The sequence below is a fragment of the Callospermophilus lateralis genome, chromosome 4 (genome assembly GCF_048772815.1).
Source record: "Callospermophilus lateralis isolate mCalLat2 chromosome 4, mCalLat2.hap1, whole genome shotgun sequence".
Classification (NCBI taxonomy): domain Eukaryota; kingdom Metazoa; phylum Chordata; class Mammalia; order Rodentia; family Sciuridae; genus Callospermophilus; species Callospermophilus lateralis.
Genome location: NC_135308.1, coordinates 107721310 through 107793398, shown reverse-complemented (window position 1 = coordinate 107793398; position 72089 = coordinate 107721310). Strand labels below are relative to the sequence as shown.

The window sequence follows — 72089 nt, the reverse complement described above, 5'->3', positions numbered from 1 at the left end:
CCCCAGTACCTCATTTTTTTAATGGAAAATTGGTAGACATTTTTAAAATTAATATATTGATTCACAAATGCATGAAATGCAATATATAAAGAATCTGTGTACTTTATCTGTTCATTCTCTTTCAACATTACGTATGTACATATATATGTATGTATATATGTATGTATTTCTTTATTTTTGTAGGACTAAGAACTAAACCTACAGCCTTTCATATGCTAGGCAAGTGCTCTACTACTGAGCTGCATCCCCAGCCCTTCTTATTTTTTATTTTGATGCAGGGTCTCATTAGTTTGCTGAGTCTGGCCTTGAACTTGTAATCCTTGTGTCTCAGCCTCCAACTGGGATTACAGAAATTTCCAATTATTTTAGTAAAAATTATCTAAAGTTTATGTTTAAATTTGTATAACAAATCCTTCCATTTTTAGAAGAAATGTTTTTCATTCTTAAGGAAACAGCTGTATTTTTAAAAACTGACACTTCAAAGCAATGAAAAGAGAATACAGAAAGAAATTGCAGTGCAAATGTTTGAAATAATAAAAATATTGTAGAAGTTATTATTGGAATTTTTCTTATAAAACTTTTTAAAATATTTAACATTTTTGAAACCTATTTCATTCTCAAAAGCAAAAACAGCTGGGCATGGTGGTGCACGCTTTTAATTCCAGGGCTTGGGAGGCTGAGGCAGGAAGATGGAGAATTCAAAGCCAGCCTCAGCAATAGTGAGGTGCTAAGCAACTCAGTGAGACCCTGTCTCTAATAAAATACAAAATAGGGCTGGGGATGTGGCTCAGTTGTTGAGTGCCCCTGAATTCAATCCCTGGTGATACCTCCTGCCTCCTCCCCAACCCCACTCCACCTCAAAAATAAACAAAAATATACATACCCACCCCCTGCAGTAAATGATCTGTAAAAACCTAAAGACCAATTCCTGAGTTTGGCTCTACTATTATATATGTTCCAATGACATATGCAATACTCCTCTATTTCCTCTTGATTTTAATACCATGACAACTAATAGTTGTACCACAGTACCAATTACAAATTGGAAATCAGTTTCTAATTGATACCTTGTTTGACAATTAAAGGCATCTCAATCTAGACATATTCAAAGCAACCCTGAAAGTGAATCCAACCCTGAAAAAATTCATGAAAAAAATGCTATTTTATAACTTAGCATAAATTTCTCCACCATCCATTGTTATGAAAGAATTATTATTTTTGTAGTATGCTTCTCTTTGTCACATATAATTCCTCTTACATGAAATAATGACAGTTTTACAACTGAAACTGATGAAAATCTATCTACTTCTTATTTCCTCTGGAATAGTTCAAGGGGTTCTCATTTTGGACCCTTCAATTAACCTCCCTATGTCCATTAGGATAAACATCACTCAGTCTTTTCCAGCACGGAGTCAGGGTAATAGTTTCAAAATACAAATTTCACCAACCTGTTCAAGTGCATACAATGGTCCCTGTCATGCTTAGAATAAAAAACAAAATTATAATCATGACCCAAAAGGCCTTTTTGCCCTCATCAATTTAGTCTAGTACTATGATCTCTTTGGTACAGTTCTGATGAATTAATTTCAGTTGACAATTCAGGAACTTTGAACTCTGAGATTAAATTGACCATGGCAATTACCCAAAATCAACTATTCAATGTGTATTTTTCATTTCAGGAACAAGCAAATTGTTCCTGAAATATACAAAATACACAGGTCATTTGCTTGACATCTACCCACCATGAATTAGAGAAAAGAAATCTATTTACATGTCATTATGCTTTTGTTTCTATATCTTGTATTATTCCTAATGAATGAGGCCCTTTTTAAAATCCTTGCCTAGCAAGAATTTTAGCAGGCACCATTTCTTTGCCTTGCTTCTCATGGAGAAATGCACCTTCCCAATTCTCAAACTACGTGTTAGCACCTCAGAGCACCAGGGTGGGCATGTGACCAAGGCCTCACAAAAGAGGTTGGCTCAAATCTTGACACATGACTCAGGAGGTTCCAATCAAACTAACTGTTGAGTTTTTATTTAACCAAACAGGAAGAACATAATATATTTTCCATTAAACTTGACTCATGATGACATAGAGGCCTGTGAACCCAATTTTAGTAACATACTGGAATCTTCTGTTGCATGAGATAATAATTCTTATGATTTGCTTACATCAGTCTGTGGAGGTGTTTCTGTATTAGTCAGCATCACATTACTACAGTGAACCATCTGATACAGGCAGATACTTATAAATAAAGATAAGTTTATTTTAGCTCATGAATCTGGAGGTTCAAGATTGAGCATCTTCACTGGTTTGGGCCTCTAGCAAGTGTGGCACATCATGGTAGGAGTGCTTGTGGTAGCATCTCTAGCTAGGAAGCTGAGAAAGAGAGAAGAGGCAGGATCCCACAAATCTATTATGCATACTTATATCCTTTAAGAATAATTCAGGTGGGTCAAGGTGGTGCATACCTGTAATTCCAGTGAAATGGGAGTCTAAGGCAAGAGGATTGCAAAGGCAAAGGCAACCTCAGTAATTTAGTGAGGCCCTAAGCAACTCAGCAAGACCTGTCTCTAAATAAAAATATTTTTTTTAAAAGTACTGGGGATGTGGCTTAGTGGTTAAGCACCCCTGGTTTAATTCCTGGTTACCCCCACCAAAAAAAGAATATTCAGGAATTATATAAATTTATTCAACAAATAAGGTCCATATATTATGAGATGAACAATCAAGAGTTGTCCATTATTTGGCTGAGTTTCTAAGTATTTTTATTTTATTTTATAAAGAAATTTAGAGGCAGTTTATTTTACTGTGTAAGCCTCAGCAGGACATGTCCATGAAAAGTTTACCAGCAGTGCCATCTGGTGGAGAAAACTTGTAGTGATTTGTATCTGAATGTGTGTCTTGTTTTAAAATAAAAAGTTTTATTTCCCCTACATATAAAATATTTAAATTTATTTCATCTTACAAAGACAAACTCAAAACTGTTGTAAAATATGTGCTTTACAATTCCTTATTAAATGACAGAAACTTAAGCCCAGGTATTACTAAGAGAATACAAAATATCTATCACATTTTTTAAAATGAACATGTCATGTATGAGCCTTTTTTTTTCCTCACTTAACTTTATTTTTCTCTGAAGCATTTATAGAACCCTGGCATGTCTCTCTCCAGAAATTAATGAAGTGTTTAAGAGAAGGAGCAAATTCGATGATTTCCATGATATTCAACCCAAGAAATCCATGAATTATATCTGCATCATTAAAGGAGGATTCAGATAACACTAAATAAATACTTTAAAAATAAATGAATGATTATTATGTTAAGTTCTAAACTTTACTAAAATTTTAAAGACCCAGGTAATATAATTAAGTAAGTTTACAGGAAGGGCCAGTATTGTTATGGTTGGCCACCATTTAACAAAACTCATTGTGGAAAGTGCCCTTAACATTTAAAGGATATATTTAAGAAATTTCACTTATTTTCAGGAACAAAAAGGGTAGAATTAAAAACCATGGGAGGTAAGCATCTTTCTGTTCAGTGTGAGGAAAACTTTTTTAAGAGGCAGAGCAGATGAAAATAAAATGGATTTCCTTCAAATACATGAAATTCTCCATTGATGAAACTATTCAAGTGTACCTTAATTAGTTATTAGTTTAGGAAGCATACAAATAGGATTTATTTTATTTATATAAAATATATTTAATAATTTGTTAAATTGTTTAAGTCATATCCATGGCACACAAAAAAAACACCTTTTGCATTTGAATGCGTTAAACCCTAAAAGACAGTATTTTCAACTTAAATATCTTTTAATTCTTCTTCCTCTCTGGTTTTTCCTTCCCTTCTTTAGGTGGAATAATGCTTCTAATCTTTTGATGTATTATTTTTATGCAGGAATGTTGTATCATAAGCAACTAGAATTGAATATTTTTTAAAGAATGATTAATTTCTTTTACATAATCATCTGATAGTCCATGAAAACATTTAACTATAAATGAAAACAAGAGTATCTATCCACATTATAGAGTATCTTTAAATTTTAAAATATAACCTCTATCTTAAATAAAAATTCCTGTACTTCTATGTGATATAAGATTCTGGTAAATATAAGGTAGAATGTGAATTTTAGCTTAATTTTTAATATCTAGAATTAGCCTCAATCAGAAAGTTAAAAAAAAATAATGCTTTTTTAAAAATCAACAGTTAACATAGTCCTATATTCCTTTTCATTTATTCTGGAAATGTAAGTGAAAGGACCAAATCATACTGTTTTAGGTGGAGAACACAAATACAACATTCTTGGCATTGTGCTCTCTTCTTTCACATTTACCAGGTTGTGTCATTGGAGTCAGAGAATTCATCCCCTAATTTTCTTCCCAGTTATCCCTCACATGACAAGGAAAAAAAAAAAACTTTAAAGATGATAAAGTTCAATAAGTGTCTTTGAGAAGGCTTAGACAAAAATAATTTTTGCAACAATTCTCATTTATTATATATTGCTTGTGATGTGATTTCGATATCTAAATGATATCTTTAAAGAATCATTAATGGTAAAATTAATTCATATTTCTGTTGTGTGGCTGCTTTGGCTGAAAGTACTAGCTGAGATCTAGAAGTGTAGTTTAGTGGTGGGGAGCCCTGGTTTCTATCCTCAGCACTGCCAAAAAAAAAAAAAAAAAATAGTACTAGATGAGAACAGTGCATTACACCATGCAGTACCTAATATAATTCAAAAGAGAACTACTCTAATTATCAAACAATAGCTGTGAGGATACATACATATAGCTGAAGGAACTACAAACAATCAAGAGGGTTATTTGGATTAAGTAAAGGTTGTAACATTCTTATTAACCAACTAGTGGAAATAGTGCCTTCAAACTCTCCCAATAAAATGATAGTAATTTCTCATGAGAACTTGTTTAAATTGTATCTTGCCATTCAAACTGATCTTTTGATAGGAAAAAAGTATTTAAATGCTAAGGAATTGGGTAAATATTATTTTACATGAGTGTGCTAGAAGCTAAAGAAACTACAGTTTGTCTATGAAGAAGGGAGACAGTTTTAAGAGCTTCCCCCCCCCATTTATACTAGGTTACATGTGTTAAACTTAATGAATAAGAACATTTCCACTGAAGCAATAATAAATATAAATCAATTCTAAACTAACTTCCGGTGCTTAAGGAATGTAAATAGTGTAAAATAGGAGCTACCAATTGCCCTTTCAAATAGATTCAAAATAAAGAGAGAAGGAGAACATAATTACAGGCAGATGTAATTCTCTGTGGAAGGAATCAGAAAACTGTGTTTGCAGATATATTAAAGTTATTTTTAACATATGAACTCTAGAAATTAGTCTACTAATATTGACATTCACCCAAGAGATTCTTAGTACTACATGTGCATGTGTGAATATAAGACAAGTATGGAATTTAAATGCTTATCTCTGACTCTATAATTGTTAACATTTAATATACCACTCAAAATGATTTCAAGCTTGAGTTGCACTATAATCATCCATCCAGGGATTTCTTAGGGTTATTTCTAATTTTGTTCCTTACTAAATACACTTTTTAACAGGGCCCATGGAGACTGATTAAGATTGCGAGATATTTTTCACAGGGTTTATTTAAGGTAATTCACAGCAGGATATAAAAGTTTCACTCCACCATTGGGAATCATCTAGTTACCCTGGTACAACCTATAACTAATTATAGCAAGACCAGATCATTTCGTAAGTTTGGGAAATTAGCTTCCTTACATTCAATTGTGCCTTGAGACCAATGGGGTCCCCTCTCACATTAACCTTCTCAAAGACACAAACTATCTCATAGTTTTCTCTAACTAACACACTTGACTGTGCAATGGATCATTAGTTTAATTATCCAGTGGGAATCACACTATTTGGAAACTATCAAAGTAGAACTGGCTCCAAACATACTACCTTGAGAATGACTTCATCATTAATTAAAAATATTTGTATAAATATTCTCTGTGGTACAGATAATTAATGGCAACAATAGAGGAGTGCTTTGGAAGTTTTGCTTTGTCTCCAGGGTTTGCTGCATTAAAGATGTAAATTTCTATTGACTACTCACTCCAGAAGCCACCCTAACCACTTTAGGAGATAAAAGAAACTTAAAGGGATTATGTCCTCTTCCATAATTAACATAAGACTCTCTTCCCCCAAAAATAGAAAATAAAAATTAAGAAATGCCATACTAAATTTCACAAATTCTCAGGATTAAAGAGGAAAATAAACTAGTCAATAAGAAATATTTCTCTCTTACCTAATTTAAATATGGGCAAAATATTGTGAAAAAAAAAACTATAGAAATGGAATGCAGTGATGAATTTGTACCAGTAAATGTGGAGGTGAGCTAATAATTTTATATTGTGTGAAGTTCTCATTTTTACAGTTTTAACAGTAGCCTTGTATGACAGTCTAAAGACTAAATAAGAATCAATGCAAACTAACACATACTCTATTTTTTATTCCATTTCCCAAGTTGAACCATGTTCAACTCATGCACAAATATCTATCATATTTTTTAGAATAAAACAAATATAAAAAATAAGAAATGTGTCAGTTCTCTTAAATTGTTCAGTGTAGTCTCACAATCTTCCTTGAAAGAACAAGTCATCATTATTGAGTGATTTTTAAAATAATTTTAAATAATTTTTTTAAAATTATCATGTTTTTCTTCTTTATACTGTTTTTTGTTTCAATCCATAGTAATGAAATAGTAATCAAAATTATTATTATGAACAGCATGACAAAATATGTGCTAGTTCCTTCAAAGAAAGAAAACTACAGACCAATATCTCTAATGAACTTGGATGCAAAAATTCTCAATAAAATTCTGGCAAATCGAATACAAAAGCATATCAAAAAACTTGTGCCCCATGACCAAGTAGGATTCATCCCTGGGATGCAAGGCTGGTTCAATATACAGAAATCAATAAATGCTATTCACCACATCAATAGACTTAAAGACAAGAACCATATGATCATCTCGATAGATGCAGAAAAAGCATTTGACAAAGTACAGCATCCCTTTATGTTCAAAACACTAGAAAAACTAGGGATAACAGGAACTTACCTCAACATTGTAAAAGCTATATATGCTAAACCTCAGGCTAGCATCATCCTAAATGGAGAAAAACTGAAGGCATTCCCTCTAAAATCTGGAACAAGACAGGGATGCCCTCTGTCACCACTTCTATTCAATTTAGTTCTTGAAGTACTAGCCAGAGCAATTAGACAGACAAAAGAAATTAAAGGCATAAAAATAGGAAAAGAAGAACTTAAACTATCACTATTTGCAGATGACATGATAATATATTTAACAGACCCAAAAGGGTCTACAAAGAAACTGCTAGAGTTAATAAATGAATTCAGCAAAGTGGCAGGATATAAAATCAACACACATAAATCAAAGGCATTCCTGTATATCAGCAACAAAACTTCTGAAATGGAAATGAGGAAAACCACTCCATTCACAATATCCTCAAAGAAAATAAGATACTTGGGAATCAACCTAACAAAAGAGGTGAAAGATTTATACAATGAAAACTACAGAACCCTAAAGAGAGAAATAGAAGAAGATCTCAGAAGATGGAAAAATGTACCCTGTTCATGGATAGGCAGAACTAACATCATCAAAATGGCGATATTACCAAAAGTTCTCTACAGGTTTAATGCGATGCCAATCAAAATCCCAATGGCATTTCTTGTAGAAATAGATAAAGCAATCATGAAATTCATATGGAAAAACAAAAGACCCAGAATAGCAAAAGCAATTCTAAGCAGGAAGTGTGAATCTGGAGGTATAGCAATACCAGAGTTAAAACTGTACTACAAAGCAATAGTAACAAAAACAGCATGGTACTGGTACCAAAACAGGCAGGTGGACCAATGGTACAGAATAGAGGACACAAAGACTAATCCACAAAGTTACAACTATCTTATATTTGATAAAGGGGCTAAAAACATGCAATGGAGGAAGGATAGCATCTTCAACAAATGGTGCTGGGAAAATTGGAAATCCATATGCAACAAAATGAAACTGAATCCCTTTCTCTCGCCATGCACAAAAGTCAACTCAAAATGGATCAAGGAGCTAGATATCAAAGCAGAAACACTGCATCTGATAGAAGAAAAAGTTGGCTACAATCTACATACTGTGGGGTCGGGCTCCAAATTCCTTAATAGGACGCCCATAGCCCAAGAGTTAATAACAAGAATAAACAAATGGGACTTACTTAAACTAAAAAGTTTTTTTCTCAGCAAGAGAAACAATAAAAGAGGTAAATAGAGAGCCTACTTCATGGGAACAAATTTTTACCCCTCACACTTCAGATAGAGCCCTAATATGCAGAGTATACAAAGAACTCAAAAAATTAAACAATAAGATAAGAAATAACCCAATCAACAAATGGGCTAAGGACCTGAACAGACACTTCTCAGAGGAGGACATACAATCAATCAACAAGTACATGAAAAAATGCTCACCATCTCTAGCAGTCAGAGAAATGCAAATCAAAACCACCCTAAGATACCATCTCACTCCAGTAAGATTGGCAGCCATTATGAAGTCAAACAACAATAAGTGTTGGCGAGGATGTGGGGAAAAGGGTACACTTGTTCACTGCTGGTGGGACTGCAAATTGGTGAGGCCAATTTGGAAAGCAGTATGGAGATTCCTGGGAAAGTTGGGAATGGATCCACCACTTGACCCAGCTATCGCCCTTCTTGGACTATTCCCTAAGGATCTTAAAAGAGCGTACTGTAGGGATACTGCCACATCAATGATTATAGCGGCACAATTCACAATAGCTAGACTGTGGAACCAACCTAGATGCCCTTCAATAGATGAATGGATAAAAAAAAAATGTGGCATCTATACACAATGGAATATTATGTGCCGCAGTCTGGCTGGGCACAAATCACGAGCCACTGAAGCAGGAACAAACTTTATTTTTTAACTGCAAGAAAAAACCTCACACACGCTCCTGGGGAAATCTCCCGAATGCCACGAGGCTGGTGCTGGAACCCGGCAGCCGGAAATATCTCCTCCGGAAAAACCCTCCTCCTGCACTTCCTCAACCAATGGGAACTCTCGGGGAATCCCTGGAAATCCCCACGAGAGCTCGAAAGTAGTGCGAGAACTCAAAAGTAGTGGCAGAGGCGGATAGTAATGCCTCGCCTGTCAATCAATACTGTTGGCAAAATGCCAGGGGCCATACAGACTCCGCTGGCTCTCAGCAATTATGCAGCACTAAAAAATGACAAAATTATAGAATTTGCAGGGAAATGGATGGCATTAGAGCAGATTATGCTAAGTGAAGCTAGCCAATCCTTAAAAAACAAATGCCAAATGTCTTCTTTGATATAAAGAGAGCAACTAAGAACAGAACAGGAAGGATGAGCATGAGGAAAAGACTAACATTAAACAAAGACAAGAGGGGGGAGAGAAAGGGAGAGAGAATGGAAAGCATATGGGAAAAGTAGGAGACCTTCAATGTTACACAAAATTATAAGAGGTTGTGAGGGGAAAGGAGTAGGGAAAAAAGGGAGAGAATTAAACAACAGCAGAGGAGGTAGAGAGGGAAGATGGGAGGGCAGGGGAGGGGAGGGGGGATAATAGGGGATAGGAATGGTAGCAGAACACAACAGTCACTAATATGCCATTATGTAAAAATGTGAGTGTGTAACCGATGTGATTCTGCAATTTGTATTTGGGGAAAAAATGGGAATTCATAACCCAATTGAGTCAAATGTATGAAAGATGATATATCATGAGCTCTGTAATGTTTTGAACAATCAATAAAAAAAATTAAAAAATAAAAAAAATTAAAATTAAAATTAAAAAAAATATGCTAGTTCATTTTAAAACTATAAGGAGAAATTAAATACATTAGATAATATTCCTGTATACCTCTCATTGACATCAGAACAAGTGGAAAAATTGATTAGAAATTTAAGTAATAATAAACTTCAATAAATGCTTTGTTACCAAAATATTTTATACAAACAAATAAAGCACATTTTTCCTCAAAAGATCCATACAAAATTATTAATTTAATCAGATATTAAGCAAAGAATAACATTATGAAATAAAAATATGGGGTAAAAATTAAGTTTCTAAAACAAACTATAGTAAAATAGAAAATAGCCACAAAAGAAAAAGAAGAAGAAGAAGAAGAAAAAAGACAACTAACAAATTTGAAAATGAAAGCAAATAAAATCTTCTAGAAGTCTCTTAAATTCAATAGCAAATAAAACCCAGAATTTTAGATACTTATAAAATAATTTTCTATGGTAGTATGCAAAAAATTATAAAATGAAACTATGCCAATACTGAAAATATTATTAATTTTAAATAATTTTATTTTTAAAAAATTAAATTACACTAAATGTTGAATTTAAGTAAAGGATAATAATGACAGTAAGTACAAGAAATTGCGATGCTTGTCATTCATGAACCATTTATTTTTCATAAGTATATATACATAGTTCCAAATTGCCCTGAATCTAGTTATCTTATATTGCAGATAGAAGACAGGGTACCAAAGTTAAAAAGTATGGTCAACGTTTTAGTCAGCTTTCCTATCAATGTTACTAAAATACCCAACAAGAACAATTTAGAGGAAGGAAAGTTTATTTGGAATTCAGGGTTTCAGAGGTCTCAGTCCACAGATAGTCAGCTTCATTGATTTTGGTCCATTATGGTTTCAATATGTTGTGTCTCTCAAAAGCTCAAAAGTTTGTGTGTTCAACAATGCAAGAATTTTCAGAGGTGAAATTATTGGCTAATGGGAGTCTTAACACAATCTGGGCATAACATTAGACAGGGGCTGTGGCTGGAAGACGTAGGTAGGTCCCTGGAAGTAGAACTTATATTTTGTCCCTGGTGAGTGAACATCTGTTTCCTTGTTGCTATGTCCTGAGCTTCTTTCCTCCTCCATGTCCTTCTGCCATGACATTCTGCCTAGAACTATGGAGTCACCATCCATGCACTGAATATCTGAAATCAAGAGCCCCAGATACACTTTCCCCCCTCAATGTTGATCTTGTCGGGTCTTTTGCTCACAAAGACAAAAAAAAAAGAATGCTGACAAGAACCGAAATTTGGTACCAAGAAGAAGGTGCTACTCTGACTAACCTGACCACGTGGTCCAGAAAATTTCAGAGCTTTTTGGAGTTTGTGGGACGAATTTTGAGACAGTTCAAGATACAAGCCAAAATCTGGTGGTAGTTTGGAAAACCAAAATTCCAATAAAACAATAGACAATAAATACTGGGCTTATGAGGTTTCAGAGGAGGAGGACTCAATCAGAAATTGAATGTAACATTTATGTTACATTCTGGGGGGAGGAGGAATTGCCTACATTTTTCCTGTATTCTGACACTTTCTCAGAGGATGTACTTAAAGGGGGAGTGAATTAATTAATCTAGCAGAGAAAATTTCAAACATCACAGCATTCAGGGGTGGCATGGATATTGCTAGAAGCTTTTAACTCAGTACACGGTGATAATCAGGAGCAAAAAAAAAATTGAAAAACAAAATTGGACCAGGAAAGTATGCGTAAAACTAGGGCTCAGAAAGATATGGTTGTTAAAGAGATTACAGCCTCTAAGACATGCTGCTAAGTGCTTTACCCAGAAGACATAGAAAGGATGGCGTGAGGGCATCTCAGGAATTGCCAAGAACATAGTATCTCAGGCACAATGGTGTAAATGTAAAAATACCTCTGAGAAGAAACCAGGAGGGCACCTGGCTTGCTTGTTGGGGAGCCTATAAAGTTGTTTTACCAGGCTCAGGTGCCCAGGCACTCAGAGACCGCTACACCCAGGGTCCCAGGAGGCTTGGCTACTGCCCAACCTGGCAGCAGACCTTGGTGTCAACCATTTTTGGCTGGTTGTGCAGGATTTCAGATGCTGGAGTGAGGTGGTTATGGAGGGAGGCTTCCACCGAGATTTAAAAGGAAGGTCTGGGAGGTCAGGCAAAGTACCTCAGGGCTGGAGTCCCTGAGGTCAGTCCCTGAGAGGTCACTGTGTGAAGGTATGAAAAGGAAGTTGAAGAGCTTCCAGTGTCATGAGATTTCTGCAGGGATTCGTCAGAAAGAAGCCAAGAGAAAGGCCATGTCAATCAGCAAGACCATAGGGATGGGAGTGACAGAAGTCCTTTGAAGAGAATGTCATGATACCATGTGCTCCAGATGCTGGATATGAAGCCCATCTTTCTTTCTAGTCCCCTATTCCTGTCTTATGAAATGGAAATGTTTACCTTGTAGCATTATATATTGGATATATTTAACTTACTTTTGATTTTTATAGGGGCTCACAATGAGACTTTGCCTGAGTCTCAAAGGAGACTTTATACTTCAATTTTTGGACAATGCTGGAATAGCTAACACTATGGGAACCCCTAGAAATGGATAAATTTACTTTGCATTGTGAGGTGGGCATGAACTTTTTGGAGCCAGAAGTAGAGTGTTATGGTTTAGATATTAAGTATCCCCCAAAAAAACTCATTAGTTCAACAAAGCAAGACTTTTCAGAGGCGAAATGATTGGTTTATGAGAGTCTTAATATAATTAGTGGATTTTTCCATTGATATGGATTAACTGGGCAGTAACTGCCATTAGGTATGGTGTGACTAGAGAAGGTAGGTCTCTGGGAGCATGACTTTGATTTATATTTTGTCCCTGGTAAGCAGAGTGGTCTGTTTCCTGGTTGCATGTCCTGAGCTGCTTTACTCCTCCACACCTTTCTGCCATGATGCTCCACCTCACTTTAGAGGAGCAATGGACTCCAGACTTCTGAAACAATGGACTGAGACCTCTGAAACTGTGAGCCAAATAAACTTTTCTCACTCTATGTTGTTCTTGTTAGGACTTTTGGTAACAGCAAAGAAAAAGCTGATTAAAACATGGCTTAAGATGAAACAGAACATCTCGGTGGAAGGTCAGGGCAGAGGGAAGCTTTTACCCCATAACAGCAATGAAGCCAAGCAGGGAAAGGGGCCATAGGGGAGATGCCTACTGGCAGGGTGTGCTGCACCCCCCGACCCCCGTGACCCATCTCTTCCAATCATGCCCCACCTTCCTACAGTTACCACTCAGTCTATTCAAATTAAGAAACACTGATTAGATTATAGATCTTATAATCTAATCATTTCATCTCTGAATATTCCTGCATTAATGGGAGCTTTGCAGAAGACAACTCATATTCAAACTATAACAGTTAACAAGATGATATATCCCACAGTGATATAGGATAATAACTGTTATGTTTTGGTTCTGAAATATCCCCCAAATCTCATATGTTAGCAAGGTCCTCAATTCAGCAAGATTCAGAGATAGAAAGCTTTTTGGTAATGATTAGAGTTATGACCTCAGCAGTAGATTAATCCATTTGCTGGATTAATCCATTGATAGCTGAATGAACTCCTGGAAGGTAGGACTTATTTGGAGGAATTAGGTTATAAAGGACAAAATATTGAAATATATATGCCTCTGGCTCATTCCTCTCTTCCTCTCTATCTCTATCTTGATCTCTATCTCTCCCCCCTCCCTCCCTCCCTCTCTCTCCTTCTCAGTTGTGAGCAGATTTCTTCCATGATGCCCTTCCACCATGATGTTTCACCTTACCTCAGTCCCAGAGTATCAGAGTTGGTCAATCATGGACTGAAACTTCTGAAACCAAATACACAAAATGAATTTTGCTTTCTCTAGTTGTTCTTGTCAAGTATTTTGATCACAGCAATAAAAGCTGTTGGACACAACACAAAATATGACAGAGACTGAAATAAGATTTTTTATATTTTGTCAATATTTTCTCAATAATAATGTTATATGCTAGTGAATATTTTATCTTGAAAATACCTCATTTCTCATTAAAATTTTCTATGTATTTATTTATGAATTTATGTATGAATGCATGTGTGTATATATACATACATGTGAAATTATTTAATTATTTGCTTCATTATTAAGTTACCACTCATTTTTAGAAGCCAGCTAGAGTGCCTTCCACTGGTGGACTTTAAGATAATGGAGTTCAATATGATAATGTCATGACCATCTGAAAAAAAAAAAAAGATATTAGTCCTCACTGATCTGTTTTATTAATTCTGTCTGGACTTAAGTGCTTAAAATTATGGTGCTTAAATTTGTATAGGATAATCCTAGCAGAAATATCTGCATTAAGTAATGGAGTGAAATTTATAAGAAACATGGCAGAATGAATTTATGTATCAGATGCCAGGATATGTGAAAAAGTACCTGAGATATTTCTTCAAAGAATGTAAAAGGTGAATTTAATCATAAGGACACTTCAGAAAAATATTTATAAATATTCTGTAAAGCACCTAGTCAGTGATCTACAAAAATGTCCGTCATGAGAGTTAAAAAGACTAAGAAACCATACCAAACTTAAAGAGTTTGGAGAACATGACAACTGAATGCAGTCTGCTTCTTCTTGATATTAAAAAAAAAAAAAAAAAAACATTATTGGGAAAACTGGTGCAACTAGAATAGGGTTTGAGGTTTAATTGAGGATAATGTAATAATATTATTTCCTAACTTTGATGATAGTACACTTGACCCTTGTTTCAATCAACTTTTTCATCATTGTAACAAAAAAACTCTACAACAACAACATAGAGGAGAGAAAGTTTATTTGCCTCTTGCTTTTAGAGGTCAGCATGCATGGATAGTTGACTCAATAGCTCTGGGCCCAAGGTGAAACAGAACATCATGACAGAAGGGCGTGGAGAAGGAAAGCAGCTCAGGACATGGCAATCAGAAAGGGCAAAGAGCTCTGCACACCAGGGAAAAAATAAAAACCCCAAAAACATATCTCCAGTGACACCCACTCCTCCAGCCATACTCCACCTGCCTCAAGTCACCACCCAGTCAATCCACATCGTGGACTAATCCACTGATTAGGTTACAACTCTAACGATTCAATTACAATCGTCTCTGAATATTCTTGCATTGTCTAACACATGAGCATTGGGCGGGGACCTCATATGCAAACCACAACAACCCTTGGACAAAACAAGTTTGAACTGCCTGCATCAACTTACACAGGGATTTGGGGAGGGAGGGAGGATGTTACAACAAATTGAAAAACTTACAGCTGAACTGCAAAGACTAAAAATATCAAAAAAAGAAAAGAAAAAGCAATGACATGAATATACAAAGTATATTAGGATAATAGTATTTTTATTGTTTACTACTATAATATATATTATAAAAGTTATCAAAACTTACACACACTAACAATTACAGACCTCACATAATACCAGTCATAGTTGAGAGAATTGTAAACAATTATAAATATGTGCTATTAAATCAAAACTGCATAGAATTAACTATATTATATACTGTAGGGCTACAATAATTTTGTAGATATTTCATGTTTCAAGAGTCAACTGTATTTGTGATTATATAGGAGAATGTACTTTGGCAGAAAATAATCATTTAATTATTTGAAGGTGGTGGTGTAGTGAATTATTATAATTTTATGTTGCTTTAGCATTCATTTAAATATATTTAACTTTTTAATGCCAGAAGCAGGGCTCAGTCGCCCTTGACACAATTCCATTCAAGCATTTGTCCTTAAACTTAAAGTGACCTACACCATTAATGTCCATCAAATATTACTAGTTGCCAAATGGTATATATTCTCTCTCTCTCTCTCTCTCTCTCTCTCTCTCTCTCTCTCTCTCTCTTTCTCTCTCTCTCTCATGACTCTTCATTCTCATCCTGCATGATCTTACAATACAGGCACCATCCTGACTCATGGTGCTTCTCCTGATCAGGATCTGTAAGAAATAAATCTTTGAGTTATTACCTACTGTGATGGTGAATTAAATTTATGACTTCCATTGAAAGAAACAAGGAGTAGCCCAGGTCAGGTTTTTCTAGTGATTTCAGGGAAAATATAAATGAGGAATCCCAGTATTGACAAATGACCAGGCAGGGATAAACAGAAAATAGATCAGATAAGAACCTCAAAAATATCTGCCAGCATATACTTGTCCCCTGTGGTAGAGATTCCTGGCCATGAGTAGACAAGTAGACAGTGGTCCATCTTCCAGGTAAAAGAGATATCCCATGTAAGGAAGATCATAAACACATGTCCAGGTCCCATTCATGACTTGTTAGGGCAGAGTTGCTAGTTGCCTTATTACTAGCTAGGAACTCTGAAGAATATGAGTTTCCATATTTACAGATTATTTTATAAATGATCTATAGAGAAAAAAGTTATTTAGAGTACTTCTGCAAACCCCCATGTATCATTTTTGCAACTTTCTTCTACTTACTTAGCAATGTATCCAGAAATCATTCCATATATTTTTATAGAAATTGTACACTTTTGTTTTATTAATAATGAGTTTTTGCTTTTACTTTTATATAAATTGAAAGAATTTTGAGTTCTCTTTTATGTCTATCTTCAATATCCATGAGTGAAACTCATCCATATTGCACTGCACCTATAGTTAATTTTTCCTCATTGATAATACAATATATATATATATATATATATATATATATATATATATATATATATATATCACACACACATATATATCACAGTTTATTTACCCATTCTTTTCTTGATGAGATTTATGTGTCACAAATTGGGCAGCTCTTAACAATCTGTATATACATTTTGTGAATAGGCATGTACACATTTGTTGGCTTAATGAAAAGGAGCAGAAGTCTTAGTCATAGGATACCTACATTTTTATTAGTTGATATTATCAAATAATTACAAAAAGAATTTTCAATATTTTATAATTTCAAGATGAAAATCTCAGAAAGAGTAGAAAGAAAAATGCAGAAAAATATAATTAGAAAAGGTCAAATTCCTCCAAATCAGAAAAAAATTTTAATTTATTAATTTATGAATTCAAGATGATAAAAGAAACCTGAAATAAGAATAAACAAAAACAAACCCATTTCTAGATACAACATAATCAAATTACTGAAAGCCAAATATTAAGAAAGTTTTTGAAAGCAATCAAACAAAAGTAAAAGAAAACATGAAATATTAAAGAAAAAAGATAAAATTAATTTTATTAGACTATCGAAACCAAAATACATCATAATGAAGAGAAGGAAAACTGAGCCAAGAACTGTATACATAGCAACCTGTCCTGCAGAAATAAAAGCAACCTCAAAAAATAAATCTTTAGATAATCTAATCTTTAAAATTTTTTATATATAAAACATATGATGATAATGGCAATAAAAAGAAGGAAAGCAATATAGTCATAATTTAGATAGTACCTATATTTTAAAAGAATAAGGAACATAAAAACACCCAACAACCAGACCCCAAGTAGCCACAGGTGGGCTCAATTGAAGGCACATCTCCAGATATCTGCTACTACAGCAAAAGAAAAAAAAAAAGACTGTGTATACTACACTATGAAGGGCCTCAGTATAGGTGGCTCCCATATCCTCTCAGAACATACAATGTTGACAAGACTAGAGGATTATTCATAGAAGGAATATCCCATATATTATGCTTTCTACAATATAATTTCCTGACCCATTTGAAGGACCCCATTTTTGTGAGAATTTCAAGAAAGAAGGAATCAAAGGCTCTGACACAGTACACAATGTGTCAAAGTACACTAGTTACCACCAAAGAAATAGCAGAAAAGCTATAACATGAAACCAACTTGGAAATACATTGAGAACCTTGCACCACAATCCAATATCCCAGGACATGTCCTTAAAAAAAAAAAAAAAAAAGGTTGGGCCCTACAAAGTCCCGCTAATAAAAGTGGAAGACAAAAGACAAATTCAACCCAACACATACACAAATGTTGACATAAGAATGCAATAAATGTGCAAACTAAAACACAATGATTCCTCCTAATATTTATAATTCACAAGCAACTGATTGAAGTTAATGGAATACTGAATACATGTAATTCAAAAGAATGATTATGGAAATATCAATAAATACAAGAGAACAGGAAAAACAACTCAACAAATTAGGGAAGACAATACAAGATATGTACAAGAAATTCAATTAAAAGAAAAAATTGGAATAAAACAATCATCTTGGGAATAAAACCTCAATAAGTAAAATTAAAACTCAGCAAAAAGCCTAACCAATAGACTGGATCAAGCAGAAGAAAGAATTTCAGGGCTTAAAGACAAGGCAGGTGTGGCTGGGGTTGTGGATCAGAGGTAGAGCGTTTGCCTAGCATATGCAAGGTACTGGGTTTGATCCTCAGCACCACATAAAATAAATAAATAAAGATATTGTGCCCATCTATAACTAAAAAACAAATATTCTTTTTAAAAAAGAGAAGGCAGATAAACTTGAACATTCAGATGGTAATAAAGAAAATAAATTAAAACTATGAACAGAATATATAAGATACCAGGGGCAACATTAAACACCTAACAGAATAGTCATATGTCTTGATAAAGAAGTAATTTAGGCTAATGGCATATATAAACTCTTCAGTGAAATCATTGCAGAGATTTTCCAAATATTGGGAATAAGATGGACTGCTGAGAGCCATAGCCAAGTAGGAATGATGCATGGCATTTTGGGTTGAAAGGTGACCCTGCTCAGGGATTAGGGTGGCTCCGGGTTTAGGGTGGATCCTGCTGGGAATAGGGCAGCTCCAGGATTAGGGCGGATCCTGCTGGGATTAGGGCGTATCCTGCTGCCTCAGGAGCCCCCTCCTTTGGAGTTCCCGTTGAGTTCTCCCAGGGTTCTGAGAGAATTGGTGGGCGGAGCCAGGTGGAGGCAGTGTGTTCATGGGAAGTGTGGGAAAGTGCCGGTGAGAGTTCGGGAATAAAGAGTTGCTATTTGAATCTACAAGGCTTTGGTGGTGGCTCGGTTATTTTGTGCCCAGACAGACTGCGGCAATGGACATTCTAGCATTGGAGGAATTTAGAACTCCAAATAGACAAGACCAGAAGAGAAACCTTTCATGACATACTATAGTTAAAATGTAAAAAAAAAAAAAAAAAAAAAAAAACTTTAACAGTTACAAGAGAAGCATCAAATCCATTAAAAAACAAAACCATCAAAATAACACTATATTTCTCAGAGGAAACTAAAAATCAGAAGGGCATGAAATGATGTATTTCAAGTCCTGAAAGAAAATAATTGCCAGTCTATACAGCTGTATTTAGCATAGCTACCTTTCAAACTAAAGGAGAAATGAACACCTTCCAAGATAAACATGAACTGAAAGAATACATGATCACTAAACCAGCATTTCAGAAGATACTTAATGGAATCTATACATAGAAAAGGAAAACAAAACAAAATACCCTCAAGACATCAGGAAAGAATAAATGTCACTAAAAGAGTAAATATGGAAATGAGAAATAGAAACTAGCCAAACATAAGAAAAATAACAAAATAGCAGAACATACCTTTTAATAATAATCCTAAATGTAAATAGTCCTAACTCTCAAATTAAAAGACACAGACTGCTGGATTGAACACATGTAACCAAGACTTAATGTAACTCAAAACCAAGACTTAACTTCCCTGAAATAAATACATCTTAATGGCAAAGACAAGCCTAGACTGAACAGAAAAGTAAGAAAATTATATTACATGCAAATGGAATCCAAAAGCAAGAAAAATTAGTTATACTCAAATTAGCTGATTTACAACCAAAATTAGTGGGAAAAGAAAAAGTTTCCTGTGCACTGGTAAAGGAAACAATCCACCAAGATGATATAATAATTGTAAATATATGTTCATGCACTAAATTTCATAAAACAAACACCAGTCAAAGGAACAGATAGACCCCAATACAATAGAAGTGGGAGACTTCTGTACATCACTTTCACAAGTAGATAGGCCATCCAGAATTAAAAAATCAACAAATATCAGAGTTAAACCCCAATATAGATCAAATGAATTTAATGAACAACTACAGGATATTTCACCCAACAATGGTAGGATACACATTCTTTTCAGCACCTGGATGCCTTTGGGGAAACCAAATACAACAGTTTAATGAAAATTATATATATATATATATATATATATATATATATATATATATATATATATATATTCCCACACACGAGTATATTATTCAACCATAAAGAAGAATAAGATCATGTCACTTGCAGGAAAATTCATGGAAATGGATATTATAATGTTAAGACTGGCACAGAAGGACAAGCATGATTTCCTCCATATGTAGAATCTAGTTTAATAAAATGAGATGACATGAAATTAACAGGGAGACTGTTTGAAAAGAGGAGGAGAAATAGAGGAGAAAATGAGAGGGTAAAAGACGGTAATGAAAAGTGTAGATATGATCAAAATTTGTTATTTGCGTGTAAGAATATACTACAATGAAATCTATTATTCTACAAAATTAAAATACAATAATAAAAACAATTTTAAACAAAATCTATAACAACAAAAAATCTTCTTAAAATAAATAAATATTAAGAAACTAAATAAAATCAATAATGATAAATATTGATTTGGGGTAAAATTAAAAGATTGTCAGATTGGAATAAAGACAGACATAGACCAATGGAACATAATAATAGTCTAGAACCCTCATGTAAAGAGTCAAGGGATTTTTTTTTCAATGGTGCCAAGACCATTCACTGGAGTCAAGATATTCTTTAAATTAATGATGCTAGGAAAATATATTCACATGCAAAAGAGTAAAGTTGCACTCTTACCTAATACATATGCAAAAATTAACTCAAAATGATTCCATAGACTAAATGCAAGATTAAAACTGTAAAACTCTTAGAGAAAATGTATGCCAAAACTATTACAACATTTGAATGTGACAATTCCTTGGATATGGCACCAAACCCACATGTGACAAAAGATAAAATTAACAAATTAGAATTTAAATTTTAAAATTAACAAATTTTAAATTTTCATGTGTCAAAAGACACTAGCAGTATAGTATAATTATAAAACAAAGCTCTGAGGAAATATTTGTAAATCATAATTCTGATAAGAGAATAATATTCAACATACATATTAAAAACTATATGATTTTACTTATATAAGATACTTAAATGTTAAACAAAGATGAAGAGAAAGCCATGAAGACTTCAGAGAAGTGGAGAAGGGCATTGCCTACAAAAATAAGGATAGAATAAGAATTACAGAAGGTTTCCCATCAGAAGCAATGCAAGCAAGGCAACACTGGAAAAACATCTCTTAACTGCTGCAAGAAAAAAATCTGCCAACCATTGAAAATATTTTTCAAACATGAAAGAGAAAGACTTTCAGACAAAAACCAAAGGATTCATTCCCCTTTATAAGAAATATATTTAAGAAAATATTTTAGACAGAAGCAATACACTATAAGTCTAAAACTACAGAAAAAAATGAAAGTTTCAAAAATCAAATAAATAAGAGTAAAATGAAATATTATTTTTCTAATTTTAAATTGTTCTAAAGACAACTGACTGCTTAAATCAGGAATCATAAATGTAGCTCATGGGCCAAATCTGACTAGTCACAAATTTATTCATGTCCTGCAAGGTGTAAAACAAACAAACAAAAAGTGTTGTTTATCTTTAAATTTACATTTAAATGGTTGGGAAAAATCAGAATAAGCATATTTTTGACCTGAAAATTTCATGCATTTAAAATTTCAATGTCCTTAAAGTTTTGTTTATATCCCATCATGCTCATTCATTTAAGTAACTTTTTTTGTTGTTGTTGTTTGCTACAATGGAAAAATTCAACACTTGCAAGAGTCCCTACTATATTGCATAATTTCTCCATGTATTTCTGTTTGCAGCGTTTCATTTGTTGGTATCTCTATTTTTCATCTCTAATGCTTTCCTCAAATATTCAAATTCTTACTGAAAATTCTTCAGAAAGACTAAAGTGCACATTTTTCTCTTCATTTAGCATGTATTTTTTAGTACTTGGTGAATTTACTGTAATATGGCTACATCACTTATTATTAAATTCTCAATTTCAGCATATTTAAGTCTTCCCTTTTGATGTAGGATAGATAAGGCTAGATACCTTATCTATTTTGTGGAAGAATTGGGGGAAAGAAGGGTTATTTTAGCTGCATTGTTCTAAAGGGAATCATGCGTAAAAACCTTTGGACCTCATGTTTGAAAATTCTTTTAGATTTATAATTAGTGGGAAGGTTGCATGATAGTAGGAGGAAACATACACTTTTTTCCATACTCTTAGGCAAGATAGAGGTTTTACCAAGAAAACAGAGATGATATATTTTTCGCACAAGAAGCTCGATTGCAGACGCTAACTCTATCATGGCTTTTGTGTGCAAACTAGCATTTATAAGAAAAATGAAGCTTCAGATCACAATGCTCTCTGCAGAAACTCTGCTGGTATTTTTTTGTAAAAAATCTTTCTGATAAGAAGAGAAGCTTACTTATGGCTCGGGTACCTGGTCAGCTTCCCTTTCAGACCATGAGTTCCTGAGTAATGGGTGGGAATTCAACAACCATTATTCTGGTCAACAAGTGTGGGTGGAGCCCTGGGACATCTTACGTATGAAATGAATTAAATAAAATGCCATATTCATATTCTTTTCATATTCATTTCATTTTTGTTATGAAACCCATTCATCTTCTCTGTATTATGTTCCAAGTCTAGAAATTCTCTCTTTTATACTTCCTGGGTAAATAAGCCTCAAATCTTCTTGTTTGAGAAGTAACCATCCAGCACCAAGATGTGGGAGAAATATCCAGATAGGAATTGCATATTTGAAAACACAGTTCTTAAAAAAACATGAGTTTTTAAATTTCTAAATAAATGTGGCCTCAGTAAGTTGTTTACTTCTCCTTCAATAAACTAAAGTCTTGAGGTATAAGGTGCAAGGGTTGTACAGTTTGCTTTCCTCAGTGATGCTTTCTCTTCAAAGTTGTCATTTAATGCCCTACAAGAGGGAGATACCACCTTGTGATTAATTGCAATATTACCTTGATATTTTCCAGCTTCTTCTTACAAAGAGGTAAAGTTTACTTCTCCATATTCTGACTCTAGTGTAACCTCATGATTTAAATTGATTCATACAATGTAGTGGCACAGATGTTTCCTTTTATATATTGTGGATTTGATTTCCAAAATTCTACTAAGAATGTCTACATCTATATTCATAAAAGATGAATAAACTATCAAAGTATTGCAGACCTCAGAATGATTAGATATTTATTACTTCTTCAGTTTTCTGGATATTTGATAAAACTGTGTTCCATTTTTCAAGGTTTTAATAGCATTAAAATATCAAATATTTAGTAATAAATCTAAATGTGTTAAGTCTTATAAACTGAAAACCAGAAAACAAAAGTCAGGAGAATAAAATGACAAACCACAGGCTAGGAGAAACTATTTGCAAAAGTTATATTTGATAAATAACTGTTATGAAAATTTAGTTAGCTTTTCATCACTATAACCAAAATACCAAACAAGAACAACTTAGAGGAGGTCAAGTTTATTTGGGGTTCATAGTTTCAGAGATACTAGTCCTCAGACAGTTGATTGCATTGCTCTGGGCCTAAGCTAAGGCACCATGTCATGAAGGAAGAGTCCATCAGAGGAAAGCTGCTCAACTCATGGTGGAATCAGGAAGCAAGGGGGATGGGAGATAGGGAAAGGGCCACAGGAAAGATATAGCATTCCAGGGCATACCCCGCAGTGACCCATCTTCTTCAACCATGTTCCACCTGTCTACAGTCACCATTCAGCATACCCTGGAATGCTATATCAAAGTATGGACTGATTAGGTTAAAGCTCTCAAAATGCAATCATTTTACCTCTAACTATTTCTGCATTAATAGGAGATTTTAGGGAACACCTCACAATCAAACCATAGCATTCAACTCCTGGCTCTCAAAAGCTCATGTTCATTTCACAATGCAAAATGCATTTAGTTTATTTTCAAGAGTCCCATCATCTTTCAGCATTGTCCCAGAGAAAAAGTCCAAAGTCTCCTCTGAGTTTCAAGGCAAATTGTTGCTGTGAGCTCCCGGAAAAATAAAAAACAAGTTACATATGTACAATATACAGTGACAGAGTAATTCCTAAAGAGAGGAATAGGAACACAGAAAGGAGGAATGAGATCAAGGAAGACCCAAACCCAGCTGGGCAAACAAGTCCTGTAATGTTGCATATAGCAGCCAGGACACATGGCTATGAGAGGCTATTTCCAACAAGCTTAAGGCATCCCCGCCTCTTTGATCTTTCCACTTGCAGTGTATATGGGTTCTCTTTTAGCCTGGCTCTGTCCACAATCAACATCTTTTCTTGGCAGACAGTTCATGTTGCTCACATCTCAATTCCTGGCTTTGGCTTCATCTTCACAGCTTCACACATCCTTCTCTCAGGGACAACCTGCCAGCACTCCAACCCTGCTACAATTTTCCTCTCCTCCCATGATCTCTTAGCATATATATCTTGTAGTCCTGCAGAACTACCACAGCATGGATGATTCCAAGGTCTGCTGCCAGTTCATACAGTAGTTGAACCCCCTGAAACCATATCAGCAGTGACTTCTTATATAGAAATTCTATGTTGGGATTAGGGTCTCTTATAAACTTCATGATTGTGGCATGATTGATGGCTAAGAAGTTTCTATGCAAAGACACGGAATGCCTGGCTGCTGAGAAACTCCTGTGCAAAGACACAGGATACCTGGCTGCTATAGCAATGTCCTTCAAAAGTAAACTCTATGTTAGAGTCTTATTAACTTTGACCTTCATATCAGGCACACAGCTCCTGGAAATATAGGGACTCTTGTTAGAAATCCACAATGTTTCATTGAACCTAAATCTGTCCACTGTACCAGTAACTTTATACAATGGATTTTCTTGACAGCTGCACAGGCTCCTGACATTGGATATTGTAACTGTTGGATGTAACTGCAAAATAAGCAACCTACTGATACTCTAAGCAATAGTGTAGTTATGGTACTACTGACCTAATGTAACCTATTGGTATAAATAAACGTGACCACATGGACAAGGAGCCACTTTCCTGCCATTGCACCTTGTCTATTATTATTTTTCCTTACAACTTCTGAGTGCTTGTGCAGTTAAGCATGGTGAAGAAACTTTCTAGGTCTTCCTGTAAAAATTCATTCATACCTCAAACCACATTTAAAAGTGAACTCAAAATGTAACAAAGATATAAATGCAAAACCTAAAACTATGAAGTTTTTTGCAATCAAAGGAGAAAATATGAAATAAAATTAGCTAATAATTTCTTAGATAAAAGTCACAGAGCAATCAGTAAAGGAAAAAATTATAAATTAGACTTTATTAAAATTATGAATTTATTTTTGAAAGATATTAAAGTAATCAAAAGAGGGCTGGGTATGTGGCCTAGTGGTAGAGTATTTTCTTGGCATGCATGAGACCCTGGGTTCAAACACCAGGATCATCAAAAAATAAATACATAAAATAATCAAAGCTAATATAGTCAGATAAAACATTTGCAAATCACATGTTCTTATTAAGAGCATCATCCAGGCTGGGCACAGTGGCACACACCTGTAATCCCAGCAGCTTGGGAGGCTGAGGCAGGAGTATCACAAGTTCACTTAGTCTCAGCAACTTAGCACGGCCCTGAGCAACTTTGCGAAACCCAGCTTCAAAAATTTTTTTTTAAAAAATTTAAAATAGGGCTATAGATGTGTCTCAGTGGTTAAGCACCACTGTGTTCAACAAAGTACCAAAGTACCAAAAAAAAAAAAAATTTAAAAATCTCAATAAATAAAAATGATTAATGCAGCAAAATTTGACAAAGGCAATTTGAATATCCATGCCACAAAAATAAATATGTAAACTTCCTATAATTATATGTTGAACATCAAGAATTATTAAGGAAACATGAATTACATAAGAATTTATTTTTCATTCCCAAATGTACTATTTTATACTGATTGGCTGTGTCTTTATTATAAACTTATAGAAGTTCAGTATTTAATCTTATTGGTTGCATGAACTGTGGGCAGATTCTTTCAAGTTGTATTTTGTACTTTTACTTCCTATAAAGCATCCTTTGATAGGCAAAATTATCTTAATTTATTATATTCATATGTACATATATTTTCAACATGGTTGATGCTCTAATATTTGAACAATATATGCAATAACATGATCTAACGAATTTTATAAATTTCCACATAGGGTTCCTACAAATATTTTGCTAAATCATTCCTAAAATTTTGATAAGCTTTAAACAGAAACAAATGGCAAAATCTTTAAATTAAATATTATAATCTTTTAGCTGCTATTGTATAGATATGAAAATGACTTTTGTACATTAACCCAGACATTGTCATAGCTCTTCCCTAAATGGTCATGTAAATGATAGTTTAATCCCATATCTCATCTCTTGTATGTTTAATTTCTACTAATTATCACATTGCACTTTTATATTTCTGATAGAATATGGAAATGCATCAAGGATAATGGGTATTTTTATCTCTTTCCTAATCTTAAGGTAAATATTTCTAATACTTACCTGTTTAAAATATGTGCCCATTCAGTTTACATATGTTTGTTTCCTCACAGAATGGTGTTAAAATTTATCAAGGTTCTATCTGTAGCTACTGAGACAATACTTCTAAAATATTTTATTATCATAAATATGACCATGTATTTTCTAATATTAAGCCTTTAATGTCTACCTGGTATAATAATTTACCCAAAAGGTGTTTTGTGTTTCAATTCTCTGAATTTATTATAATAAAGATAAAAGTCAACAAGAGAAGAGATTGACTAAATAAGTAAACTATTGAAATAAGAAACCACATCTAAATAAAGCTTGGTTAAAAGAGAATATTAAGATTATAGAAGAAAAATTATTTATAAAATAGTGACAATTAAAATAAATTACATTGAAAACTAAGATTATAAAACATAATTAATTAAAATAAAAACTGAAAATAATGTCACTAAGTATTCAGCACATAAATTCAGAAAATAATCAGAAGATCTTAGAAAAATAAATTACAAGGGTATACATGCCATATTATACTAATAAATTTAATATACATATTAATTTGTAATGTTTTATGTTGCAATTTTGAATATTTTTAAGCAAAATAAAGCATAAAGTCTCTGTAATAACAAGATATCACACCATAAAATACTTCTTAAAATTTTACTTTTATTCATGCATAATAATTATACATAATAGTGGGATTAGGTATTCCATATTTGAACATGCACATATGATCAATCACAATCCCTGATGCCTTCCCTTCTGTCTTTTTCTCCCTCTCCCAATCCCTTTGCCATCTTTTACTGACAGCACTTCTATTATTATTGTTTTTAATTAGTGCATTATAATTATATGACATGAAACTCAAATTTCTAATGATAGAAAGTCAAATCTGAGGCAAGTCTAACTAAGGGGCAAAACCAGGATGAAACTGTCAGAATTAAAAACAGAATGTATGTAGAACCACAGAGATGAAAAGGATCAATTATTGTAACTCTGTGGCAATAAGTTTTCAAATCTAGAAAAAAATGAGGATTTTAAATTAATATACAAATTGTGAAAATGACACAGGAACATAAAAAGAAACTAAGTGTAAATAATACTGACCATTTAACTAAGATCTATTAAGACCTTGATGACAATATAGCTTTCCAACAGCCCCCACATTAACTTATTTTTTTCTTCTTAATGGGATCATTAATATCTGAATGACTTAACGATATTACTAATGTAAAATCGGCACTACTCTTTTGTGTGATTATTTGGCAAAGACAATAACTTACTTTACATAGCTCTTCTAATTCTGATTTGCAAAGATCAGACTATGCCAAACAATAATGATCAAAGAACATAGAACATTCTATAGTGTCTCTCTTCCTCTTGATAGATGAAATGTAGATGTTCATAACATACAAATATATATATTTTATTAATTAATTTAATATGTGTATTAATTTGGTATTAATGTATTTTAGTTTTGAATCTATGTAATACTTAGATATCACACTATAAAATAATTATGTAGAAATATTAAATACCTATTGATTTTTAAATTCAATTTTAAAAGCTCTATGGACAATTGAAAAATGAAAATAAATGTTTACCTCCAAAACTTTTAGATGCCATTCATTGAAACTGCTTAATAATAAATTATTGCTAATATTGTTTTTCAGTAGACTCTACAGTTTTATAGATGGCTGAAAGTTAATGAAAAGGCATTTTTCTCAACAATATCCTTTTCAGAGCATTTTTCACCTCCCTATTCCTTAGACTATAAATCAGAGGATTCAGCATAGGGATGATAAGAGTATAGAATACAGCTATAATCTTGCTTTTCTCTGGTGAGGAGATGGCCCCAGGCTGGGCGTACATGAAGAACACAGTTCCATAGAATAAACTCACCACTGTGATGTGAGAGCTGCACGTGGAGAAGGTCTTACTCCTGCCCTGGGTCGAGGGGATCTTGAGGACAGTGGAGAGGATGTACCCATAGGAAACCAGGATGATGGTGGTGGTGGTGATGATGATGACAGCAGAGAGCACGAACAGCACAATCTCGTTCACAAAGGTGTCAATGCATGAGATCTTGATCAGGGCTGGGACATCACAGAAAAAGTGGTCCAGTCTGTTCTCTTGACAGAAACGCAAACTGAAGGTGAAACCTGTTTGTATCATGGAGTTGATGCATCCGCAGATGTAGGATCCAAGCACCAAGCGAACACAAGCCTCCTGAGACATACGCACAGTATAGAGGAAAGGCGAGCAAATGGCTGAGAAGCGATCATATGCCATCACAGCCAGAAGAAAACCTTCAGTCCCAACAAAAAGGGCAAAGAAAAAGAACTGTGTCGCACACCCGTTGTAGGAAATTTTCTTTTCCTTGGACAAGAAAGTAGCCAGAGTTTTGGGTGCAATGACTGTGGAGTAGCAGAGATCTAAGTAGGACAGGTTTCTGAGAAAGAAATACATAGGTGTATGAAGTCTGTAGTCGATTTTAATAACGATTAACATGCTGATATTTCCCAATACAATTACCAGATAGATAAGCAAGAACAGTAAGAATAAGAAAACCTGTACTTCCGGAGATGTCCTAAATCCGAGGAGAATAAACTCTGTCAATTCTGAGTAATTCCTCCTTGGCTCACTCTTCATTGCTGAGACCTATCTGAGAAAAACGAAAGCATTATGACAAACCTGTGGAAAGTGTTGATCAACTCTTGGTTCCTGAAGTTCCGTTTGAAAAATTTATGCTAATATTTTTAAATGTGCTGTTTAAATATACTAATTGAGATTTCTTGGCAGAGTATCTGACAAAATAGTTTCACATTTGGAAGTGCCCAATGAGCAACCAAAGTGAGGTTGTTTAGGTTGGTTCTACTAAATTCAGTGTCAGTGTTATATGAGAAATGTGGATGGGCAAAGGATGTTTCAGGTAGTGATGTGACCCAGTTATTTTATGCTGGGATGGACTGAGTCCTAGTTTTACCTCTTTGAATCTTAAAGAATCTAAGATAACTACTTAATAACTACTTAACGCTTTGGATGAGTCAAAAGGCCTCCTGTCATGTGAAAAGACTAATAATAGCTACTATCAAGGATTATTGTGAGGATTAAATGAAAGGGAATATGAAAAACAATATTTACAATGACTCAAACTTCCTAAAAACATAAATATTTTTAGTCAAGTAAACAAATACACATGTGTAACCCATGTGATTCTGCAATCTGTACTTGGGGTAAAAAAGGGAGTTCATAACTCACTTGAAGCTAATGTATGCTAATGTATGAAATATGATATGTCAAGAGCTTTGTAGGGTTTTGAACAACCAATAAAAAATAAATAAATAAATAAATAAAGACATTTCTGTCTTTCAGATTAAAAAAAAAAAAAAAACAAATACGCAAACATAAAGTTATTTTAATTTAGAAATGAGAAATTGAATGAACTCCCTTCACCACCACAGAACATATTTAATTTGGATCTCTTAAAATATTCTGCTATATTTAAAAACTTAGGAAATATGGCATCATGATTTTATACAGTAGAATGCAGCACCAATCTTGAAGAATGTCATCCAAATGATATGTTAAATTTGATCGCCTTTACTAGCCACACACAACTCAACTTCTCTCTCCTACTACAAACAGCTAATCTCTGGATACTGAGAATTTCCTTTTTGACAAGCTCTAAGACAACTTTTGACGGTCTTAAAATAATGTATTATTTTGTTTATATAGAAGCACTTCAGATGAAGTATAAAATAACTTCCCCTACAAGATGTGATTTTTCCCTGTATATATTATTAATAAAATATAAGACATTACTATAAATAAGTAGGGCCAAAACTCAGTATTGCATAGGCTCTGATTTGCTTTTCTGTAAGTATTAATGCTTAACATCAAATGCTAAAAGGCACATAGATAATATGCTAATAATGTTAATATTTTAATATCTAAAATGTTAAATCCAAGATGAAAAAAAATTTGATGTTATAATTCTGTGATTTCATTACTATTTTTAATTTTTAAACTAACAGAAAGTTTCCCTTCCTTCAAGGAACTCATTACATCTTTGAAGATACATATTTTTAACTAAATATTTTCATAAAATAGGAAGTCCCATAAAGTCAGAAGAAATGAAATTGATTTAGCTTCTATTATTAATTTCTTATGAAATCAAAATGTTTTCTGGGTTAAAAGTATGGAGTTGTAATTCACATCAATCTGAATTTTATTTCATGCTCCATCTCTTACTAACTGAATCATCTTAAACAATTGATTAAATTCCATGAGCATGTTTTCTCATTAACAAAATATGACTTAAAAAGTTGGCTCCATAGAATTTCCATAAGGATTAAATTAAATGATCATACAAGCTAAATGGAATATACAGCACGTCAGAAATAGAAAATGCTGAATAAATAATTGATACATGAGAGAGTGTGCAGAACAAAAAAGAAATTTTTGCTAAGAAAATATCTTCTGAAAAAAAAACAAAGACTGAGGAGCCAGAGTTGTTTCTCAGTGGCAGAGCACTTACCTTGCACATGTGAGTCACTGGGTTTGATCCTTAACGCCACATAAAAATGAATAAACAAAATAAAAAAAAAATGTGTCTGTGTGTAGCTAAAAAAATCTTTAAAAAAACAAAGGCTGAATATTGTCTCTGATATGTGGATTCTAACCCACAACAAGGGAGGATGGGGAAAGGAAGAATAGAAGTCCATTGGATTAGACAAGGGGGAATGAAGGAGGGGGCAGATAGGAAGGACAGTAGACTTAACTGGACATAACTTGCCTAGCCTTGTGTTTGAATACACAAGCAGGGTTGCTCTATATCATGTACAACCACAGGAATAGGATCCTAATTAGAATAAGTTATACTCCATGTATGTATAGTATACCAAACTACATTCTACTGTCATGTATATCTAAAAAGAACAAATAAGGTAAAAAATTCTAAACAGAAAACAACCACACACCTGCGTGCACACACACACACACACACGCAAATGATGGTTTCACAATAGCACAACTATAAGTTGTGTAATCTATGGAAGAAATGCCAATCTATATAGCATACAACAGAAAATGTTTAGTGGAAGAAATGCCACTAAATTGTACATTTTAAATGGCTCATCATCTGCTATGTAAACTTCATCCCAAATTCTAAAAACAAAGTCAAAGATAATGCTAGAAAATCAATATTAACTACCAAATACTAAAATGAAAAGAATATGATTTTTTAAACCCAGTTACCTTACTTGAGATCCAGCTTATTCCAAATAAAGACTTATTGAAGTATTTTAAAAGTTTATTGTTCTTTTAAAGTAGGCTTTGAGGAAAATGTAATTCATGACAAAGTTGGTTTACAGTATGTACAGATTTGTTGAAGCATCTAAGTACATTCAAAAAGTAGACCTATTTATTTCCAACTCTCATGTGCTTTCCACTAATTAGAAGCAAGAGAATCCTACATTGGGTCTTCAGTTTGAATGTCAGAAGAAGTTTATTTTTGTATTTCTCAAAGACAGAACTGAAACTCCTTCCAACATGTTATCTGCCAAAACTTCTCTACGTCCTCTCATCTAGCCATTCAATTATTCTTAAAACCAAGAGGGTAAATCAGACAAGATATATAAATAAATGTGCAGTCTTTCTGAAAAATAAAGAAGGCTCTGGAATTCAGTCAGGTCAGTGTTTGACAACTTCCCTATACTTCAGAATCACCTTGAGAGTGGGAGGTTTCATTTGCTTTTTATACAGATTCCTGGGTCACACTTTATTCTTAATTAATCTGAATATTGAAAAATGCCTATAAGTGTGAAGAGTATAGGGAAGGTTTTGTTTATTTTTGAAGATTCCCAAATGACTCTAATAAAGTCAGTCCCTATGTAGAAGTTTGGGGACAAGTGAATTAGGCCGTATTGCTATAGGCAGATTTTCTCACTCAAAGTTACTTAAAGTCATTATGAATTATGAAGATCCTTCTTAACATTGGAGTAAAAGCATAACAATACCATATAAATTTACCATAAAATTACAGATGAAGAATACGTCCTCATTTTATAAAGCCAGTTTAATGTTGATAAAACAGTCAGGAAAATAATAAGGAAAGAAGATTACAGGACAATATCTGTTGTGAACATAGAGAAAGATGTTTTAACAAACTTTCAGTAAATTCAATCCAACAAAGGATCAAAAAGATGACATACTATGACCAAGTAGAATTTACACCAGGGTGCAAAGCTGGATTAACATACAAAAATAAAGCAATGGGATTTACTTTATTAACCAACTATATAAGTTGAAAAACAATAAGTCTAGAAAAAAGCATTTGACAAAAACATACATTCATTCCCAATAACAACTCAGTAGTTATCCTCAGCCTGATAGAGGGCATCTATGAAAAAACTTATCAACCTTCCCTGCACTTGGTGCTGGGAACTGAATCCAGAGTCTCTTACATACCACTGAGCCATGTATCCAGACCAGTAGTATTATCCTTAATGGCGGAAAACAAATGATCTCCCACTAAGATTAGGAAAAAAGGCAAGAGGTCTGTCTTTGGCACTTACACTCAACATTTTCTGTGGTATGCTATTCTTTATCTATTTGTGAATAAGTTAATAATGAATGAAGAAATAAAAGGATAACTTTACTATGAAAATGTCAAAAATAATTTATATGGAAAAAAATTGTGCAATAACAAAACCATCATTTGGCAACCCTCAAAGTAATAAGTGATTCATCTGAGAGTCATCAATTGTCTAAAAATAACAGGTACAAGTGTTAAAAGAAACAATACCACATGGTTTAAAAATACCTACCAATAAAATATATATTAGTTAAGTATTAACTAACATACTTACTAATCAACTATATAGTTGGAGAAGTTGGTAGACATCATATTAACAAAATGACCAAAATTAACATCACCGGTGGGAATGGTGGTACACACCTATAATCCCAGTGCCTTAGGAGGCTGAGAGAGAGGATCCAAAGTTTCAGTCCAACCTCAGCAACTTAGCAATAACCTGCCTCAAAATTTAAAAAATAAAACGTACTGGAGATATAGCTCAGTGATGAAGTATACCTAAGTTCATTCCTCAATACAAAAGAAAAAATATAAAAAGATCATAACATTCTTAACATCATCATAAGGGGAAAATCATTATGGTATGCCTTCTGGTATTATATACTAATGAAAGAGAAGTATCACTTCTATAGTATTCCTGATCCAAATACAGAACCTGAATCTTGCCCAACAAGAAACATTAGACTTCAATAGACTAACATTTCAAAATGTCAAAGATGTGAAAGAAAAAGAAAGATAAAGAAACAGTTCCATATTGAAGGAGATTAAAGAGATATGACAGGTTAATGGAATGTATGATACTGAATCAGATGCTGAACAAAGAAAAGGATACAAGGGAAAAAAGTATTTTTTCTACTAGTAAATTTATCAAATCAATCAGTAAAATTTCAATGGTATCTATGTGGTATATGGTAGCATGTATCAATGTTAATTTCACTACTTTTTTGTTTTCACTGTAGTCATGTGAGAAAGTGCCTTCATTATTTGGAAGTACACACTTAGCTATTCAGTATTATAGATAATGGTACATATATAAATGTCATACATAGACATATGATAAACTATAGATATCTGCAGATATAGGTATACATATAGATATGCACACATACCATGTTTGAGATAAAGTAATTCTACCTTCATTGAGGGGTAAAAACAGGAAAATAAATCTCATAAATAAGTTTTACTCAATACAGTGATTTAAAATGCTAATTTAATTATTCTTTTCTAAAGTAATAAGCAAATGTAAAATTATTTATAGGAATTGCATGGAAGAGGGAAGGAGGCGCCCTTCTTTATACAGAATACAGGTATGATGATGTGAGGGGGAAAAAAGAAGTGGGTCACATTAGATTTGGTAGAGAGAAGTGATGGGAGGGGAAGGGAGGGGAGGGGAAGGGGAGTATGGAAGCATGATCAATGTAATTATGCAACCTGTACACGCAGAAAAATGAGAAATTATATCCCATCTGATTCAAATGTATGATATGTCAAGATCATTCTACTGTCGTGTGTAACTAATTAAAACAAATAAAAATGGAAAATAAAATAAAATGAAATGAAATTATTTCTAGAAATATGAGTGAAAGCTCTTTTTTTTTCAATGCTAATTCATCATCTACCAATGTATTCTTACTTATTAGCTAGCTTGATTGTCACATAACTTAAGATAACAAATACTGGTCCTATCAAATATTTTATTTTGTAAATTAAGATCTCTTTTAAAACTCTTTTCTATAGGGCTCCCACATTTTTTTTCTGAAGTAGAATAAATATGCTTCCAATATATGACATACTTGAGTACTAAGTTAATATTTCTAAGATATATTATAATACTAATGTGCTCCAGGTTATAAAATTTGAGTCAATTAATATTAAACAATATTTCAAAGAATGTGTCAGCTAGTACCATATTTTAATCACTCAATATGGGAATCACAGTAGAATTTTAACTGTATGAAGAAAAACAATAGTCAGAAGTGTAATTCTAGTTGGGCTATGTTAAAGTAGCTGAATAAAAACAAAAATTCTGTATGGTTAAGATGGAAAATATGAGAATTGGAGTATAAGAAAAAGTGATGATGTTTACATTATTCAAAATTTTTTGAGGTTAGGGAACATATTATTATAGTTTTTATAATTATATACTATCAGCCCATTTATTTTTATATAGGTATAGACATACATATCTGAGTAACAAGCCCTTTATCAGAATTTGGAAATATTTCCTCCTTGTCTATGGCGTATTTTATTATTTTTATACAGTACCTTTGAGGAGTCATTTGTAACTTCAATAAAATTTAAATTATCACTTTTTCATTCACAGATAATGCTTTTAATTTTGAATATAAAAACTCATCAACATACCCATTGTCATACAGATTTTCTCCTGTTTTCTTCTAGAAGACTTATACTTTTGTGTTTTATATTTAGCTCTTAAATTTATTTTGAATTATATTTTGTGAAAGACATAAAGCCTGTGTCTGGATTTTTTTTTTTTTTTTGCATAGAGATGTTCAAATTTTCCAGTACTACTTGTTGAACAGATAGTTCTTTTTTCAATAAATCATCTCTCCATTTGTCAAAAAAAAATGCTAATATAAAAAATAAAAAATATTTTATTAAAATGCATTAATATAGATTAAAATAGCAAATCTGTCATCTTAATTATATAGTTTAGACATTAAATACTAAAATAGAAATTAATGTGATGAAAATAATAGTGTTGTGAAATATTCTAACCCAGCTATATTCCAAATTAATTAAAATGTTTATCTACTAAAAAGGGAAATTTTTTAAAAATGAAAATTATAGAATGACTTCAATTATTATTAAAAAGCCTAAGCTTTTTATCTTAAAATTTAAGTAACTAGTTTCTGTGAATTTCACTAATTAAAAAAAAAATAACTAAAATATTTATAGTTCATGCTAAAATCCTAGCTTTTTTTCTTTTTTAATTTTTGTTGTTGTTGTTGTTGTGTATGGACATAATGTCTTCATTTTATTTGTTTATTTTTATGTGGTGCTGAGGATTGAACCCAGTGCCTCATACATACTAGGCAAGTGTTCTGCCACTGAGCTACAGCCCCAGTCCTAAAAAACTAGTTTTAATAATAAATATTTTCAAGACAACCTCACTGATTTAAATAAGCCAATTCTATATAATAAATCTCTTCTTATTTAGTATATATCCTAATTATTCCATTTCTCTGAAGTACTCTGATAGTAGACTTTCATTGCAAAAGGAGAAAATACATAGTAATTTTACAAATAATAAATTAAAATTAATAATATAAACAAAATTATATTTGATAACTTGATGATATGATAAAAATTAAGCAGATTTTGAAGAAAAGCAAAGTATATAGAGAAAAATTAGATAAGAATTTTTAAAATATAGTGAACTTTTCTAGTGGAGACAGAAATTTGGCCAAAGAAATATTTGTGTACTTTTTCTAATTGAAGGTAAACAAAGATTAATAAATTTAAAACATCTAATTGCCATTGCAAAAATGATTTTGTGACTTATTGAATAACATAATTATTGATGTTATGGAAACATATCAGAGAGCATTAAAGAAGCCAGGTAAAGTTAAATACTGAGATTAGTATAGAAGAAGCCTGGAGAAAATTCAGCACTATGAACAGTTTTGGGGGGTGGGGGGGAGGTGATTTTCAAACACCACGTCATGTGATGATTTTCAACTTAATGGGACAACTTTTGTAACAGCTTGGTCTAGGCCAGTCCTTTTGCATCAAACTGTGGCTCAGACAGCACTTGATGATAGCAAGTCAATCCAAAAATATCCCCAACAATTTGTAAAAATTAGTAGATTACAGGGAAACTCCTAAAATGATTTGGTTAAATGATTTGTGCTAAAATGTTTATCACTCATTAGGCAGTTTATTAACATAAAAAGCACAATTTTATAATACTGATTTGTTTATTGCCATGTTTGTAAATATCAATTCCTGATCAAGCTGTTAATATTTTGATGGTCACCACTTCAGTCAACCAATCACAATTGAATCAATAGTCAACACTCTTCCCTCAATAAACTTGTCCAGATGACATCTCTTCTCAGTTCCAGCAAACCCTCCAAGAGGGGATAGTTTCCACGTTCTACAATCTCCTCTTCAAAATAAAAAGGAGTAGAAAGTCTTTATGTTTTAATGTTTTAGCTTGAATCCAAAATGTGTCATGGTTAGAATGAGGAAATCAAATAACATTCTGTGTTGATGATGAATGTGGGCACAATCCCAAATGCAATTCAGTAAAACTCTGCAAAAATGTCAACTCTGGATAATCCACATAGAATATAATTGGCAAATATTTTCCATCTTCTCTTCATTCTTTTTCTGGGGGTAAAATCTTACAGGATTTATTTTTAGTGAGGAAAAAAAAAAGCAAAACAAGGAAAAGAAAAACAAGGCTGACAATTCTGCACAACTTTTTTGGAAAACAAGGAGATAGAGAAGGGCCCCCATAATTCCTGTAATTTTCAACCAAACTGCCTTGCTCAGGACAACAGGATAGGGATGAAAGCCAAGTAACTTGGAAATCATCTGAATTCACACTTTGTGGTAAAGTTTTGTGTTCTGTCAAAGCATCCAATCTTCATCTTAGATTTGGTTACAGTGAATAACAGCCACCAGATGGCAGAAAACTGCAGGTTTGCTTCTAGGGACCCAGAAATCCCAAGCGGTTCTGTATATCTGAAACCCCACCATTCATTTCATAACAATAAGATTATTTTAGGAAAGGAGTAATTTGGATCATTTTTATCATGTCATGTTAAAGCCTCATTTTAAAACATTGGTAATTTGCATTTTTGAGTATCTAAAAGGCATAGTACATTATTACAAAATTGCTTACAATCTCAGGACTATGTCTTGAAAAATCTACTAACACAATTCACTGCACGAATATCATGAAAGGATAAAATACTATTATATCATCTCAGTAGATACAGAAAAAACACTCTATAAAATCAGAAAAATGCAAAGTCTACCATGAAGTGACTCAATATCATGATCATGACTGTGCACAAAATTTTTAAAGTATGATTGATACTTGCTCTTGGCAAGGGTGTAAATCAAGTTGGACTATTATATGTTTCCAATGGGAATGATGTCATTTCAAACGCTATCTTCTAAACTTAAGAAACACCTTATGATTCAGTATATTCAATTTTATATTATATGTGAGTGTGTGTGTGTGTAACTTCATCATTTTTACAAAGCATTTATTCTTGCATTCACATTTACCTTTTACTATAACCCTCCCTCCAAGTACCTGGGATTGCATTGGAAAAGGATGGTTGATCATAAAGTTTCCCAGGATTTATTTACTTACTTGAAATCAACTCTTCTTTGCACTTCTTAATACTCAAGCCCGCACACACCCATGTACAATGTTAGGCATTTAGTTATTTTGTCTTGGGGCATTAATGCTATCATATCAGTGTTTTCTAAGAAAATATGTTTCCTTTGAGAACTCAGTCATCTGTTTTGCTTTTTATCTTTTTTATTTTCCTTTTATTCTTTCCTTCTGGCTGCTTCTTTTTGTGCCGCAGTCTGGCTGGGCACAAAATCACGAGCCACTCATAGCTTTGTAGATTCAAACAGCAATTCTTTATTCCCGATCTCACACCGGCCCTCTACAAACACGTTTAGGGGAAATCCATGTTCTCTGCCCAAATCCACCTCCTCTGCCTCCCCAAAACTCTCTGAATCCCGGGAGAACTCAAGGGGAACTCAGGCAGCAGGATACGCCCTAATCTCAGCAGGAATAATCTTAAACCTGGAACTGCCCTAAACCTGGATTGTCCTAAACCGGGAACGCCCTAAATCCAAGGAAAGCCTAAAACCCTGATCCACCCTAAACCCGGATCCACCCTGGTCCTTGAGTAAGGTCACCTTACATGCAATGTCACTGCAAAATGTCTAAGGCAAGTTCATTTTACCCCATTTAAGCAACATGGGGTACGCTTGCAAGGAAATTGTCATACCTACTTGGCTAATGGCTCTCAGCATTTTTGTCTTTAGATTGTTAGTATTGTACATTTAACTCTGGTACCTTCCTAGATATATATATCTACCTTCCTAGATATATTTATTTACTGTGTGTTGTTTGGGAACATTTCATCCACCTACACTCTCTTTCTTTGATTCTGTGATATCTGGTGGACCTACTGCAGACTCTCTCACACCATCACCAGTGTCCATGACCTTAATCCTGTGTCATTTCTCTGTCTCTTTTTGCTGGGTTTTTGTAAAGATTCTAATTCTTTCCTCAGTTATACTTCACCTGTATTTTATTTTTCAACTAAAAGTTACACTGTAAAATTTTAATGTTGAGTCTTAAACTTTAATTTAGTTTCTAGATGTTCTATTTGTTTTCTAACCTGGTTGTATTTTATAATCTGTCTCTCTCTGTCTTTCTCTCTCTGTCTCTCTCTCGCTCTCTCTGTCTCTGTCTCTGTCTCTCTCTCTCTCTCTCTCTCTCTCTCTCTCTCTCTCTCTCTCTCTCTCTCTCTCACTTAAACACACACACACACACCAATGTTAATCTGTTTACAGGAAAGAAAAAAATTTAATGAATCAGAAAGAGATTTATTAACAACCAAAAATATCCAGTGAAAATAAGACATAGTGTTTACTAAGGAGACATTCACCTGCTATTGCAAGAAACAGAAATAAATAAATACAACACTTTTAAAAAGCACAATAGAAAGAATGGAAGAGCATAGGGAAGCACAATTCTATTAAGTGTAATTTGACCTTTAGTATTTAAAGTAATGTTTTTTCTATATGTGGACATATGGAGCATAAATATTTAAGTAGCTATAAAATTTTGATGACTTCATATTTCTCATCTATTAAATGATATCATAAAATTTTCTAGAAAAAAATATTATTATGTGCTCACATCACTCATTAGTAAAAGAACAACTTAAAAGCATAATTTTTCAAGACTCAAAACACCTATTATTCATAAAAGATGAGTTATGATCATATGTTGAGTCTTCAAAGTTAAAAGGTGAAAATGTGGATGTTATTTGCTAAACAAAGACACAAGTGATGGAATATGAGCTTTTATTTCTCAAACACTGAGTCAATGAAAAAATATTATTTTCTCAGTAACAGCATACAGCAACATAAAAGGAACACAGAAAGAAAAAGAAAATACTGAAACTGACAAAAGTAAACAAAAATTATAGACTACAACAATGAATGAAAATAATATACTGTTCTCATTTAGAGGAGATAACAATGAATGTTAACAGATATATTATCCTCCTTTAGAGAAAATTCCATTTCTGTCCAAAGAGGAAAAGCTCAATTTATAAGTCACAGTTATAAGATGTTACATTAAAATCTAAAAATGAAACTGGGTGTGATGGTGTACTCCTATAATCCCAGGTACTTGGGAGGCTGAGGTAGAAGGATTACAAATTTTGAGGCCAGTCTGGGTAACTCAATATAAAAAATAAAAAGGGCTGATGATGTAGTTCCGTGGTGGAACACCCCTGGGTTCAATAACCAGTACCAAAAAAAAAGTTGAAAATTAAAGCATAAGATAGATAATGGATAAATTCAATACATTTTCCTTTTCCTCTTGAGTTTTCTAAATTACATTTAATGATTGGTAAAGTTATATGGGCTATCTTCTGTGGTTAAAATAATTAAGAAAGTGCATTATAAGTGGAATGATTTAAAGAGATTCAAACAAAAGATAAATTTCTATATTTGAACACAAGTGTATGATTTAGGCTTATAACACTCAGAGATGAAAGCAATGTAATTATTATTTTAATAGTAGCCTACAAAAAAAGGAGCAGAGAACTAAGGTAGTAAGGGTAGCAAAATTGAAGAAAACAACATATCATTACAATTAGTTAAACGAGATGAATGCCTTCCATTTAAGAATAAAATGTCTTTGTTGTGTGGAGTGGCAGAGGGCAGAAGAGTTGAGTTTGAAACAGATACAGATATAAAATGTCATATTAAAAATTAAATATCAAAGTTTTAATAAAATATACTATGTAATATTTTTCAATTATCTTAAGTATTATATTGATATTCAATAAAGTAGAATTCAATCTAATGCATTTATAAATATTTAAAAATATTACTATACATAATGAAATGCATGTATAGTAATAAAATACATAAGTAAATTATATATATTAAATAATATAGTGAAGCAAAGAATTATTATAGCAAAGATGACCAAAAATACACAAATAATACTTTAGCATATTCAGCTTGTGACACATCAAGAAAGCAAAACATTAATAAAGTTAGGGAGATTTTAATAAAATTCTAAATACATTTGAGATAATAACTCCTTTTACAATCCACAGAGAGGATAAAGTTTCATGAGCTACTGCCACATAATTTTTATCTGTGTGACTTTTAAAGTAGGAAAGTTCTGTATTCTTTTCAGTCCTGGCCCCCCTTTTTATTACTGGCAATGTGAAATTCAGCACATGATTAAGTTTTTCTAAGAAATAATTAATAAACTTGGGAAATAGTTAAATCACACACACAGACACACACATGATATATATATATATATATACTTATAAAATGTTGCCTTTACCATAAGTATGATTTGAGGATTAAAGAAATATATATGCACTTCAAACAGTACCTGGCATATATATAAAGTATTTTTAATTTATATCAATCCTTTCAGAAAGTGCTGATTTAAAAAAAAATGTCTTCAAAAATTGATCATTTACCTAATAGGCTTTAAATATGATATTTAATTTTAAAACCCTCAAAGTGGAATTAAAGTTTATTAAACACATGTAAAATAAATATATAGTAATTTTTAATGTTTTCTGTGTCCTATGTTTATTCATTAGAAAATAGAAACTAGTAATGCACTATTGAATTTTTTTAAGAAAATGTGAGCTAATAAAGACATTTAATAGCAACAAATATTTAAAATCTGTAGAAAGATGTTTGCTAAAAATTTCGCCTCTTAAATATAGAAACTCTATGACATTAATAAAACCTAGTAATATTAACTAAGAAATTTTTTAAAAAGATGTAGCTCTTTCAGTCACTAAATCCCATTCCAACAAATATGTGATAGCAGCATAAAGATGACCATCCAGTTGAAACAGCCATAATCCAAAATATAAAAAATAACAAGTGCAGTTAAAGAGGCAGAGCAAGAGGAAACACTTCTGCATTTTCAGTGAGAATGCAAATTAATATAGTCATCAAGGAGAATGCTGAGAATTTCCACATAAAACTAAAAATACATATAATACATATAATTCAGATGCTCTTCTGGGTATATATCTAAAACAATGAAATCAGCATATCAAAGAAATATCTGCACTCCCATGTTTACTTCAGCACTCTATACAGTAGCCAAGATATGAAGTCAACTGAGGTATCCATTAATAAGTACCAAAATATAGTTAGATAGCAAAAATAAAATATTCTAGTGTACTGCAGAATAGGGTGACTCTAGTGCACAATGATGTCACATATGTTTTATAATGATTCAGAAAGGAAGTGTTGAAAGCTCCCCAACCCAAAGAAATGACATTGTCTAAAAAGGGAAAAACGCTAATCCTGACTTGACCATTTACATATTATCATATTATCACTCTGTACACTGTAAATATATACTATTATTATGTGTCAATTTTAAATAAATATATATTTATACATAATATATAAATACATACACATCTTATATATATATTATATACATATATTATATTATACATTTTTATATATTATATACATATATTATACATTATATATATATATATAATACAAGCAAATCAATAACAAAAGCAACTCAAACTAGGATCTAGTTTGTACAAAAATAGACTATATGATCACAACAATAAGTTTCATAAACTGAAAAAAGGACAATTAGGATATATTGGAAATTTTGTTATAACTTAGGCCCTATTTACTAAGAAGACCAATAATTTCTTGATGCTGCTTTAGCCTGACAGTCCATCCTATTATGAATTGTTTTTGAAATATATTTCCCTGAGATAACAATAAAAATCGAAAATATGATATCACTTCATTTTAAGTAGCTGGAGTTAAGTGTCAAGTTGAACTAGAGTATTTAGGGAACTCATGAAGTCTTTGGAGTCCAAGATTTCCTCTTCTGCCTAAATCCAATCATTCATACCAATTAAGAAGAATTTTTAAATCCTGCCACAACGGGATTGGTTATAACCCACATTTACATTTAGAAGAAAATAATTTAAAAAACAAATTTTCTGTCAGAACAGTGACATGCCACGCAGAGTATATTTTTCAAGCAAGTGACTTGCTCCCCCCATACACCTAACTCAAGTAAGTGCCTTGATTATTATTTAGTGTTCATATACCTTTAAAGAAATAATAAATAAAAGCAGAAAGAGTAGGACAGAAATCTTTTCTTCTCTTTGTTTTAGAAAAACTAGCTAATGAGGGGGGAAAAAACTTGAGTTAGTGTTTGTATCTAGATCATGTAATAAAAAAAAAAAACCTTTTTCTATTAATTAAAACATAATATATGAAAACTTTAATAATATTAAAAGTTCTGATTTTGATGGGATAGGTATATGTAATAAATATTGCCAGGCCAATAAGTAAAATTACATAAAAATGTTATAATTCTCCATACCAAAATTATTTAAAATGTTACAAAGAAAATATAAACAGAATATTTATACCAAAAATGACAGAAAAAGGATCAAATTTGTTATGCTTCAAGACTGAGCCTACACCTCCATTCAAGTACTGTTAAGCTCGAATTCGGGACCCCCAAAAGACCACCAGAGACCCAAGATCGATGTAAGCAGCAAAGAGGTGTTTATTGCAAGCTAGCTCGGTCCTCCGCACGCACACACAGCAACTTGTGATGCTGAGAGGCCCCGAACCCAGGGTTTGCAGCATTTTTATACATTTTTTGGAGAGGGCAGGGACTTCACATACATCATAGCAAATCATCACACACCGCGGGAAAATCAAATAACAACTCTAAAACATGATTAGCACATTTACTGGCGGGAACAAGTTGTCTAGGGGTGATTGGTCAGTACAAAGGGGGTATTTGTTTGAACTGATTGGTTTAAGCCAAGAGGGATGTACGTGCTGAACTACATGGTTTCCCAACATCATAAACTACTGGGAGGGTCATCTGGCATCCCAGGTATTTCCCTGTCTCATGCTGATTGGTGGCTGCTAGGGGGCTGCTATGGGTCCCCACCTAGCCTGACTGAGTCAGGGACACCTGGCACAGCAGATCTCTCCTGTAGATAAACAACTTAGCAGGGTGGGAATGTGCCTAGGAGCGCTCTGTGGGTTTTTCCAAGGACAAAGTTCATGTCCCTTCCTTGGACAGGCTTTGCTCTGAGATAGAGGCTGGTTTTTCAGAACCACTGTTGCTAGAATATACAATTGCAATTTTACACTATTCAATAGGCATTGTAATGTGCATAATAAATTTGCATAATAAAAATTCTGGCACCTTACTGGTGTTGAGTTTAACCCCACCAAACTTCGTAAGCTCCTGAGACCTCAATTTCCTCATTCAAAAATGGTAATAAATACAATCTATGGGCCAGGCACTGTGGAACACACCTGTAATCCCAGTGGCTCAGGGGTCTAAGGCAGGAGGATCAAAAGTTCAAAGCCATCCTCAGCAAAACCGAGGTGCTAAGCAACTCAGTGAGACCCTATCTCTAAATAAAATACAAAACAGGGCTGGGGATGTGGCTCAGTTGCCTAGTTAACCTGAATTTAATCCCTGGTACCCAAAAATTAAAAAATAAAATAAAAAATCTATGGTATATATTATGTCTTCTTCATGTATTAGCTTTCATTAATATATGATGTAATAATTTATATTAGAGTAAAATAAAACCTAGCAGAATGTTATTGTCACAACTTCTATGTGAAGAAAGGCTTCCTGAATGATAGCTTCAAGTGTCACGTTTTTAGAGACATGGTAACTCTCTGGATGAGAGTCCCCAGAATGTATTTTTGAACAAATTCTGAATTTTTGAGAAATATTAACCCTTTAACTCAAAAACATTCTACATAATATCTTTAATTTTCCATTTTCTATCAACACAATGGGCTTCATCTTGTAAAAGAGATAAAGAATAACACACAGAGATTGACTATTATGTTAATGTTTATATAGTGACAACTCTAATATTTACTTATTAAAATGAAAATATATTAGCACATCATAAAATTAGAATGTAAATGCTTTTATGTAATGAGGTAAATAAAATAATGTCATGCACCTATATTATTAGAAATATTATATTATCAAACTTAGAAAATGGCATTTGTTTCTGTATAAAAAATGCCTTCGACATATTGCCATTTTACAAAACCTAGAGTAACTAGAATCACTGGAAAGCAACTTTTGTCAAATATACAGTGGTTTCCCAAATATCACAGAGAAGACCATGTCCCACATAATATTCTTTTCATAGCATCTTTCACATCTCTGTTTCTCAGACTGTATATTAGAGGGTTTAGCATTGGTATTATAAGAGTGTAGAATACAGCTACAATCTTGTTTTGCTGTGGTGAGGAGATGGCCCCAGGCTGGGCGTACATGAAGAACACAGATCCATAGAATAAACTCACCACTGCAATATGGGAGCCACAGGTGGAGAAGGTCTTACTCCTGCCCTGGGTCGAGGGGATCTTGAGGACAGTGGAGAGGATGTACCCATAGGAAACCAGGATGATGGTGGTGGTGGTGATGATGATGACAGCAGAGAGCACGAACAGCACAATCTGATTCACAAAGGTGTCAACGCATGAGATCTTGATCAGGGCTGGGACATCACAGAAAAAGTGGTCCAGTCTGTTCTCTTGACAGAAACGCAAACTGAAAGTGAAACCTGTTTGTATCATGGAGTTGATGCATCCGCAGATGTAGGACCCAGTTACCAACTGAACACAGACTTTCTGTGACATGTGCACAGGGTAAAGGAGAGGGGAGCAAATGGCTGAGAAGCGGTCAAATGCCATCACAGCCAGAAGGAAACCTTCAGTTGTGACAAACAAGGCAAAAAAGAAAAATTGGGCTGCGCAGCTATTGTATGAAATTTTCTTCTCATTGGTCAAGATGTTCGCTAAAGTTTTGGGAGCGATGACTGTGGAATAACAGACATCTAAATAGGACAGGTTTCTAAGAAAGAAATACATAGGCGTTTGAAGTCTGGAGTCCATCTTAATGACCGCTATCATGCTGACATTTCCCACCACGATGACCACATAGATCACCAAGAACACGAGGAATAAGAGGATCTGTAGCTCTGGAGGGGTTCTGAATCCCAACAGAATGAATTCAGTCACCTCGGAGGAGTTCCTACTCAGCTCATCCTTCAAAACTGAGATATGAACAGAACTGGAGGGATGTGAAATTGAAAGAAACGAGTGATCAAATGGTAAGCATGGAAGAAAAGTTGCTTTATCATATTGTTCCCAATATTTCATAAATCACCAATGAACGTAAAAATTATATTACTATTGGGGCTGGGGATGTGGCTCAAGCAGTAGCGCGCTGGCCTGGCATGCGTGCGGCCCAGGTTCGATCCTCAGCACCACATACAAAGATGTTGTGTCCACTGAAAACTAAAAAATAAATATTAAAAATTCTCTCTCTCTCTCTCTCTCTCTCTCTCTCTCTCTCTCTCTCTCTCTCCTCCCTCCCTCCCTCCCTCCCTCCCTCACTCTCTCTTTAAAAAAAAATTATATTACTATTAAAAGTAATCTTAGTGAAGAGTTTAATTTGATTGGTAAACCTTTCCAAATATATTGATCTGCAAATAATGGTGACAAAAATCTTAGTGGTACAACATTGCTAAAAACTGCGGGTTTTACTTGTATTTCCTAAACACAAGAAAATCTTACTTTCATTTTCTTTCCTCTTTCCCTTCCCCTCTTCTCTCTTTCCTTCCTTGTCTTTAACTTTCTTCCTTCTTTACTCTTTTTGAATATAGGGATACAAGTGGAAAATGTTTAAAACTTGAGCAGAGCTCTTTCTTTCTTTTTAGAACATAGTTAATTACAAATGCAATCTTTTGCACATGGATGTAGAACATAGAAGACAACCTAAGATTCCACAAATGAAAAGTACAAAAGGAAAAAAAAGTATATTTAAACAAGCTTCCATTATATTTAGGATATTTACTACTATTACTATAAAATATCCTTAAAATACAGTGGAGGGATACAGAAGGAAAAATATTTTAATTCTAATTTTACAAATGCATAAACTGAGATATAAAAAACAGATTTAAGTGACTTAGTATTATACAAAGATTAAGCAGCATAGTAGTTTACTATTCAATAGTTTATCATGAAATGGAAAGGGAAACTGACAATAAATTCAATAAATTACATACCATGAAAATGTTTTTTAAGTATGCTTATATAAACCATGATTGTAATGAATAGGCTAAATAGTAAACTTATAAAATGTATCTTGTAATTTTTACTACATTATTGCTGTGGTTTCAATAAAGCTGACATGATTTTAAGGCAGATTGGACTTTTGATCTAGATCCAATAGTCTGCATTCTTGAAAACAAGTAAACGGTATCAATATTGACCAATGAATTTTAGAAGAGAGAAGAAAAGTTAAAATTACCTCTGTCAGAGCATATTAACCACAGAACTGCATGTTTTCCCTAAATTCATAGTTCACATTAAGAAGATCCTGGTTTTGGCAGAAGTAATGAAAAAAAATTAGGAAATGTAAAGCTTCCCTTCTCTATCCCTCATTTAAAGAAAGGGTAGGTACAATAAGTAAATTAAATATGACATATTTTCAAGACTGAAATACTATTTCTACCTTGAAATACTACATTTATGTGAAATCAAGTATATTCACAAACAAAAACATGAAAAGAAAGAAGCAAACCTTTGTTTAGTAGGAAGTTTTTCTGCAACAGTTTGCATTTTTTCACTGTTCAGAGCATGACTCAAACTTGCTAATATAAAAAATACTAGCAAAAATCATGGTTTATCTCTTATTATTGTGTTTAAGTTTATTGTACTTTGTCATTGATTAAACTAACAAATAAACATGAAAAGGATCCTGAGAGAAATTCCCTCATGGGAAGGGAAAAACAATAGTGGGCAATTCCTCCACAAAATAATCACTGGGGATTAAAGTTCTCTCTCCTCAGTAAGATATTTTGTTCCATAATGCAGAAAGAAGAAAAAAAAGAGAGAGAAAATTATAACTAGCAAACTTATCAGACCTTTGAAAAGTTATAAGGGCTCTCTGGAGAACATGAGAATTAACCTCCTTACAGAATAAAATAATAAAGCAAGCACAATTGGATGAGAAATTTTATTCTTCTATTTTCAAAATTTACACCAAAGTATATTGAAACTTGATGGATTATATCCTTACTTTTAGTGACTCATTTCATACATGTATTGCAAATCTATCATGCTGGTATTACAGGAAAACTAATAGAAAGCATAAATAACAGTTAACAGAAGCAGTGAAATAAAAAATGGGGAAAGTAACATAGTAGCTAGCAAGAGCAGACAGTCTTACCACCAACTGTGATTCAAGACACAAAAGTGTTATCGAAAAAGTCTAGAATCCTCTTAATTGTGAGAATCACAGTAGGGTTTGCCCTCCAAATGACAAAAGAGAAAAAAAAAAAAAAAAGAGAAAATACTCCAAAGGGCAGAGTCAAAGAGAAAGAAATACCCTAACTCCATACCTCCTCAATTGCATTTGTAGTGCAAAAGCAACCATAGCCAATAGGAAATGAGGAAGTGCTCATGAAAATTGAAGGGAGGTCAGCAGAGTAGAAGAAAGGTACCAGGGGAAGGGACAACAGGAGGAAAAGGGAAAATGCTAGGGAACCATGTTGATCAAGTCATATTGTTTGCATGTATACATATATAATAATAAATCCCACCATTATTTATAATTACTATGCACCAATAAAGAATATGGGGTGAAAAAAATGAATAGGAACATAGTTTGCTGCTACAGCAGAATACACAAAGATTATGCAAATAGCATTTTGGGGAAAAAATAAATCAACAAATTTTTCCAAGCCTTTCCACTATCAAATTGTGTGATTTCATAGAATTTTGATATTTTTGTTGTATTGGCTCCCTACTAATAACAGAATAAGTTTAATTTATCTGTTGTAGTAGACATGTTAAAATACTATAAAATATTTTGTAATAACAAAATACTGCTCTACAACAATATACAATGAGCAGATGGCAGATTATGAAAAAAATTTATTACAAATACTGAGCTTTAGTGGAACAAACAGAGCAAGAAGGAAGGTTCTGGCAGTATAATTCAATAAAACATAAATAGCTTATTTTTATTACTGGAAAATTCCTCAAATATTTACAGATCCAGTGTTTCTTAATTCTTATTACTCATTCATATGATAACATAATGCTATAAAAATTTTTTTGACAAGTGACTTTTTAAAAATTCTGCTGCAAAAGAAAAATGAATAATACAAGTAGTTCATAGTAATGGCATCCTAAAACCATTCTGCATCTCCTATATATGAATCAATGACCTCCCCCCCCAAAAAATGTTATCATCTCAATTTGGAAATATTCAATACTCTTAGTTTTTAGAATTCTGTTGAATAAATCTATTAAAATTTTGCTACAATTACTTCTATTGTTTTTTAATGGTTACTGTAGGACTAAATATACACTCTCAGACTATTTGTTTTAGTAGTATATAATTTCATGTTAACTTTAGAAACCTTACAACCTAATAGGTGCATTATTCATATTGCCACTGTCTTTAAGCTACAATTGCAATATGTATATCTGGAGAAATTATAAACTCCAAAACACAGTTTTACAGTTTGGTCATTAAACAATCATAAACATTTCAAAAAAATGAGAGAATTTTAAAAATTTATTCAGATTTTTTAAAAATTTCAGTGCTTTTCAAAATATCCTTAGAGATCCTATTTTATTCTGATAACATTTGCTTTTAGCCAAAGTAAGAAAACCCATCAGCATTTCTTACAGCATAGATTTGGCATAATGCATCCTCTTAGCTTTTCTTTCCAGAAAAGTTCTTTATTTTGCCTTCAATTCTAAAGCACACTTTTCCCAGATAGAGCATTTTTGTTTGATCTTCTTTCTACCCATGTTTAAAAGGTTGTTCCATAGTCTCCAGACCTTCATATTTTCTGATGAGAAGTCCACAGTTATTAGAATTGTTGTTCTCTAATATCTATATTTAACATTTTCCTCTGGTATCATTCAAGAGTTTTCTTTTTTCTTTGACAGTTTGGCTATCATAGTCTACTCAAGCAATATACCATTTTTTGTTCTTAAGAATTTCAGTTAAATGGTAACCAAATAACAAATTATTTGATAAATGATGTGATATAAAAATGTACATTCCAGATTTTGCTATATTTGCTAACTTTTTTCTTCATACATTTAGAAATACACAGTATAATGTTTAAATTTGGGGTATACACATTCAAATAAATTTTTTAGATTATAAAAATGTGTTTTATATTTACCACATATGAACTATTTTCAGTTCCTTTCATCCCTTTATGTATATCCTAGTTCTAGGTTATATACATTTCATTCATCCTGAGAAACTTCCCTTAATGGTTCAGTCATGCTAGTCTAATGGTGACAGATACATTTTTTTGGTTGTAGATGAACAAATATCTGTATTTTTTAAAAAAAATATTTTTTAGTTGTAGATGGACACAATATCTTTATTATTTTTTATGTGGTGCTGAGGATCGAACCCAGTGCCTCACTCATGCTAGGCAAGCACTCAGTCATTGAGCTATAACCCCAGCTCCAACATTTTCCTATGTCTGCTTTCAAGATATTTTTTCTTTGTCATTTGGTTTCCATAGTTTATAATGTGTCGAAGAATAAGTTTCTGAGGATTATCCTGTTTGGTTTGGGTTGAATTTATTGAATCTTTTTGGCTTTTGTCTTTTACCAAATTTGTGGTGGACATTTTCAGTTGTCTGTTCATTGCCTTTTTCCATGAAAATTCTAATTTTCCAATTTTGCTGTATGTCAAGTAATTTGGGATTATGTCCTGAACATGTCTATAGGATTTTTAGACTATGAGTATTACTTTCATCCTATAGAAGCTATTGACATCTTTATTTTACTAGAAACTTAATCTGAGTTTAGACCATGTGTTATAAAAGCCTTCTGAAGATAGTGGTCTCAACGTAATTTCCATTTTCTGTGCGTTATGATATTACTTAGGTGTATCCCACATAACCAGTGAACCTTCTGAGATCAGGGTGGTTGACTTTCTCTTCAGATTTTTCATGCTTTTTTCCTTATCATACCCATGCTCGCACAGCTCAAAATGAAGGCCTGAAAATCATAAACAACTTCAGTCTTTCACACGCTTCTTCACTATCTCCCCAGTATTTTTCATTCCCTGGAGGTTCCCCTTTCCAGTCCTCCAGACATTAAAATGGAGTTTGAATTGTCTCAATGTGTCCCACATTTCCTTAGATTTTTGCCTTTTGTCCAGAATCAAACAGTATTGAATCCCCAATACTAGAGAAGCTGTTTTGGTAGATGAGGAAATAATTCTATCTTTTTGCTTAAATTTATTTAACCCCAGGATCATAACTATTAAGCTGTGTTCTTACATCATACTTTCAATGGTAGCCTCTTCTTGTTAATTAATGATGTAAGGAGTCATTACAGCAGTATCAGGCAAAAGTTCCTTCAACCTTTCTAATATAATAAGACTCAATTCACCTTAATAAATATTTCCCTGATTGAAATACCTAAACTGCTTTATTTTCCCATATTAGCCAAATATTTTCCCATATTATCCAAGCATTTTAATCAAAAGAAGCTCTAGATAAAATTCTATCAGAAAAAAATAATGTCAGAATAAGATTTTGCTGTATTCATCCCTCTTAGGATGTAACAGATTGAACAACTATGTATGCACAAAAATACCAACATAATAGTTAGGGAAACCAGGTCTCTCAGTTCATTTTGTGCTACCATAACAGACTACTACAGCCTAGATAATTTATAATAAACAGAAATTATTTGATTCACAATTCTGGAGGCTAAGTCCAATATCAAGGTGCCATCATCTGGTGAGAGTTCATTTACTGCATCATCCCATGGCAGAAGATAGAAGGGCAAGAGACAGAAAAGGTTAAACTGACTCTTTTATAATGCATTAATCCTGCTCATGAGGATGGAGTCCTCATGCCCTAATCATCATCCAAGGCCACTTCATACAGCCTTTTATTTATTATTTTTTGCTTTTTGTCATAAAATTTGCTTTTTGTCATAAAATATGGTCTGTTTAAAAAGGTGCCCTGTATATCTAAGAAGAAAGTGAATTTTAGTTATTGATGGAAGAAATATTCTATAGTTATCTGTTAGGTCCATTTAATTAAAAGCATTTTTAAAAAAATATTTATTTTTTTAGTTGTACACAATACCGTTATTTTGTTTATTTATTTTTACATGGTGCTTAGGATCAAACCCAGGGACTCATACATGCTAGGTGAGCACTCTACCACTGAGATACAACCCCAGCCCTGATTAACAGCATTTTTTAGTTCTGAAAAGTCTTCATTTAATATGTCTGGATGACTTATGTATTGATGAGAGAGGTGTGTTGAAATCACCCATATTATTGTATCAGCATCTATTTGATTCTTTATATTGAGTAGGTTGTTTTATGTGTACAGGTACACATATATTTGGCCATAAATATTTATAATTATTATACATGTTTGCTAGATAATTCCCTTGAACAAATAAAGTGAACTTCTTTATCTCTTGTGCTTAATTTTGGCTTAGTGCCTACTTTATCAGATATGAGAGTAACCACTCCTACTTGTTTTTGGTCTCTCTTTGCATGATATATCTTTTTCTAGCCTTTCACCTCCAACCTGCAGATATCTTTGTCTGTAAGGTGAGTCTCTTTTATGCAACATATCATTGGGCCTTATTTTTTAATCTAATCTGCCAACCTATGTTGTTTATTGGAGAGTTTAGACCATTATATTTAGTGTTATTAGAGATGATTTTTATTTCCTGTCATTTTCATATTTTTAATACTTAGTTGAGACTTCATTCTCCTTTAATTGACTATATCCATCCATACACTAGTTATGTTTATTTTTAAATTCTTTAATTCTTCTGCATGAAACATTTTATTGAATAATTTTTAATGCTGGCTTAGTGGTTATAAATTCTTTTAGTTTATGATTATTATGGAATTTTTAAAATTTCTTCTTCAGTTGTGAAGTATAGCTTTTCTGGTTATATGGCAACTTTATTTGTACCCATTACCTTTTTAGGTTTGGTATATATTATTCCAAGCCCTCCTGGCTTTTAGGATCTGGACTGAGTAATCAGTAAAAATTCTAAAGGTTTTCCTCTAAATGTGCTCTATAATTTTCTATTGTAGCTTTTAGAATTCTATCCTTCTTAGGTACATTGGCCATTTTAATTATACTATGCCTTGAATGGATCTTTCCTGATCTTGCCTATTTGGATTTCTGTATACTTCTTATATTTGTATTTCCATCTTGTTTCTGAGGTTTAGAAATTTTTCTGACATTATTTTATTAAGAAAGTTTTACATTCCTTTAGTTTGTATTTCAATGATTTAGTCTATGCCAATAATTATTACAGTTGGGCTATTAATATCATTCCAGTTTTCTTGAATATTTTGGTAATAGACTCTTAACATTTTTTCTTTATTGTTGACTTTATTTTTAAGACTATATACTTTGTCAGGGCCTTAAATCTTTCTTCTATGTGGTATAATTTATAATGATTCTTTCAACCAAATTTTTAAATTGGTTTATTGAGTCTTCCAATTCCAGAATTTTATTTGTTTCTTTGTCAAAATCTCTACCTCTTTTTGAAATGATCATTAATTTCTTATATTTTCTTATTAGTTTGTTTTCTACATCTTTTTTAGTTCACTGGACATTTTAACTATGAACTTTCTGTTTCTTTCTCCGCCATTTCCTCTGAAGTGGTGTCAATGGGATCAGTTGTTAAAGTGTTGTGGGCTGTTTGGGGTGGTTTGTTCCTTTGATTTTTCTTATTATCTGTATCTGTCCTCATTTACTGTGATGATTATCTCTTCTTTTTTAAGGAGAGTGTTATTTAGTGATCTTCTTTCTCTTAAGCACCCCAGGCTAGGTAAATAACCAAGTATTGAGGCTCCTGCTCAATTGTATCCTCTGCTGTTCCCATCATCAGCCCTTTAGAGCTGCACTCCACTCTCTACACCATTGCTTAATCAACCAACCCCACTAATGAATTTTCGGGTCCATTCCAATCAGCCATTAAAAACAAAGTTCACTCCACCTTGACAGCTGCAACCCGCAGAGAGGCCTCCCCAGTGCCAAGATGTCCTGGGTGAATGTAAAGGGCTAATCCGTTGCCTCTGAATATAATTGAAACAGAAAACAGGAAAATGGCAGCAAACCCTTCAGGACAAGATTTTCGAAACAAAAATAGAGTTGCAATCTTGGCAGAACTGGACAAAGAGAAACGAAAATTACTTAGGCAGAACCAATCTTCAACAAATCATCCTGGAACTAGCCTTGCACTCTCCAGACCCACTCTTAATAAGGACTTCCGGGATCCTGCAGAACAGCAGCATATCACAGCCCAGCAGAAGGCAGCTTTGCAGCATGCTCATGCACATTCATCTGGATATTTCATAAATCAAGACTCTGCTTTTGAAAATTTTATTCTTCCTGTGTTACCTCGCCTTGACCCAGAATGAAGAAAACATCTGTAATGAAAATTACTTTCTAATACCCAATGCCAAAGCTCCTCTCATTCAGTACTGTACACACTGTGACATTCAGAATTTTGGCGAACTTACATATTTTTTTTTTTTTTTTGCTTCTTGAAAAGAAAGGAATATGTAAGTAAAAGCAAAAAGAAGTGGAGTGGGGGTCTAGGATGATGAAAAAACTGAAATACCCAATAAAATAGTTGAAAACATAAATTATGTAATTTTTGCTACATAGATTCACTGTGGATGTCATTTCCATTGAATTAAGAAATTCTTATTTTGAGAGGCAATGACAAACTAGAAAGTATCCACAGAAAGACCAAAGTAGTGAAAACTCTAGAAACCAGCTCAGATGAAACAGTTGAAGAATTCAATTAAATATTTATTGAACAAATGCAGAATAAATGAACTAAGGATGCAATAAACAACTTTAAATATTTGGGGGTTGTCATATAAAGAATGAAGACTTGTTTAGCATGTCTTCAAAAGGCCTGATGTGAACCACAGTATAAATATAAGCAAAAAATTGGATGGCAGAAAATTGGAACACTTATAACAATTGCTTCCTTCCCCACACAAGGCACTGTACCCTTAATCTTCCCCTTCTTCTGAAAGGAGATGTCCAAACTTAATATATAGGAACATCGCATTCTCACATTGAGCCTTCCACTGCCAAAACTTAAGGTACTCACACTGTTGGAAGAAAACTAACATTAACAAACTGGCTTACTCAGAAAAAGATCTATTTGTCCTAAGCTATATTTCTGTATCTGTTAATGATTCTCCATGGGTTGGGATAAAAGAAAACATTTTCTCCAAAGAGGGTGAATCACAATCCCAGGAATTCAGGCTCTGGTCCTGGGCATGATACTGCTGCAGTCCAAGAGCATCACTGTGGCTATCCAAACAGTCGTGCAGATGGGGCTGTGTGCCAGGAAAGCTCTGTACTCTTCTATACAAAGCAGAAGAGCTTGAGTTATTATGAATCTCCAAGAAATATAAACTAACTGCATAATACTAATAGGCTCCAACCAAATTGTTAAATATTACAACATGAGAATTCTTTTAACAACTATATAGCATAAAGTGTGTATGTGTGTATGTATATGTATATATGTATGTGTGTGTGTGTGTGTGTATATATATATATATATATATATATATATATATATAGTATTTAATTATATAGTAAGGATGCTGAGGTGCTTATAATCCATCCAGTAAAATGAACATTTTACATTTCTATATTTGTCATTGTATAAGATTTGAATTGGATGCTGAACTCAGAACGGTGCATCAGTTTTCAAGGAAAGCCACATAATCAGTCTGTCTGGACAACTGCTGTTCATTGAGGATTTGTGGAACTGGGGCAGGCTCTGGAAAAAAAATAAACCTGTTACAGGAAACATCCAGGGAATCTGCAACTGGCTTTCTGGGCGAACCAAACCCCTGACAACGGCAGCTTGCCATCCTTTTTCTAATATAACTTTCACAACCTCAAAAGTCCTCAAGGAAGGCATGTCTCCTAGTAGCATGTCTAAGTGCTCCCATGATTAGCATGACTATCTGAGGCCACTGGTGGACACAGATGGTCATATAGATCCCAGGGAAATCTCTCTGCCAGATCCTCTGTCCTATTGATCAAATTCCCCAAAGTTCAGAATTTGCAGATTTGATAGCAGGTGGTATCCTTTTCCAAAGACATCTTGCATTATTCGTGTCATTGTGGAGCAAATACAAATCTAAAAGCTGACCCAATACACTGTGGGTGTAGCAATTCCTCCAGGAGACTCGAGCCTCTGGTTCTCGCACTGATTCAGCAACTTTTTGAAACTGAAGGTGCCTTCTGCCATCACGGTTCCTGGCATCTTCCCAGGTGATCTTGCAACCAACTTGCAGACTGCCAGACACCTTACTGCAGGATAGACTTTAACCTGTAAACATTTTTATAAATTTTACCTATAAACTTTATTTTCAGTGCTTCTTTTTTCAGCATGCCATAAATTTTGGCATGTTTTGTTGTTGTTGTTGTTTTGTTTTGTTTTGTTTTGCTTTTCTCCAAATACTAATTTCCCTTTTTATTTTTATCTTATGCATCTGGCTCAAGAGTTTATTATTTTCATTTTCAATTTTCATGAATTTTTCCTTTCTTTCATTGCTAATTTTTTCATTCCATTTTATTCAGAAAATATACATAGCATTAGTTCAATCTTCTGAAATTTATTGTCTGATTTGTGGCCTAACGAGTAATCTGTCCTGGGAAATGTTTTTTGCATGCTCTAGAAAGAGGTATAGATTTTTGTTATTGGGTGGAATGTTTTGAAAATGTGTGGTAGGTCCATTTGCTCTACAGTGTTATTCTAAACCTTAGTGATTTTTTTAAGAAGTTAGTTTTTTTTTTTTTACTTTATTTATTTTTTTTTATGTGGTGCTGCAGGTCAAACCCAGTGTCCCATACATGCTAGGCAAGCACTCTGCCACTGAACCACAACCCCTGCCCTCAGTAGTGATCTTGTGTCTAGATTTTTATTCATTGTTAAAAGTGAGGTATTGAAGTCCCTTACTCTTTTTGTGATGTTTTCTTTTTTTTTCCTCCTTTCTTTTTGCAATTTTTGCCTCATGTATCTGTGTACGGGGATGTTGAGTACCCATATATTCATAATGGTTTTATCTTCCTGATGAATCGAACTTTTTTAATCCTCACACAGAATATACCACTTTTTTAGTTAAAATCCATTTTTTTTTGATATTAAGTATGGCACTCCTGTTTTCTTTGGCTATAATTTACATGAAGTTACATGGATTATCTTTTTCACACCTTTTCTATTCAACCTATGTGTGTCCTCATGCTTAGGTGAGTGTTTTGTGGACAGCTGGAAAATGTCATTATTTCATTCTTCTTTATAACTGAGTAATATTTCATTGTGTATATATCACAATTTTTATCCATTCATTCACTGAAGGACACCGAGGTTGTTTCTATAATTTGGCTCTTGTGAGTTGTACGACTATAAACATTGATGTGGTTGCATCACTGTAGTATGCTGTTTTAAATCCTCTTGGGTATAGAAGGATTGGGATAATTGGGTCAAATGGTGATTCCATTCCAAGTTTTCTAAGGAATCTCCATGCTGCTTTCTATAGTGGCTGCACCAATTTGCAGCCCCACCAGTGTATCAGAGTACTTTTCTCCCCATGTCCTTGCCAGTATTTATTGTTACTTGTATTCTTTATAATTCTCATTCTGACTGCAGTGGGATGAAATCTCAGTGTAGTTGTAATTTGCATTTCTCTAATTGCTAGAGAAGTTGGACATTTTTTTATATATTTTGACCGTTCATATTTCTACTTCTGTAAAGTATTTATTCAATTTCTTTGCCCATTTATTGATTGGGTTATTTATTTTTCTTGTGTTAGGTTTTTTGTATTCTTTGTATAACCTGGAGAATAATACTCTATCTGAGGTACAGGTGGTGTAAAGGTAAAGTTTTTAAGTTCTAAGCCGCAGAGCCTGAGTTAAAGTGTAAAAGATTGGACATTGTGAAGTTTCTAAACTGCAAGGCTTGGGTTAAAAAGTAAAAGACCAAGTATTGTTAAATTCCTCTGCTACCCCCAGAACCTGTAATCTCTGTAGCTGTTAGGACAATACCTGAACTGCCCAGTAAACATTCTCACTGGCTTCTCTGGTTGTCTAATAACTTGGGACTCTGAGTAGCCCGGCACATAGGCACACCGGGCCCAAAACCAATCAGTTTAAATGTTCACCCCGCTTAGAAGTAACCAATCACCCCCGTCCAAACTGTTCCCGCCAATGAATGTACTAATCATGACTCAGAGTTGTTGTTCAATTTTCCCGCGTCTCATGATGATTTGTTCTGATGTATGCAAAGCCCCCCGCCCTCTCCAAAAAGTATACTTAAGCTCTGCCTGACCTCTGCTCTGGGCTCTGGGATGCTCTCCTTTCTTGAGTGGGCACGGAGCCCCAGCATGCTGGTTCAATAAAACTTCCCCCTGCTTATTGCATGAGGCTGGTCTCTTGTGGTCTCTTTCTCCGACGCTTCGCCGGACCCTTACAGTGGTAAAGATTTTATCCAATTCTGCAGAATCTGTATTCACATCTCTATTTCCTTTTGCTGTGAAGAAGCTTTTTAGTTTGATATCATTCCATTTACTGATTCTTGGTGTTATTTGTGCTTTTGGAGTCTCATTGAGGAAGTCACTTTTGAAGCCAACATGATGGAGATTTGGTCCTACTTTTTCTTCTAGCAGGCACAGGGTCTCTGGTTGAATGCCCAGGTCCTTTATCCACTAAGAGTTGAGATTTGTGCAGGGTGAAAGAGAGGGATTCAATTTTATTCTAATACATATTGATTTTTAGTTTTCCCTGCAGCATTTGTTGAAGAGGCCATCTTGTCTCCAAAGTTTGTTTATAGTGTCTTTGTCTAGGATGAAATAACTGTAATTATATGAGTGTGTCTCTGTGTTTTCTGTTCCATTCCTTTGGTCTGTTTTTGTGTCAATTCCAAGCCATTTTTGTTACTATACCTCTGTAAAATATTTTAAGGTCTGGTATTGTGATGCCTCCTACAACACTTTTCTTGCTAAGGATTGCTTTGATTATGTTATTCTGGGTCTCTTATTTTTCCAAATGAACTTTATGATATTTTTTCAATTTTATGAAGAAATTCATTGGGATATTAATAGGAATAGCATCAAATTTGTATAGTGCTTTTGGTAGTATGGCATTTTGATAATATTAATTCTACCTATCAGGAAAATTAGAGATCTTTCCTTTTTTTGAAATCTAATTCAATTTCCTTCCCTAGTGTTCTGTAATTTTCAATAGAGAGGTCTTTATCCTCTTTTGTTAGATTGATTCCCAAATGTCTTTATTTTTTTTTTGAGGCTATTGTAAAAGGGATAGTTTTTGTGATTTCTCTTTCAACTGGCACATCATCAGGGTATAGAAATGAAATTGATTTATTAGTGTTGATTAGATACCCTGCTACTTTGCTGAATTTGTTTATGGCTTCTAGAAGCTTTCCAGTAGAGATTTTGGGTCTTCTAAATATAGAATCATGTTATCAGCAAATAAGGATAGTTTGAGCTCTTTTTTTCCCCATTTGGATCCCTTTAATTTCTTTTCTTTTTGTCTAATTGTTCTAGGGTTTTGAGGACTATGTTGAATAGGAGCAATAAAAGGGGGCATCCTTGCCTGCTTCAGTTTTTAAAGGGAATGATTTCAATTTTTTTCCATTTAGAATGATGTTGCCTTGAGTTTAGTGTATACAGCTTTTACAATGTTGAGGTATGTTCCTACTATCAATGCCACAGTCTGGCTGGGCACAAAATAACCAAGCCGCCACAAGGCACTTGTAGGTTCAAAACAGAAACTCCTTTTTTTCTTGAGCTCCAAGAACACCACCCACGAGGCCCTTCCAGGCATACACCACACCAACCAGAAATCCCTCCTCTGCACCTTCCCCAACCAACACGAACCCTCCAGGAATCCCCGGGAGAACTCCAAAGCAGTGGGCGCCTGAGGCAGCAAGAGCCACCCCATTGCCCAACAGTAAAGGTCAAATATACAATACAATCAATCCAGCATCACAGCAATTAAATATAGCTTAACTCAAATCATCATCTCAATGGTTCCCTGGCGTCATCTTTCAAACATTCCCTCTGGCAAATGCCAGGCATCATACCGACCAGGGCCATGGCTCTAAACAACTATCCCTAGTTTTTCTAATGTTTTGAGTATGAAGGGATGTTGTATTTTATCAAATGATTTTTCTGCATCTATTGAGATAATCATGTGATTCTTGTCTTTAAGTCTTTTGATGTGGTTTATTACATTTTACTGATTTCTGTATGTTGAATCAAACTTGCATCCTAGAATGAAGCATTATCTCTTTGATATATTTTATATGCATTTTGTCAAGATTTTATTGAGAATTTTTGCATCAGTGTTCATCAGGGATATTGATCTGAAGCTCTCTTTCCTTGATGTGTCTTTTTCTAGTTTTGGTATCAGGTGATACTAGCTTCATAGAATTAGTTTGGAAGAGGTCCCTCCTTTTCTATTTCATGGAATAATTTGAGGAGTATTAGTGTAAGCTCTTCTTTGAAGATCTTATAGAACTCAGCTGGGAATCCATCTCACCCTGGGATTTTTCTTGGTTGGTAAAATTCTAATGTCACCCTCAGTTTCATTACCTGAAATTGATATATTTAAATTTTCTATGTCCCCTTGACTCAATTTGGGTAGGTCATATCTCTAGAAATTTGTTAATTTCTTCAAGATTTTACATTTTATTGGAGTTTAAATTTTCAAAGTAGTGTCTGATTATCATATGTATTTCCATGGAGTCCACGGTGATACTTCATTTGTCATCATGAATTTTAGTAATTGTGTTTTCTCTCTGTTACCTAACCAACTTTTTGTTTCACTGATTTCTTGAGTTGTTTTTTGTTTGTTTGTTTGTTTGTTTGTTTCAATTCTATCTCTGATTTCTATTATTTCCTGTCTTCTATTGCTTTTGGTGCTTGTTCTTTCTTCTTTTTCTAGGGTTTTGGGTATAAAGTTAGGTGATTTTATGTTCTTTTAATGAATGAGCTCAATGCATTTAACTTTCCTCTTAGAACTGTCTTCATGTGTCCTAAAGGTTTTGATGGGTTGTGTCACTATTCTCATGTACATCTAAGTATTTTTTATTTAATTTCTGATTTCTTCATTGGTCATTCAATAGTGTATTACTTAGTCTCCAGGTGTTCGAATAGCTTCTATTTTTTTAATTTTATTATTGATTTCTAATTTCAGCCCATTATGATCTGATAGAATGTAAGGTATTCTCTCTCTCTCTCTCTCTCTCTCTCTCTCTCTCTCTCTCACACACACACACACACACACACACACACATATGGCTTCTTTATTTAGTTTTTTTTTAATTTGAAAAATAAAAAATATTTTATTTTTTATCTCTCAACTGGTGACAGAGGTATATTGAAATCACCCAGTATTGTTGTGTTGTGATCTATTTGATTCTTGAGATCATGAAGGGTTTTTTTTTAATGTATGTAGATGCTTCATTGTTTGGGGCATAAATATTTAACATTGTTATGTCTTGTTGATGTAGAAGTTCCTTTAAGAAGTATGAAATGTCCTTATTTGTCCCTTCTGATTAATTTTGACTTGAAGTCCACTTTATCAGATATGAGGATAGAAAGCCCTGCTTGATTGTAAAATCTGTGAATGGTAAGTTTTTTCCTACCCTTTTGCCTTCAGCCTGCAGATGTCTTTGCCTATGAGGTGAATATCATGGAGATGATATAGAAATGGTTCTACTTTTTTAATCCAGTCTGCAAGTCTGTGTCTTTTGATTGATGAGTTTAGATCATATACAATCAATATTATTATTGATAAATGGTTGTTGTTTCCTGTCATTTGGAATTCTTTCCGTTTTTTATTTTGAAATTACTTCTTTTTTGATTGACTATTGTTTTAGTGTAATTCCTCCCACTGCTGGTTTTCACTTTTATTTTTCATTTTCTCTTCATGAAATATTTTAGTGAGTATGTTTTGTAGTGCAGGCTTTCTATTTGTGAATTCTTTTAACATGTGGAAAATTTTTTATTTCATTGTCAAATCTGAAGCTTGGTTTTATATTCTTATTTGGATTCCATTTTCTTTCAGAAATATATTATTCTAAGACTCCTAATTTTAAGGGTCTAGGTTGAAAATTAAGGTGAGATCCAAATTGATTTCTCTCTAAGTGTTACTTGCCTTTTTTTTTCCATGGGAAGCCTTTAGAAGTCTATCCTTATTCTATATATTAGTCATCTTCATAATAATGTGCCTTGGTATGAGTTTGTTGTAATTTTGTATATTTGAGGTTCTGTAAGTTTCTTGTATTTAACATTCCATTTCATTCTTAACATTTGGGAAATTTTCAGACATTATTTCATGGAAAAGATTATGTATTCCTTTGGTTTGTATCTCTGAGCCTTCATCTATCCTGATAAATCTTACGTTTGGTTTTTTTGTATTATCCCATACTTCTTGGAGGTTTGGTTCAAGGTCTCTTAACATATTTTACCCATGTTCAACTTTATTTTCAAGATTGTATATTTTGTCTTCTTTACTAAGCTTTCTTCCAGGTGGTCTAGTCTGCTGGTGATACTTTCCAATGAATGTTTTATTTGATTTATTGATTTTTTCATTTCTAGGATTTCTTTTTGTTTGTTTTCAAGATCTCTCCTTATTGAAGTGATCATTGTTACCTGTATTTTCTCCATTATATTGTGCTTTACCTCACAAATCAGTTTAACCATGAACATTCTAAATTCCTTTTCCAAATTTTCTTTCACTATACTGTTAATAGATTGTGTTTTTGACTTGTTTTGGGTTTTTGAGGCAATTTCCCTTGCCTTTTCATGATGTTTGTATGTCTACCCATCTAATAGTTGATTTTGAGACAGTAGGGTTTCTACATAATGGAATTATAGAGTCTCTGAAGATTTCTTGTACCTCACAGTTTAGGGGGAGTCGGATAGTAACAACAACAGATGCAAACAATTTATAGCATTATACAAAATAGCTCTTACACTGAAATCTACAATCTTGATTGTTACAATACTCAGAAACAATATGATCAGTTATTGCCCATGGTAAAAACAACAGTTAATTTACATAGGGTTTCCAATTTCACGGGATGACCAGAGATAGAACAGAAGTGACATAGGATGTGAAAATTATGAGGAGAAACAAAAATAGAGGTAAAATTTTTTTTGAAAAAATGGAAGACAGAACAATAGAGGTTTGCTCTTTGCAGAGAAAAAGAGAAAGAGAGTTGAAGGAAAACAATAAGTGAGAAAAAGGAAATAATAAAAATAACAACAGAAAATTTTTTAAAAATTAAAAGATAAAATAAAAATATAAGAATAGAAATAAAAGTTTAAAAAAGTAAAATCTATAGACACTAATCAAACATCTTAGTATTTGAAATATTTATCCATTAAAAATAAATGCCTTCAAAAATGGTGGAAATGAGAAAAAATGAGGATATATGAATACATAAAAGAATCCAGTTAAACATAGTTTTTCAACAGAAAAAGAAGAAGAAATGGGGTTGCAGAAAAAGGTTTGTAGATTCTAGAAGTGAGTAGGGCATATGCAGGGTTGACATAGTATGTGTTTTAAGAGGAGAAAACCTTAAAAAATATTGTAAAAACAAGAATTTTAACAATAGAAGTAAAAGAGTTAAAGGAAGAGTGAGAGTGTGAGCAATAGAGTTTGACTGTTGGCAAGAAAAAGAGAGAAGTAGAAACAAAGGAAAACTGACTTATGAGAGAGTCAATAGGAAGTCAACCCCAAAATATACTAATCAAAGACCTAATCTTCCAGAAAAAATACAGAGCACAAAAAAAAGAAAAGAAAAGCTTCCTTAAGGAAATGTTAAAAGCTAAAAAGAGCAACAAAAACAAATATGTATGTGTACAATGCATAAATATCCATCATTTGTCAATCAATACACATTCAAAAACAAATCAAATCTTAACAAAATAAAATAGCAAAACAGTCAAGGAAAGGGTTTTTTTGCCCGCTTTCTGTGCCAACTGCCTTTCTGTTTCTCAGCTTCCCTTCTCAGTGGGATGGTGTGAAGAGCTCTGAAAGATGCTGACAGCCTGATTCCTGAGTTTTGTTTGGAAGTTGCACAATGTATTACTGCAAATGAAGCTCTCAAGGGCGGGGATTTGGTCTGTATTTCCCCAGATGTTTTTTATGAGGAGGTTTTGGGGCATTAATGAATCAACATGCATCTAGCGCTGTATCCCACTACTCTCCACAGGGCACCACCCATGGGATGAGGGAGTCTGTCCTTCGAGGGTTCTGTTTTTCAGGGATACTGAGGGAGGTTTTTTTGGTTGCTTTTTGTTTCCCAAGGGATGTTTTCAAGCACTGAGCTCAGTCACTCTATCCCATTCAGTTTCTGCTTTCTGCTGATTCTGTGTGCAGCTGGATCCTGGTTCAATTGGAGAGGTAGATAGAGGCTGAGGGCTTTCTGTATTAACTCTGATCTGTATTACCGCTCGGCAAAGCTGCTTTTGGAGCACTAATCTCTTTCTCTTTGCCCTATTTGGTTTCTCCCTATGCAGATCCTGCTCACTGCCAAGTCAACGGAGTGGGAAAGAGGGACATGGGCTCTCTATGGCCTCTCTGATCTGTATTTTTCCCAGGTAAAATGGTCTCTATACCAAAAAATTTCCGGATTTGCTAGACTCAATTTAGAGCTCACAGTTGGCATCTGCTGGATTCCTATGTTTGTTTCTGCCTGGAATTCACAAATATAAAGCTCCTGGTCGAAGTTTACACGACCTTTCTCACAGACATATTTATATTTTGAGCTCCTTGTGCATGGTTGGCAGACCATGACTTTTATGTACCAGTTTACTGCTCCAATACCTCTGGGTTCTGCCCCAGACAGGCTGCCCCTTCGATCCTGGGGTTTCCCCCCACCAAGAAATTCCAACACTTACAGGTCTTTTCAAACCTTATATTTTACCCCCAGCCCCAACACCCACTCTCCTGAAGCTCAGTTCCAATTCAGTTCCTTGACCTTATCTGATGTGCTTCAACCTTCCCAGTGTTCAAGGCTTTCAGTTGGATACCAATTATCGGTGGACTGTTTTTCTTTTTCTCTCACCTCCTGGAGAAGTAGTTTCCTCACTGTTTGAGTCCTGAGTCATGGAGCTCTGAGAACCAGAATTTGTTTGCATGGTATAATAAAGTATGGAAACATTGTTCAACACTATAGCATACACATTGATTTGGTGAAATAAAATTATATTGGAAATGAGTAAAAGATTTCCTTGTTAAAAATTCTTCCCTAACATCCACAACATCTCCCATATCCAGGACTTTCAGGATTAATGATGTCTCAGAGGGGTAAAAAGTAATATTTGGCAAGGGTATATCACCTGGAAAAAGATACTAAGAGTATTTTTGCCACGATCCGAAGAATAACATTACTGGTTACAAGAGGTGTTATAGCCACAATTCAACTGTTGGAACAGAAATAAGAATCATAGAATAGCATTTTTCTTCTCTACAAGTTTTTTAAGAGCCTCTTTGACATCTTTGTTTCTCAGTGAGTAAATCAAAGGGTTCAACATAGGTGTGACTAGAGAGTAACATAAGGAGGCCACTTTACTCAGTTCAGGAAACCTATCAGGGATGAGGTACATGAAGAAAACAGCCCCGTACAGCACACTCACGACTCCCAGGTGGGAGCTGCAAGTGGAGAAGGCTTTCTTGCGGCCCTCAGTGGAGCGAATATTTAGAACTGTGGACACAATATACATGTAAGAAACAACAATGACTATGATGGTTGGCAACATAATGATGATAGACAAAATAAAAGAGAGCATTCTGTGGACAAAAAGGTCAGAACAAGATAATCTCTGAAGTGGGCGAATATCACAATAAAAGTGGTCAATGACCCGAGAAGCACAAAAAGATAAAGTAAATGTCATACTGGTTTGAAGAACTGAAGTTATGCATCCACAGAAATACGATCCAGCCACCAACTGAGTGCAGAGACGTGCTGACATCTGAACAGAATAGAGGAGTGGGTTGCAGATGGCAATGAAGCGATCATAAGCCATGGCTGCCAGGAGAAATCCCTCTGTCGCAAGGAAGAGTGCAAACAGAAAGACCTGGGCCACACAGCCTGCAAAGGAGATGGACTTGCTTTCAGACCAGAAGTTGGCCATGGCCTTGGGTGCAATAACAGATGAATAGAAGAGATCAACAAAAGACAGGTTGCCTAGGAAGAAATACATTGGTGTGTTCAGCCGGGGATCAATCATGATAATGACCATCATCCCAACATTCCCTAGAAGGATCATGACATAGACAAGCAGAAATATCAGGAAGAGGAGAAGATGGAGCTCATAGCGCACCCTGAAGCCTATGAGAATGAAGTCAGTCATTTCTGAGTGATTGCTTGTTTCCCTGTCACCCATGGAAGACACCTGATGAGAGGCATAAGCAAAGTAAACAAATGAACTCTTAGTTTTGATCTTAGCATTATAAATCATCTGTACAGTATTTAGACTTACAAGATTATTCTGAAATTATTATTAATTTTATCCTCATAGACAAACTGTGACTTAAATAGAATTCAACCTAGTGATTTTTTAATCTATTTTTTTCCCTTATTAGAGTGGTAGAATTTTTTTTTTTCGTTGCTGTAATGGAATTCTACCAAACCACTTTTCACATAGGCAAATAGCACTATCTACATATTTCCCCCTTTGGTTTAGATAATAATTTCAGTATCATATTGCAGTAACAGGAAGAGAGCACAATAATTTGATGAATTTCATTCAGGAAGCACTTTAGGTACTCTGGAATTGGAGATATTGGGGTCTTTAGTAATCACATTTAGGAAAATCTATGGGTTTGATGTATAGTACTAACAGATATAAAGAAAGTGACTGTATTTTTTAATTATTTAAGATATTCAATTGCATTTTTTAGGCCATGGAAACTGAATTCTATACCCACTAAATTTGTATACTCACTAAAATAAAAGGTGTGCACAACCAATTACAAATATGACAATCTCTCCCCCAGATGCAACATCAATAGTGTTTCATTAAAAGAAAAACTTGCATTCCCTTAGCTCACAGTTCATAGTTCTTTAAGGAGAGGTCCTCAGAAGACTCACTTTAGAAATGTACACTGAACAAAATATGAATATGAGGGAATTGTTAATTGCATTCTTATGTATCCTGATTCATCCTCATAACTACCATTAATTGATTAGGCAGCTTAAATTGATTTGTATTAAGAACATGGTATACTTTTTTCTTTCCCCTCAAGACTATCCATCATTCTGTATGGGCAATAGTAATAGCAGCAAACATATATAAGGCATTTTAAATATGTCAGACACTTTTCTTAAGATTTTCATAATAGCTTGGTTAATCCATGCAATAATAATATAAGGTGAATACTTTTATATTGTGATGTCTACAGGTAAGGTACAGAGAAATAAAGTCTGTTGAAATTCACCTGCTGGGTCAGCACTGTAGTTCAAGGCTAAGAAACTTGTCTCCAGAATCCATTCTCCTAATCATTCTTAATGGTTTATTAAAACTATTGCCTTTTAAAAGGAAGTGTTTCTGTTCCTTTACCTGACTTCTACTGGTGCTTTCATGTTAAATTTTCCTATCTTTAAAATAAATTTCCTAATTCTCCCATCTGAGTCAAAATACCTCCCAAGGATAATAGATGTTATCACCATATTTTCATATTAAATATTAATTATTCCTCACATAACAATGTCTTTCTTAACATAGGACATAACTTGTTCTCCATATATTGTCATCATGATATATTCTGTGCCTGGCCAATGACATATCAATAAATGTTTACTGTGTAGATAAAAGCTGAATAATAATTGAGCATGCAGAAAGCAAAGAAAATTAAATACTGTGGTGGTGAGCATGGGTTTTAGGTTAGGACAGTTTTAGGTTCCACTTCTGCTTCTCTCACTTCCTGAATGAGACCTTGAGAGAGTTCTTTATTATGTAGAGAGCATTTGTGCAGTGTTGTACCTTGTTGGGTAGAGTACTGTTTGTACCTTGTTGGGTAGAGTATTCAAACAGAAAAGGCAGATAAGAGCAATAAAATTCTCAAACCTTTCTTGTGGATACAAAATCATGTATGTAGACAAATCATTTGACACCATATACAGCAAAGTATTCAATAAATGTAGCCATGATTTCTTTTATTGTAATTTCAGAAACAATCAATAGTGATGCAGTTCTATAGTAATAAAATGCAAATGGGCTTTTGAGGCCAAACCATTCTATGTTGAGGGAATAAATCAGATAATTTTTTAAGGTTTATAGAAAATGAAGAAAATTATGAGCAATGTAATATTTTCCCTGAGGAAAAAAAATAGGACAAAGAGAAAAATGGCATAATGTGTTATCATGATTCACTACAGTTTTAAAAACTAAAAATAAAATATGCACCAATCCTAAGAAAAGTTAATTATGCAGATTACTTTATCATGAAGAAACAAGATTTAAAATTATGTCATACTTTATGGTCTGGGGAGATGTGGCTTACTTTAGTAGTGAAAGAGAGCCTGAGTAGCTATGAAGTATCAGTTTTTGAAAAGCAGTATATTTTATTTGTCTTCCTTTAATTTTACTAAATTCCTTTAATTTTCAAGGTTTATTCTTATGAAACTTTTTCAAATATCATGCTTTAATATTACTATTAAATATTCATTATTCCTCACCTGACAACAATTTCCTTAATATCAAAATCAACTTGTTCATTGTATATTTACTATCAGCATAATATTCTGAGTCTGGAAAATGACAAATAATCAATAAATACTTATAGATAAAGTATATCTAATTAGCATGCAGAGTCAAAGAAATGTTTAATAAATCCATATCATAAATATCACCTATGAATGTTATACCATCATAAACATTAGTAAATGTATGGCTTAAGACATTTTACCTGAAAAAAATAGTTCTTCCCAAAGCAGCCAACAAACAAACAATGAGTTTGTGGCTAATTATTTGCTAAAAGCTCAAGTGTTTTAAAAGTTATTTTTTACCTTGTGTTATTTGGTAGTTGATCAGATTTGTTAAAGATGAAGCAGTGGAGTTCAAAGTTTCCGTCTTTTTTAATTCTAGAAAGGTAAACATAAAGTTAATTAATTGCTGTGTCACAACTACAAGTACTGGAAAATGATGATTTTTATATAAAATAAAACTCTTCCCCCAAATGAGTGTTAATTATCTTACTTTTTAATTCCTGTCATACAGAAATGTCACCTATTTTTCTCATCTGTATTTTTTAAACTATACTTTCCTTCAGTAGTTGATTTCTTGAGAATCTATGTAGTCTTTCTCAGGAGAAAATCAAGGTGAATTTTCTAATAATGCTCTGCCAAAACTGAAATGATAACAGGATCTATATTCTATAGTTACATAAAGTGAACCTCAAGAATCAAACATCAGAATAGCTTCTCTCCTGCATTCTTAGGTGCTCATATATTTTTAAGGAAGGAGAATAGATTGTTGTGGATATGTAAGTAGAGATTCAGATTCCTAAACCATCTGGAATCTAATAATCTGCAAAAATATCAGCCTCAGTTGTTCTTAAGGGTTTTGGATTCATTATAACAGTGTAACTTTTTCCAATAATTACAGCATTGAGATTTCTCTTGCCTTCTGGGAGATAGTCACCTTTGGGAGAGAAGGAAATATAAGTTAATTATTACATGTCTTTGTTCCAGAACCAAGTCCATGAGGACCACAGAGACTCTAAATTTTTAAAAAGAGAGCATAATAGGACTTAAATAATACAAAAGTTTACCTCTTTCCTTGTGTGAATGCTTAGGTAGGAACCAAAAGGATTTTTCCATTTTAATTTCTACATTGAAAAGTCACATTTTCAACTTAACATCATAACATAATTTTTGGTAAACAAATTGAAATAGATATAAAAGGAAATATTATATTTCATAATATATTTTAAGGGAAATTTTTTGTCTTACTTGTAAGTCACCAGTGTGCTTTTGATTTCATTTCCCTAACACCTGAAAATATTCAACATTTTTTTTCATATATTTGTTGGCCACTGTTATTTCTTTTCAGAAATGTCTGTTTAGCTCATTTGCATACTTACTGTTTAGGTTATCAGTGTTTTAGGTGTTAAATTCTTTGAGTTCTTTATGTATACTAGATATTAATCTCCTCTTGGGGAGTAGCTGGAAAGGATTTTCTCTGATTCTGTAAGATCTCCTTTCATGCTCTTGATTGTTTACTTTTCAGTTCAGAAGTTTTTTAGTTTAATGCCTCCCATTTGTTCTTCTTTTTTTTTTTTTTTTTTTTTTTGATAAGGAAAATAAAAGGAGACAGAAGCAAGGTGCAGAGGCAAAAGCAAAAGCTGCAAGAGTAAGCGTCTAGCTTTATTTATATCTTTAGGTTACTTTAGATCATTGACATCATTAGTATATATTGTTCATTGTATCACTAGGCAGGTTACAGATTTAGCAACATTATGTAGCTTATTCCTCAGTTACATACTAAGTTGCAATGTGCAATACTAGGAGCTTTTTAGAGCTCTCAAGAAAGTCTGTTGTATAAAGTTACTGTTTTGTGGACAACTTTATGCTCAGTGATACATTGTGGTTGTCTAACAAGAGAATTCCTTTATTCCCAGGAGCTGAGTGTCTGAGATCAAGGTCAAGGCTGATAAGACTCTATCAGAGAGCTTCCTCATGAAGAACATTGCTCCAGTAGCTAGGCATTCTGTGTATTAGTTATCTTACTAGTACATTGGAGAAACTGTAGAGCATTCTTAGGGTGGGAAAAGGGTGCCTGTTACCCCCACAGCCCCTGGGAGTTTTTTCCCACCAGAGGAACAATTCCCTGTATATTTCCAAGGTCAGAATACCTACACTTTTTGATATTATTTCACAAGTTTTAGGCATCCTCCTATTGAGAAAACTTTTCTACTAGAATAGAAGAAATATATATATATCACACAGAGGCAGAAGAATAAACTTAGATCCCTATCTTTTACCCTACACACACACACACACACACACACACACACACACACACACACACACTAACATTTCACTCAGTCATAAAGAAGAATGAATTTATGGCACTGGTTGGTAAATGGATGGAACTAGAGTACAAGATGCCTAGAGAACTAAGGCAGACTCGGTAAATCAAAGGTCAAATGTTTTCTTTCATATGTGAAAACTAGAGCAACATAAGGAGGGGAGGGGTTTCTCAGGAAAACAGAAGAGAGATCAGTGGAGTAGAGGAAGTAAATTGAGGGAGAGGGAGGAAGGATGGAATAAGGGAAAAACTGTAGAATATTATTGATCAAATAATACTATGTACATAGGGAATATACCGTAATGAATTCTACTTTTATCTGTACCTTTAAAGCCCCATTTGAAATAAATTGACAGCTTCTCAGATTTCCTTTTGGTTTTGGTTTTGATCATCTTAAAAACAATGAGGAACACTTGTCAGGTATTTTATACACTGTCTTTCCATTTATTTGTTGTTGTTTGTTTGTTTTTGGTACCAAGGATTGAACCCAGGAGCACTTAACCACTAA

The 72089-nt window shown here is 33.5% G+C and overlaps 2 protein-coding genes and 3 pseudogenes across 2 annotated transcripts; 1 reads left to right on the top strand and 4 right to left on the bottom strand.

The window, feature by feature from the left end:
* Positions 1-28196: 28196 nt before the first annotated feature.
* On the bottom strand, positions 28197-29144 carry LOC143396929 (olfactory receptor 9S13-like). Its single transcript, XM_076852939.1, has one exon. The coding sequence runs from the start codon at positions 29142-29144 to the stop codon at positions 28197-28199; it is 948 nt and encodes a 315-aa protein (XP_076709054.1).
* A 16387-nt stretch (positions 29145-45531) lies between these two features.
* On the bottom strand, positions 45532-46587 carry LOC143398463 (olfactory receptor OR9H1-like). The gene has a single exon (XM_076855381.1). The coding sequence runs from the start codon at positions 46585-46587 to the stop codon at positions 45532-45534; it is 1056 nt and encodes a 351-aa protein (XP_076711496.1).
* A 7993-nt stretch (positions 46588-54580) lies between these two features.
* Positions 54581-54895, top strand: LOC143396928 (SOSS complex subunit C pseudogene; annotated as a pseudogene).
* Positions 54896-56206: 1311 nt separating this feature from the next.
* LOC143396927 (COP9 signalosome complex subunit 8 pseudogene) lies at positions 56207-56778 on the bottom strand (annotated as a pseudogene).
* Positions 56779-65992: 9214 nt separating this feature from the next.
* Positions 65993-66999, bottom strand: LOC143396926 (olfactory receptor 9K2-like; annotated as a pseudogene).
* Between the last annotated feature and the right edge of the window lie 5090 nt (positions 67000-72089).

What these genes read in the sequence shown, in the direction of transcription:
- LOC143396929 (XM_076852939.1), bottom strand. Translation starts at nt 29,144, where the DNA reads ATGAAGAGTGAGCCAAGGAGGAATTACTCAGAATTGACAGAGTTTATT.
- LOC143398463 (XM_076855381.1), bottom strand. Translation starts at nt 46,587, where the DNA reads ATGAAATATTGGGAACAATATGATAAAGCAACTTTTCTTCCATGCTTA.